This window comes from Peromyscus leucopus, chromosome 8b (assembly GCF_004664715.2).
Source record: "Peromyscus leucopus breed LL Stock chromosome 8b, UCI_PerLeu_2.1, whole genome shotgun sequence".
Taxonomy (NCBI): domain Eukaryota; kingdom Metazoa; phylum Chordata; class Mammalia; order Rodentia; family Cricetidae; genus Peromyscus; species Peromyscus leucopus.
The window spans coordinates 96438628-96509500 of NC_051086.1; the positions used below are offsets into that span (position 1 = coordinate 96438628).

Sequence of the window (70873 nt, forward strand, 5' to 3'; positions counted from 1 at the left end):
GGCAAGCAAGTCCTCAACCACCTGTACCCACTGTCTTCCTGTGCCTTCCTGTGCTGAGCTGATACAGAGAGGAGAGTGTGCCCTTCCCAGAGAAAGGGGAGCTGGGCCAGGCCAGGTCCTGCCCTTCCAACTTGCCACTTTCCTGTGGGGCATGCTCCCTTCTGTTGGCTTCCAGGATCTCCCTTTTCCCAGCACTCCCAAGCAGCCAAGTGTGGCTACTTAATGTGAGTTTCTGAGAATGTTGAAGACTGAATTATTTCTGTCCCTGCTCTGATTTGGGCTGTCTGCTGTGTGTCCTTGGGCTGGCTATCTTCTCTCTAACCATCAACCTCATCATCTGTAAAATGACATTGACCATCCCTGTCTAGCCTTCTTAGCAGAACTGTTTTGAGACACACAATAAAGGAAGTGGGGCCAGGACCGGTAGCTCAGCTGGTAAAGTGTTCCTCTAGGATCTAGGGAGCCCTGGGTTCAAACCTCAATACCACAGAAACTCTCGGGACCCATGCCAAGGACCCAGGGAGTGGAGGCAGGGAGATCAGGAGTTCAAGAGACTATCCCAGCTACATGAAACCCTGTCTCAAAACCAGAGATAGATAGATAGATAGATAGATAGATAGATAGATAGATAGATAGATAGATAAAGTGAGAAGTAATGACTCTGTAGAGCTCCTTGCCTATATATTAAAGAATTGTTTCTCGCCCAGTTGGTGGGATACAAGAAGCTGAGGGTCTCTGCTAGAGGAGGAGCCAGCTGACACAACCTTGTTCTGATCCCATGTCTATGGGTCTGACACGACCTTACTCTGATCTCATAGCTATGGTGAAGCCACAGCACCACCCCCTCCTTTGAAACTAGAAAGAGATCTGGGCTTGATGGTGACCAGCCTGAGAAGCCATGACCTCCTGGCATGAAGGATAATGTGCCAAGATGCCTACTGTTCTTTTCTAGGACCACCAAGGTGCTACAATCCCATCCTCCTCAGCTGGCTTTTCCTCTCTTACCCTCATCTCTCCCCTCTTTTTATTTTTATTTTTATTTTTATTTTTTCATCTCTTCCTTCTTTAAAAGATGCTCAGTTTTGGTGCATCACCCACCCACCCCAAAATCCTAATTTCTTCCCAAGAGGACATCAGGAAACACCGACTGACCTGGTGATAGAAGCTGAGGCCTATGCAAACCAGACACAAGAAATCAGATGGACCTTTGCACCTACCCAAGCCGAGCCCAGTCCAGATGAATCTGTACTACCTCTCCAAGCTGAGTCTCACTCCACAAGGCTTTGCTTTCCAGAAAGTGAGAATGTGTCCCCAAGAGTAAGTGCAAAACACAGCAGAAACATTACAGTATCGGCAAGCTCTCACATTTTTCATTTCTCAACTACACCTAGCTCATAAAAAGCCAGTGAATGTAATAAATTCTCCCCTGCGGGACATGGTTTTAATTAATTATTGGGTTATTCAAGGTGACTCATGTGTGAAACAAAATTTGTACTTGTAAATGAGAAGCTCATATAATCCATTCTAAAGGGCTGCCTGCTCTCTTCTTGGAGAGAAACACACACACACACACACACACACACACACACACACACACACACACGTGAGATATAAACGTGATCTCCCCCCACCCCCACCCTCTGCCTTCCAAGTCCTAGGATTTAAGACATTCCCACCATGTCCAGCAGGACTGTGATTTTAGCCTAAACAAAGCTTACTCAGCTGGCTCAAGACTCTTATGAGATCGATCTCGATTTCTCTGGTAAGTTCCTTTTTTAGTGAAATCCGAGGGGTGTGTGTGTGTGTGTGTGTGTGTGTGTGTGTGTGTGTGCACGTTCATGTGTCTGCCCTTGTGTCTTGTGTGTCTTACTCACTTGGTTTACAAAGTCTGAAAAGACAGAGGAAGCCATCTCAGGGCAGAAGAGAACTTCTTGCTGAATCAGCTCCTGTTCCTCTGGCAGCTGCGACTCTTCCTCCTGCTGGGATTTCTGAAATTTGGTTTTATCACCCAAGATCAGTGTTTGCCTCACATCTCCAGAGCTGTACTGTGCAACATGTGCAAGTGCTTTTCTGGGATCCACACTCCTTTCTGCTCAACTTGAAAAGCCCTTTACTCTGGGCCCCACGTATAGGAGACGGGCAGAATGAGATCCTTTGTAGGGCATTAGCACTGTGGTCCACACAGTCAGGGAGACTACAGTTTGGTTTCGTTTTTTATATTTTTATTATTGTTATCATTATTGCTATTGTGTGTGCATCTATACCACTAGCCAGAGTTGGTGATCTCCTTCCATCAAGTGGGTCCCAGAGGATCAAACTCAGAGCTCCAGGGTTGTTGGCAAGTACCACTACCTGATGCGCTGTGACAATAGCCCTGGCTTTTGCTTTATAAGCCTTTTAGGGGATGATGGGATGGGGGAGCTGAAGCTGTTCCTTGGTGCAGAATCTAAAAAATACAGAGGGAGGTGTCTGCCTCTGGGCAGTGCCAGCCTTTGCCAGTTCCTGTGGGTGAAGTCAAAGGAAAACCCATGGAGGTGGGAAAGAAGGGCGTCGTCGTCATCGTGGTCATCGGAGAAATACTTTGAGCCCCTTACTTGGTGTCCAGCTAAAGAAGAGGAGATAGTTTCAGCATTGCATTCTGCACTTTCCCCTTCCTGGTTTTCTTTTCTCTTTCACCTCTTTTAATTTCCCTGTTTGACCTGGAAGCTAGATTTTTTAAAACTTTATTTTTAGTTAAAAAAGAGACTGAATTCCAATCGTCCCTCAGTTCCCTTGGAACGCCAGAATTCTGTCCAGTCTCATACCTGGAGTGCCCTTGAGGCTTCTAAATAAATGGGTGGGTGAGGTCTATGCTTAGCTGAAGTTTTGTCCTAGGATCCTGCCCCATCCCTTACTCATGGCTAGGGATCCCCCCACCCTGGACCCTATCATTTATTTTTGGGAAGAAGAAAACCCAAAATGAAACAAAATAAAACCCTCTTCCAGCCTCTAGCCTACTTGAATTTTCCTCTTTAGTTGGAAATAAATTAGAAATTTCAAAATATACAAGAATTTAATAAATGCAAGGGGTGGAGAGTCTCCTTCCAAATTTGTCTGCTCCAAAAGACATTACAGACAGTGCCCACACCACAAACTCAAAAAGGACAGTGGACACACAGATAGGACCACATGCAGGACCGGACAGCAGGTGATCTGAGCCAGCCCCACAGAGCTACTTAAAACCGCCACTTGAACCTGAGGCACTGAATCCGAATCCAGAGAATGCCCTGTGCAAAAATGGATGTCTTCGGTGACAGGCAGGGTGGAACTGATAGCGTGTGGGGAGAAGAGTGATGGAAATTGGCCTTAAAGAGACTAAGGAATTTCAGAGTACCCCGAGTAAGGGGAGTTCACCACAAGGGAGCTGGCACAGGAGGGAGGTGGTGGGGTGGAGGGGGGGGGCTGGGATGCCTTAGAAGTCGTCTTGAGGCAGATATAAATCGCCGGGCTCAGCATCCAATAGTGCAGCCGCCCTAGGTGCCAAAATAACCAGCCAGCTCTGCCAAGTTCAGGAGAAATCAGCCATAGCCATTGTTTGGCCTTCCACGAAACAATAGTTGACTAGCTGGAATTTTCACTCTCTGAGCAGTTAATTCTGGGAGCTGGTCTGGGACCCTGGTCCTTATCTAGGATAGAGACCCTTTTCTCTTTGCCCAGGAGTCAGCTCACAAGTCCCTCTGAGGGAGAATACTGGATATTAACAAAAAGTAATTTCATTTGTTAGCTATCAACAATACAACTTAGAGCGACGCTGAGTTTTATCGACTGCTGATGTTATCTCTTTCACCAGGATAAGCCCAGAAGCAGGGCCAGAGAGCTATTCATATATTTTGTTTGTTTGGTTTGGTTACGTCTTTTTTGCCCTTGCAATGTTTGAGATGAACTCAGGACCTCATCCATGCACCTTGACCCACAATTTTAAAGTCCTAAAGTTCATGTTCATCTGTCAAGTCTTAGTCTTGGTCTTCTCTGGCACGATGTTACAAAGTCACAACCACAACAAAGAAAACTGGAGTATTTGGGCAAATAACTGAGATTCTTCCTCCCCCATTTCACCGTGTCAGTATGGTTGGGGGGTTGGGGGTGGGTGGGAGGAACCAGATTCCAAGGGGAAATCTGCTTGGCTGACTAGGATCCACCTTTCTTAGTTCGTTTAAAGGGGAATCCGAAGGAGGGGAGCCGAACCTCCGGGGAGGGAGACGGGGAGATGGGGAGATGGAGGGCTGCCCTTCCAGCAAAAGAGAGAGAAGAGAAGGGAAGTTGTTAGTCGGGGGGGGGGGCGGGGGGTAAATTCATCCAGTCTGTAATCCCCCAAAGTTTCGCTTCAGAGCGTGGGCTCCTTGAGGGAACAAATACCCTGGGCGGTTGGCCAGCTGGTTCCTAAATCCGGTAACAGTGTACCCTTCCAGGGCTCCTTCTGGCAGGCATCTCCCGCAAGCCCTCCCCTGGCCCAATGCCTTCCTGCACAGTGGTCCCTGCCTAGCCCCTGCCCAACTCCCCCCCCCCGCCCCATCCCTGCCCCCTGGGATTCATCGGTCAGAGTAGCCAAGGCCCGTGTGACCACAAAACCGTCTCCAGGATTCCCGCTTTTCCATTATGTCTCTTCATCTTTCTATGGCTCAGTTTCCCTGCTCCCCCACCCTCCAAAAAGGGGACTTTATAGACCGATGGGGCAACAATCCAGTCGGGAAAGAGGAGATTCCAGTAAACTTAAAGGAGAGGGTTAGACCTCAGACCCGTGTTTAAGCTGCCCGCAATGGAGTCAGAAAGAGGACATGGAGAGTCACGGTTCCCAGGCTGGACCCACAGCCTCGGTTTGTCTGGAGCTCCCAGCTCAGCAGAGGGCCAGAGAATCCGAGGCCTTCGGGCTGGCTTCTCACCAGATCTTCGGGTGCCCAGGACAAAAGGCCGCCTTGCTGTTTGAATAATGCTCGGGAGTCCGTCCAGTCTGGTGCCTCGCGGGCTGCAGCAGGGGTGCAGGGAAGCGAGTGAGCGAGGGGCTCCTGGCCTCCTACTCATCCCCAATTCTGCTTTCTCACGGGCGTGGGGAGGGAGCTCAGAGGCACCAGAGGGAGGCGCGGGCTCCTTGTGTTTCTTCCCATTGGGGACTTGGTGAGCGCCAGAACCCGCAGCGGCGGCTCTATTCCAGGGCACTCCTTGGCGCCAAGCCCAAGGCAGCCCCAGCTTCCCCTTGATCAAGACCTCCCACACCCAAGTGTCTTCACTAGTGGGCTCTGGAGCCCCCGGGCGAAAAATCTCAGAAGAGATGTACTGCGAAGACATCCTAGAACTAGGGAAGCCCCGCAGGAAAAAAACGAGTTTTAACTTCAAACAAAACTATCAGAACCTGGAGGAAATTTGGGGGGCTAAACAGAACAAATAATTTGTGGTTTGTCCACTCCACTCTTTTGTCTGCAATTTCAGTTGTACAGACCTGATCTGGGGATAAACAAGAACTGGTATTTATGTCTCCTGCCCCCCTCCCCGCCCCGCGAAAAGAAATCTTGTTACCTAGTCTCTCACTTTAGGCATTGGTCTTATTGAATTAATCTCTGCAAACTCACTTCCGAAAAATAACGTGGTTTTATTTTTAAGAAACGAATGATTAAGTCAATGGCCGGTTTTCTGCTTATTCTACTTATCTGAGGAAAGCCACATTGAGTGGTAAAGACTGTGTAGACGAGAGCTCTTAACAAACAGGTTGTTAGCTGAACATTTTATATTTCAAACTTATTCACTTTTACCACCTATTATTAGAAATAAAAACTACTAAAACAGCAGTTCGCCTATTTTAGTCTATCTGTTAAAATAGTGTATGCTAAAGAATTCCAAACTTGAACCAACCGGTAGATATATTAAGAAGGAAAGTGGAATGTCAAGCAATGATGGAGCCCCATTGTGACATCTAAGCCAGGCTTGTCACAAATTAGAGGCCAGCCTGAGCTACAGTGTGTGTGTGTGTGTGTGTGTGTGTGTGTGTGTGTGTGTGTAAAAGAAGCAGCTGTTCCCAGAGCCACTCAGCACAGAGGGCAGCTTACCAGATACAAAGCATTATGCTTTTGTTTAAAAAATCTAATGTGGTTGAAACTTAATTCTTTTTTTCCTTTAAAAAGCTCAGTTTTACTCTGTGGCTATGCCTTAATTTGCTTGGCTATCCGGAAGGTAATTAGATTGTTCCTGATTTTCTTTTCCCCTTCCAGCATGCTATACATTCTATATTCTTAGGAATGACTAGGACTTGTACACATTTTTCTTTGAGGTTGGATATACGGTATTTTCATAGGCTTAAAAGCAACTTGTAGCCTGCCTTGGTGGCATATGCCTATAATCTTAGCACTCAGGAGGCTGAGGAAGAATCACTACCAGTTTGAGGTCAGCCTGGTGTGTGGATACATGACAAGACCTTGTCTCAAAACAAAACAAAATAAAACAAAAACGAAACAATCTATTTTTTTATTTTAAAAATTACATTTATTCGCTTATGTGTGTCGGGCATGCCAGGCGGTGTGAAGGTCAGAGAACAGTGTTCTCTGAAATCCCTTCTCCCCTTCCACCACGGGGATTGGGATTGAACTCAGGTCTTCAAGACCGACAAAACCGTCTTTACCTGCTGAACTATTTCGATAGCCCTGCATGTTCTTTTTAGGAGAACAATCCCATTTTCCTATTTTTAATCCAATTTGTTAATCATTTTTGCTGTTATGATGGTTTGCCAGAATGTGAGGTTTTGGTTCGGTCTACAAAGACTGCATTCATGATAGATTCTGGAATATTTCTGACAATTGTTCCAGGGAGATGGAGGACAGTGGAGGCAAGGCAAAAGGCTAACCTGTGCTCATGTGGGTGCCCCCCTCATGCCGGAATTATGGCTTTTTGGAAAACAAGGAAAGAGGTCTGACTTTTCTTAGCAATTTTCGCCATCTCTGATCTTTAAAATTAGAAGAAGTTTCTTGGTGGACTCTGATGGCAAAAACCTGGGGTTGAGGGTTGTGCAGAAACCACTCCTCATTTCTCCCCAATTCACCTTAGGCCCTTTGGCAAATTACTAGTCACTAACTCCTCCGAAGGCGCTTTTCAGAAAAAAAAAAAAAAATCACTGGAGGGAGATGCAGCTAGGGTCCTCGGGAAGTCCTTCCACGAACCAGACAGAGGTCACGTGAGATTCCTCTATCAGAGAGCTGTGTGTGTCCTCCCGGACTCCAGTTCTCAATGAAGAGAAAAGGCACTCAGGAGCTCTCCACTCACATGTATGTTCTCTGAGGATGGGGTATCTGAGGATGGGGTACATAGGAATGTACAGCAAGAACTGGGCTGGGGTTCCACGAGGCTGAAGTTGGGGTGCAGCAGGAAGGTGAAGGCTGAAGGTATGGCCACTCTAGGAAAGTGTTCTTTCCCAGGCTCTATCGCCAAAGGCAGCCCTGTCCGATCACACTGGGGGCCTGCCCCTGAGGAGATGGGGCACCGCTTTGGCAAACTGGGGTGGGGCTTTAGGCTTCAGCTCAGCATTCCTTTTAATTTCAGGGAATCTTCGGAAGACAAAATGCTTTGTTTTTTCCTCTCCTGGGCAGAAAAAAAGACCACAGATGTTTAGAGGAAAGATGGAGAGACAGTTCTGGCCTTGCAGAATCCCTCAGTACCGTACCGAGCTGGGTTTACCAGGCAAGAAGAGGTGCCAGGAGCTCACCGGGTTGGCTAGACAGGCTGGCAAGCTCCAGGGGTCCCGCTTGCCCAGGGCTCCACTGGCACACCTTATGTGGGTGCTAGGGATCTGCAACCAGGTCCTCAGCTTGCATCCACCCAGGACCCACGATTATTACTTTTATAAAGGTCTCTCCAGGGAGTGTCTTCCCCCTCCCCCCCAGAGAGTGCCAATTTATAACCAAGATGACATTCAACTTTCTGGTTTGGTTTCAAATGGGAAAATGTTGTGATCTAGCCAAGTAACTGTTTGAATGAAAATAAATTAGTCCAAACAGCTTGCATTAATATAAACTTCATATTTGAGACAACTCAGAGTAAAGGGATTGCTGCATAAACCTAGCAAGCTCAGTTAGATCCTCAAGACTCACGTGGTTGAAGGAAAAGCACATCCTCTGACCACCACATGGGCACTGTGGCATGCAGGAACCCATATAAATAAATAAGTGGGTTTTTTTTTTTTTAAAAAAACCTTTTATTAAGGTATTTATTTATTGGTTTTTTGAAACAAAGTTTTTCTGTGTAACTTTGGCTACCCTGAAACTCTCTCTGTAGACCAGGCTGGCCTCAAACTCAGAGATCCACCTGCCTCTGTCTCCCAAGTGCTGGGATTAAAGGCATGTTCCAACATCGCTTAAAAACAAATTTTTCAACTGGTTGTGGTGGCTCACTCCTTTAATCTCAGTACTCTGGAGGCAGAGGCAGGAGGATCTCTGGGTTCCAGGCCAGCCTGGACTACATAATGAGTTTCAGGACAAACAGTGCATTACAGTGCATTACCTGTCTCAAACAAAACCAAGAACAAAAACAAAAACAGAACAAAACAAAAAACTAAACACCACCAACAACAAAATGTCAAACTTTTAAAATTGGGGGGGGGAGCACATACCTGTGCTAAGACCATCTGCCCTGTCTAGAAAAGGAGGTGGCCTTTCTAAGAGGGAAGAGTTCATCTTCCCACCCTAGGAATCCACCTGCTCCTTCTTGTGGATGCTGCTGTCCCACGGTCCACCCCTATCTCTCTGGGCAGAACCTGTCTTCAGGGGTCTCTACAGAAGCCTTCTCCCTTTTCCATGAAAGGGCCAGGGAGTGGGAGCTTGGGAAGGGGCTACCTGAGGGTAGAGTGGTGTGCAGGGGGTGACGGCAGTTTGGTCGCTTGCAGCAAAGAGCTGAAAGGAAAGACTAGCTTCCTTTCTTTTTAAAATGCTTGTTTTCCTTTATTTGAATTGAATGCATGTGGGGGGGGGTGGCGTGTGTGTGTGTGTGTGTGTGTGTGTGTGTGTGTGTGTATGTGGTGGTGGTGGTGGTGGTGGTGGTACCTGAGTGCAAATGCCCTTGAAGACTTGAAGATAGTGTCAGATAGATCCCTTAGAGTCCGGGCTACAGGGGCATGTGAGCCGCAGCATGTGGTTGCTGAGAATAGAACTCCCGCCCTCTGGAAGAGCAGCAAATGCTCTTACCCTCTGAGACATCTCTGGAGCCCCAAAACTAGCTTTCTGACGGCATCTTCCTCCGTCCTGACTAATGGTCTTTGAACCTGAGGCCTTGACCAATATGAATTTTGTCTACACAGCAGTAGACCATGAGAAATCGTGATCGTGTGTCTTAGTTGTGTACAAGGTCAAAAGAAAAAAAAAAAAGGAAAGGCAATACACGAAATCGAAAATGGAATTTGGGTGTTCATTCTGAGTGGACAGCCCAATCCACTACCGGACTGACTCAGGGATGGGCTGAGAAGGGTTTTAAGCTCATTTCTGAAAATCATTGTTGACATTCTCTGACATCAATTTCCCCTTTCTCTCTTTTAGTTTTTACTGTTTCCTGGAGCTCTCTCTCCTGAGGCTGCATCCACAACAGGCAAAGCCTGTTGTGACGGGGAGAGGAGGGCGAGAGGGGACGTGAATGACGGATGACATAGAAAGTTTATTCCCAGACAGGAGCCCGAGGTGCTGTGCTGGGAGGCCGGCAGATTGGGGAGGTAGACACATCCCGTTTGGTCCCCTCGGCCCAGGGGTCGGAGAAAGGACAGGCAGAGCAGCCTAGAAAGGCAAAGAAATTAACGATGTTTGGCCGTCTGGGGGCTTATCAGCGCCGCTGGGGTCAGGCGGCGGCCGAGGCGACGCGCGCGGAGGCAGACGCCTGCCGGGGTTGGGGCTGTACAGGTGAGGAGGGGTTGCCCTGCCACCCCCACTGACCCCGTCGGCGACAGTCCTGAGACTTGGGTCTTGGGATGTGTCTTTTTGGAGCTCGCAGGTGAAAGGAAAGGGAAGAGGTGGCTGGTGAATGATTAACACTTTCCGGGTCCTGAAGATGGGGGAGGGTGCCTGCAAAACAATACAGGAAGCCGGCTGAGTCTCCCCTTGCCTCCATCCGCAAGTTCACTTCTAAACAACCCTGAAGTGCCGGGTCTCGGCCTACGACAGCTAGTTCTCCGGATTCCTTCTGCCCCAGGCTCCTCCTCAGAGTGAAAGAGACCTGGCTCAGGTTGGGAGGGCAGAAGGGATGGGTGAGGGAACTCTCTTCTCTTGGGGGCAGGGAATGCTCTAGGCAGGTTCACGCGGAAAGAGAACTAGCTGTGGGGTGGAGTACATTCTGGGACACCTCTCCTATTAAGTCTGAGCCTCAATTCTGGGCACCGGGTGACAGGGCCTCAGTGGGGTATGAGGAAAGTTCAGTATCCGCCTGGAGGCGAGGTAGCAGGCGCCTTTGGGAGGAAAGGCCTGTGGTTGTAAGCTCGCTGGAGTGGGGAGAGGGGTTAGCACAGGACATTTCTTGGCCCAGCAGGGTGGGGTTTCCAGACCTCCATCCCCACTCTCCACCGCAGAGCTGGGTGCAGGCTGGGCTCGGGTGTCTTCCAGCCGAGAATCAGGCTTGTGACCTCAGCCATCCGGGCCTCTCTCTACAGGGTAAACATCCTCTAGACTTCGGAAACTGGTGGGACAAGAAAGTCCAGGGGGGTGCCAAGGAGAAGGAGGGAAGGAAAGATCTGGGTTCTAAGGAGGAGGGAGAACTAGAAGTTCTCTATATTCTCAGTGGCCTTTCATGCAGACGGAAGCAGAAAATAGAGCTGTCGGGTGGGTGGTTGTCTGTCCCCAGCTACAGAATGGTTCACAGGAACCTCACAAATTAAACAAAGAACAGTGAGGAGGTCCAACGGATGAGAGAAGCAGGAAGGGAAGATTCCCAGTGTCATTTCTTGAGAATCACCCCTAGAGCTTCTGTGGAGGACTAAGGACAGGAATAGTCAGCTTTCCCGGGAACAAGAGTGGGCACCCTGACCCCTTAGAAAGGGACTCAGGAAATTCAGAGGTAAAGGGTGGCTGTGGCTGTTCCCAGTGGTGGAGATGGTGGAGGTCGGAACAACTCCATTTCCTCTCCCTGGTCCAGCATCAGGAAGAAGCTGTGAGGCCAAACCAGGCCCAGCATGGAGCTCACTTGCTTCTTGCCCAGTTTCAGGCCCCAGCAAGCATCTCATCTCCCTCGCCATAGCTTCTTTTGTACGCACAATTTCAGTGTCCATGCCGGACCCAAGTCATTTAGTTCGTGAGGTGCTTAGCACCCAGCCCAGCCCAGAACTTACTGACTCAAAAAAAGCACGCCGCGTGTCTCAGCTTTCTCCCTGACTTTGTCAAGGTTCGACTGCATGGGATCCCCAGAAGCCAAGGCGGCTTGCTCGCCACCGAATTCCAAACAAGGGACAGGCAAGAATGAAAGGGGAGCGATTGGAGGGACTGAGAAGACTCCTTTCCACACGGCCCCTGAGCCAAAGAAAAGGAGCGAGCGGGCTGCATTCGCTTTGCGACGCTTTTCCGGCTGTAGCTCTGCACGTCGGACGGAAGGTTCAGCTGCTCTGAGCTGCAGCGGACTGAAGCCTGGAGCAGGGAAGGGGCAGAAACCCGCCAGCCAGCAGCCTGGCTTCAGGACCCTCAGTAACCCTGCAGATGAAAAATTCAAAAGAGCAACGTGGAAGAAAACTCGGGCCTTTCTGAGTTTGGGTCATCAGAAGACCTCCCTTGAAGCTCTCGGTTGGTTTGGTTGGGAAATATTCTACTCTGTAAAATCAGAGTAACTGTGTGAAGACGCCAATGGGAGCCATGGCAGAGGTGAGGTGACCGCGCTGGAACGTGCAGCCTGTTCCCCTGAGTGAAAAACAACTCAGTGCGTGCAGGGCAATTCAAACGACCCATTTGCGTTTGCGGGGCAGGTCCCAGTGGGGCCTGGAGTCACGGTCAAATCCATTCTTGCCGCCGCCGCCGCCGCCGCCGCCGCCGCCGCCGCCGCCGCACACTGGTTTATTCCGGTGCGGTATCCCCGGTTCATTAGGCGCTTGTAAGGCACAGGGCTTGAAGGCGAGCGTTGAGGAGATCAATTCGTGCTCTGGGAGGCTTTGCTAGAGCAAAGCAAGCAGAGACGAGAGAGGAAACGGTTTGGCAACAGTTTGGATCCGTCCCAGCCCTGAGTATTTCCACCCGAAACTAAGCTCTCTTTCCCGTCTGGGGAGGATCCTCCTCCTACCCCGCTGGGGCGAAGGCCTGGCTTTGCTGGGAGCCGTCTAGGGCTGCGCTCGCTACGCTGGGCCAGGGGAGCGGAGTCAGAGGCCCGCAAGGGACTCCGCAGACTACTGGTAGCGTTGAGAAACAGCTGCTGCCCAGATCTAGGCCCTGCGTGGTCGCTGGCAGCAGCAATCCAGGCTTAGGTGAGGACGAAGCGGTGCGGTAAAAATCACAACGGAGAAAAGTCGTCTGAAGGAGCCTTCCCTTGGCAATCCTTCCCTAACAGGACGTCCAGCCCCTCACAGGCCTCCCTCTCCTGAACAGGGACCGCAGCAAACTACCCCCAATGCTCCCCTACAGAGATGGGAAAAAGAGACCCTATCCAACCACAAATCCACCCACACAGTCCTCGGTCCAGGGCTTCTTGTGAGAAGGCCATTTTCTGGCCATTTCTCTAGAAGCAAATAATCAGAAAATCTAAGAAAATGAAGACCCAGAAGGAACAATACCTTTTCTTTATATATATAAAGATTTATTTTATGTGCATTGGTGTTTTGCCTGCATGTATACCTGTGTGAGGGCGTCAGATCCCCTAGAACTGGAGTTATAGACAGTTGTGAGCTGCCATGTGGGTACTGGAAATTGAACCTGGGTCCTTTGGAAGAGCAGCCAGTGCTCTTAACCACCGACCCACCTCTCCAGCCCTGATACCTCTCCTTTCTATGGGAAGCAGCCGCTCACTAGATATGAATCTAACTACTGTGCTTCTCTCCAAGAAACCGAAATTTCCAACCAGGCAACTTTTCGTAGGTACATTGGACCCTAGGGACGTCAAAGGGGCTGCAGGCTATGCGGGACCCATTCAGACTCTGCTCAAACAGAATCAAATGATGTATCAAGCTCCACTGGTCATGATTCAGATCTTTCATGTTTAAATGCAGGAAAATACTGCAGAAATATCCAAATAAATATAGGAAAGCATATTTTTCCTCCCCAGGATTCTGTTTGTGTTGATGGGTGTGGGAGACAAAATGGGGTATCAATTGGCTGCTTGCTGTAAAAAGCTACGTAACTGCTCCCTTTGTATGTTTACTTCTCAGCTACTAAATGGGAAGAGAGAAAAAAGGAATGCAAGCTGCCTCTTAGAATGTGGGGGCTCTGCCTGAAGGGACTATGAGAACTGACATGAAATCTGGAGTGGAGAGATGGGTGGAGTGAGGGAGAAATGAACTGCAATGCACCCCCTGAGTCAGAAGCCTGACTGAAGACCTGGCTCTGTGATCTTGCTGGCCTCAGTCTCAGTTTCCACCTCTATAGCTTGGGAAGAATAAAAAGCTCCCAGGATTGCTGGGAAGAGCACAAGTGTTGTGGATATCGCTCAGTATGCTGTGAATATGTGTTGCTTTGATTTGGTTGATAAATAAAATGCTCATTGGCCAGTAGCCAGACAGGAAGTATAGTATAGCCGAGATAAGCAGAGAGGAGAATTCTGGGAAGAGGAAGGCTGAGTCAGGAGTCACCAACAGACACAGAGGAAGCAAGATGTGAAGGCAGAACTGAGAAAAGGTACCAAGCCACGTGGCTAAACATGAACAAGAATTATGGGTTAATTTAAGTGTAAGAGCTAGTCAATAGTTAGCCTGAGCTAATGGTCAAGCAGTTTTAATACAAGCCTCTGTGTGTTTACTTGGATCCAAGCAGCTGCAGGACTGATGGGTGAGAGAGATTTGTCCTGACCACGGGCCATGGGAGCCAAACAGGACTAAAAACCTTCAGCTACACCCCAGGCAATCTGAACCACTTTTATATTCAGTAGCCTTTCTTCCATCTGGAGTTGAACCAAAAGTAGGGTATGGGAATCTAGCTTGGGCCCGAGGCCCTGGGGAACGGTGCAGGCAAGCATCCCCGTGGCTCCTGGATGTTCTGACATGTGAGCTTAGCTGGTTCATTCTCTTCCTCTGCCACATCCAAGGGGAAATGAGAGCCAGTTGCTGCAAGCCTGTCTCGGCCCCTGTTTGCTTTGGCCACGTTGTAATGGTCTTGCTGGCTTTGCCAACAGGATTCTGGTGTTTGCCATCCCGCTGGCCTGGCTGCTGAGGCAGCTGGTGCTCAGCTCCTGATAATCATGCTACCTAACACTGCTCCAGGAGAGTGAAATCTGTCTCCAGGCTGCTGCCCATTTCCTGGTGCATCTGCCCCTTTCTCAGATGGATGGGTCCTATTGGACCATCACCACCCCAAGACTGCTAGGTTTTCAAAAGAAGGGTGCTGGGCCCACGGCCCAGCCTTTGAAATAGCTGCCCCAAAGGCATCAGGAAGCAAGCCAGGAAAAGCCCAAAAAGATGTGGGAAGGCTTTGCTTTACATCATGTCTTCATATTTTTCTGGGGGCAGGAGTCAATATTGGAGGCATATTGAGGGGCAAGGAGGTGAGAGACTCCCACAGAAGGCCGCGCTGGACCAGTCAGAACGCGTGGTTTTGTAGCAGGGTGGCGAAGCATGATTAGCAGGTGCCTGACCAGATGGAAAGAACTTGTACTCACAGTAATAATAATCTCATCCCCTCCCGCTCCAAGGCCACTCCTAGAGGCTCTAGCCACCTCCAAAGCACACAGTGTGCTCACAAGAGATAGGAAATACCCTCCACATGACACACTGCCTCTGGCTTTCCCAGGCTGCTAGTTAATAATGTCAGAGTCATGGCTGGAGAAAGCAAAATAATTGAAAACGATGCTTAGTAAATTGCAGCTTCAAGGTCTTCATTGCCTTCCCAACAATTTACAAAACCCATTTTATTGCTTTTTTAGATTCCTCGAGTTGAAATACCACTGTGTGCTGTAATTAAGTTAAGTGACATGGCAGCTGTAAAGACAAGGGTTGTGAAATGATTACATTTGGCTCGTGTAATCATCCAGCTTGGGTGGGAGGGGGGCCTGGAACAGCCGCCAGGCTGCCTGACTTATACTCCCTACCAGGGTGGAGGGAAAATGGAATCAGCACTCAGCCTTTTATGGTTAACAAGAGCCACCCAGCCTGAAGTGACTAGGGCCCATCCAGGGCTGGAGGGAGCCAAACGATTCTGAAAACTGGTCATGCATCAGAACCCTCTGGGAAGGTTTATTATTGATGAGCTGGGAATGAGCCCAGGGCTCCACTCATACCATGGACCCACTACTCCCATAGAGCAATATTTAATGTGTGTGTATTATGTGTGTTAGTGTTATACATGTGTGTGTATGTGTGTTAGTGTTATACATGTGAGTTCATGGCCCATCAGCTCGTGTGTGTGTGTGTGTGTGTGTGTGTGTGTGTGTGTGTGTGTGTTAATGTTATACATGTGAGTTCATGGCTGATCAGCTTTTGTGTGTGGTGTGTGTGTGTGTGTGTGTGTGTGTGTGTGTGTGTGTGTTATACATGCGAGTTCATGACCTATCAGCTCCTAGGGTCTTCATGACTCTGCCTTCTGAAAGTTGGGCTTATAGAGCAGGCATGCCTGGTTTTTTGTGTGTGTGGATCTGGAGAATTCAAACCCAGGTCCTCATTCTTGTACAGCAAGCACCTTTACCCTCCATCTCCCCAGCTCCTAGGACAGCTTTTAAAGTTCAAATAAACTTCTCTCTCAACCAAGCTGACTCATTCAGTCCAAGCAGCAATACACATGAACTCTCCAGGTCCTTTTCCATGTGTGACACTGCGGCTTGAACCCAGGGCTCCGTGCATGTTAAGGAGCTGCTCTAACACGGACTCAAGACAACTCCAGCCTTACCTGGAGAATTTTTTACTTTTGTTAGTGTTTTGCCTATGTGTATGTGTATGACACACACCGTGCCTGAGGACAGAAGAGGTCGCTGGATGTCCTGGAACTCGATTCACAGATGATTGTGAACTGACATATGGGTGCTGGGAACCTAATCCAGCTCTTCTCCAAGATCAGCAAGTCCTCTCAACCACTGAGCCACCTCTCAAGCCTCTACACTTGTGTCTGTGTGGGTGGATATGTGAGTCTATATGTATATGTGAGTATATGTGTGTGGGCATGCATGCCACAGCCATATGTGGCCATCAGAGGACTCCCTACAGGGGTCAGTTGTCTCCTACCAGATGGACTCAGGGGACTGGACTCAGATCGTCAACGGTGTTGGCAAGTGCCTTTCCACTGAGCCAGCCCTGCAGTCCCCAGGATGGCTAATTTTAACAACTCGGTCTTTAGGGACATCACTTTCATGCTTGGATGGACCTTCTCTGTCGGGGTCGCCAGAAGGCAGAGACGCATTCAAATGCTTTCTGAAGCAGATGAGGCGCCATGTCCTCCCAAGTCACCCTGGCTTTTCTCAGGGGACTTTGCTCCAGTCTTCTGCATCATTTCCTTTCTTTTTCCTTCCATCCACCCCGCTGCTGTGTCAGCTCGCTGGCACTCGCCACTTCCTTTTTTGGCCGCTTCTCTGAGGTCCCTCTGCCTTTCCCCTCTCCCCACAGTCAGTCAACCTTTTAGGTCTTGTAAAGGCCTGAAGGCAGGGCCACCCCGTGAAGCTTCCATCACCTTCCTCCTCGGGCCTCTTCCCCTCCAATCCACCCTTCTCCCATTACTAGATACATCCTCTAACACTAACTAAAACCTCTCTCCCATTCGAACCCTTCGAAGGTCTCCACTACACTCTGGGTTAAACAGTTCCCAGGATAACATTTTAGATCCTTTTCATAATTCGTTGAGCAAACATTTATTGAATCCCTGTGGAGTCCTTGTTACTTTGGTTTAAAAGCAAGGAGTAAGGGGCTGGAGAGATGGCTCAGTGGTTAAGAGCACTGGCTGCTCTTCCAGAGGTCCTGAGTTAGATCTCTACTACCCACGTGGTGGTTCACAACCATCTGTAAATACAGTTCCAGGGGATTCAAGGTCCCCTTCAGCTGCCACAGGCACTAGGTACACAGACATACATGCAGGTAAAAACAAGGAGTAAGCCGGGCGGTGGTGGCGCACACTTTTAATCCCAGCACTCAGGAGGCAGAGGCAGACGGATCTCTGTGAGTTTGAGGCCAGCCTGGTCTACAGAGTGAGTTCCAGGACAGGCTCCAAAGCTACACAAAGAAACCATGTCTTGAAAAACAACAACAACAAAAGCAAGGAGTAAAACATGTAAAGCATCCTGTAATCCAGCCACACCAACAATTCACTATCGTGAGGGAAGCAGTAATGTGGAATGGTGTGAAGGGCCCCTGGGGCCCCCAGTGTGGTCTCTCAAACTGCCTTTCCATCTTCATCTCCCAACATTGCTTGCTAATTCAACCAAATCACACTAGACCTTATCTATTTATTATCTTCAGGGCTGTTGTTTTCTCCCAGGCTTCTTTCTATACTGCAGTCCACAACCCACACCCGTTGTTTAAAATCGTCTTTATCCTTTTCTGACACCTTGAATCGACGTGGACTTGGCCACCAGGTGGATGAGACAGTGTTCCCTTCTCATCCACAGATGCTGGTGCCTAACTCGGGCTCCATCTGTGAACCCACAGCGTTCTATTGCACACTCCACAGGAACAAGGCGTCCTCTGTCCCCATCTTCCCTCTCTCCCATCAGCATTTAGCAGACAGTTACTTTCCACAGCCTATCGATGGGCGGAGCCAGGAAGACAGCCTGAGGAGTTCCTTCTCGCTGGAGACCACAGAGTGTTTCAGCATGCTAGGCAGATCATGCTAAGTAACAGGGACGGCCAAAGAGCAAGATGTCAACACAAGGCTCACTGTCCAGAAATCACTCCGCATTTCAAGACGGGGACACAGAGCAGTACACCACGGGCAGAGTCCTTCTGTGTATGGGGCCCTGAGTGACTACACTGAGTCCAGATGTCTGTGTGAAGCTGGCTGTGCCTCTGGAAGCAAGGATGCTGGTACCAAAATGTCTGTTAGGGAAAACAAGCCTGGCTTTACCTTATTAACAGGCTTCAATACCTTGGATAATTCAGGTCTTTTCCTTGGAGAGTACTGTGGGGTTCAATGCTCTGAACATTGCTGAGGTGGGACATCCATTCCCACAAACATTGTGAAGTGGTACTCACCTTTAGACCTCACTTCTACCTTCCCATACTTCCTCTACAAAGACCCCCTCCCTCCCCCAGAATCCAACTCCAGAAGAGCAAAGGAGACAAGGGCCTTACATCCCATTCTGGAATTTCATCACAGCAGGGAATGAGCTGGCAGGCAGGATGAGACATCATACCTGGAGCCTGGCTACTCTGCTGGGCAGAAGGAGAGGTACCAACTTGCCCCAGACAAGGTCATTTCAGGCTCTTCAGTCCTAACAAAAGGGGCAGGGCTTCCTGTGGACCATCCATCCCAAGAAAGTCTCCAAAAGCTCCTGGCATGTTCAATAGATCGGCGAAGGGGAACTACCACCCCACCTCCCATCGGGACCAGGCTCTTTCCCAGTATTGAGCATGGCAATTTATTTTATTAATGTACACATGAGGGAAGACATATAATTTTTGCAGGGCAATGGAAGAACACCTGCAGGCTACGTACTTTCATATTACCTGTCTTTGCCAGCAAGACTGAAGGGATAGCAGCAAGAGGCAGTCTGGGAACGGAGGTGTCAAGACTCAGAATTCCACCACACTTAGTCCCAACTCTGCCTCCTCTTTCTTTAGAGAGAAGGGCGGAGGAACACAGGCCAGCAGGTGGAATGAGGCTCTGGACTCCTGGAAATCGGGAGTCCTCCCCTCACTCCTCCCTCAAGTTGCTTATCCTGGGTGAGTGTTCTGGATGACAATGGCCATCCTGTGAGGGAGTCAGAGAAGCATCACAGGTGAGACAACTGTCTGAGGGGGCAGCACTGGGTCCCTAGCAGTCCTGGTCCCATATTCCTGCAGCACTGTACTGACTGGGACGGCACGGAAGGCCTCTGTCCTCAAAGGTGCCAGTGAGACGTAGTTATCAGACCAGAATTTCTAGATGAGGAAATGAAGCTTCCAATCCACTCTGTAGACGTTGGAGACACTGTAGGAAGAGACAAACCATTTCCTGGAGTAAGAGGTGGGAAAGGAAAAACGGCAAAGATCCAGTCTGATTCTAGAAAAGATGAAGAAAAAAAAAAAGATTATCTCTTGCAAAGGCCTCTGGAATGGTGAAGTTAGCTAGTTCCCCTTTTTTCTCTTTGTGACGCTATGGACGAAGCAGGGCAAGTGTTCTGCCACTGAGCTACACCCCAGCCCTAAAGTCACGAGCATCGTTTCTACCTAGTGCTTAGGAGAGCCGCATCTGTGGTCACCAGAAATTCATTTTACCTGTATAATTACTACCCTGGTTACCTGCTACATTCCCACCCAGAACGCTTGCTATGGATCAATTAACCCGGGTGCGATGGCTGACTGTGGGTGGTGTACAGGAGGTGGTTAAAAAGCTGTATACCCAATAGGGGCAAGTGTGCACAGGCCCCGCCCCTGACCAGGCCCCGCCCCTGACCAGGCCCCACCCTGACCAGGCCCCGCCCCTGACCGGGCCCCACCCTGACCGAGAAGCTGGCCTTCCAATGCAGTGTCCTGTCCCTGGGTAGATCAACCACACTCCTGGCAAGCTCAATGCTCAGGCAGTTGGTCAACGTAAGACAAACTCAGTGGTGTTTTGTGGACTTTCTGTCCCATTTTGCTTTGTTTTTTTGTTTCATTTTGCTTTGTTTTTTGTTTCATTTTGCTTTGTTTTTTGTTTCATTTTGCTTTGTTTTTTGTTTCATTTTGCTTTTTTGTTTCATTTTGCTTTTTTGTTTCATTTTGCTTTGTTTTTGTTTCATTTTGCTTTGTTTTTTGTTTCATTTTGCTTTGTTTTTTGTTTCATTTTGCTTTGTTTTGGCACTTTTTTTTGTCTTACTGGTCTTTTCCCTGTTTTGATTTTCATTTTTGTGAGGATTTTAAAATTGCTGTTTTTTTTTTTTGTTTTTTTTTTTTTTTTGGTTTTTCGAGACAGGGTTTCTCTGTGTAGCTTTGCACCTTTCCTGGAACTCGCTTTGGAGACCAGGCTGGCCTCGAACTCACAGAGATTCGCCTGCCTCTGCCTCCCGAGTGCTGGGATTAAAGGCGTGCTTTGTTTCTTGTTTGTTTTGTTTTGGAGACAGGGTTTCTCTGCTTAACAGTCCTAGCTGTCCTGGAACTCACTCTGTAGACCAGGCTGGCCTGAAACTCAGGGATCTGCCTGCCTCTGCTTCAGTCCCGAGCACTGGGATTAAAGGCGTGTTGTTTCTTATTTCTTGACGTTTTTTGTTTTGTTTTTTTAAAGAGAGAAAGAACAAAGTTGGGTGGGGAGAGAGGTTCGGAAGATCTGGGAGGAGTTGAGGGAGGGGAAACATGCTCAAAATATATTGTATGAAAAAATATTTTAATAAAAAATATGGCAGGGCAGTGGTGGCGCACGCCTTCAATCCCAGTACTCGGGAGGCAGAGGCAGGCAGATCTCTGAGTTTGAGGCCAGCCTGGTCTACAGAGGTAGTCCTAGGACAGCCAGGGCTACACAAAGAAACTTTGTCTCGAAAAATCAAAAAGAAAAGAAAAGAAAGAAAGAAGGAAGGAAGGAAGGAAGAAAGAGAGAAAGAAAGAAAAGAAAATTACAAAAGAGAAGCTGTGTGCCAAGAGTTGGCTGTCAGGGCACAGGCTTGTAATCCCAGAACTTGAGTAGGGGAGGTAGAAGGATGGGGGGGGGGCTTGAGACTAGTGTGATTTTGCCCAAAACAAATTTTGAAATAATAACACTAATTTTTTTAAGAGGCAGAAAGAAGAGGCAGGGGCAGCATGCTTTTGGATAGTAGTTACTTAATTTCTCTGCCTTGGTTTCCCCTTTTGCAAAGGGAACATCTGAGAGGACTGAGAACAGCTTTTATAACACTAAAAGTAAATGTGTCTTTGTCTAACCCACAGCAAGAGCATACAACCAAGGTCACCATGGTCACCATCATTGAGACCACCCACCTGGTCAAGCTTTAATCATCCTTTCGACCTTACTCACTGGGTTCTACAAACCTGAGATCAGTACCATTACACAGATCCACATCTGGCCCCAGTGACCCATTTATTCCTTATATTATGTGCATCCAGAGGAAGAACCATGAGCCTGTGGTGACTTCTGCAGACAGATGGAAGAACCTTCCAGGACTCCCTTTCTCTCATGGTCAGGACAGGCTTCAAGTTCATAGCAGCGTGGTAAAGGAGAAAAAAATGCTGTATCTGTCCTGAGTCTACCACTTGAGTGAGGCAGGGCAAGCCACTTGACATCCTCAAACCTTGATTTTCTTTACCTACAAATTGTGGCTCAATAACATCTGCCTTACCAACCTCATAATACCGCCATGAGGATTCCAGGAGCTATAGCGTATGTATTTGCCACGTGATGTGGAAAGTGAATTGTTATTATAGTTACTGAACAAAGCCTTGATCATGGCCTGTGTGCGACTCCCCCCTCCCTCAGCCATCAGTTATCATGAAAAAGCCCTTTCTTCCAGCAGGCCTCTCCATTTTTTAATCACCCTGTATGGTCCGATGACTGTAACTCATCTTTTGTGAACTTGCTTTCTTATTTGTCAGTTATTGTGGTCTGCGTTATTCAGGAACAATTTTTAGAATCCATTATTTGTCCTGAAAGCAGAGGACCAGATCTGTCATCTGGCCAGCCCTCCTAATATTCTCTGAGCCCTCTCAGCTTTTGCTCTCCCGGCCTCCTGCAGAAATGCCTTCACTGGAGAGTCATTGGTTACACCTCAGTTATGACTCAAGAATAATGATGGAAAAGACATCTGAAAATGGTTGGTATAGCTCTTGGGACTTGGGCATCAGAAATATTTGACTCAAAGCAGAAATGGTAGCTTACACTATAATCTGAAGAAGTGAAAGGCTGAGGCAGGAAGCTCCCAAGAACTAAGCTAGACTGAGGGGAGGAGGAGGAGAGAGGGAGGAGAGGAGGAGAGAAGAAAAAGGAAGGAAGGAAGGAAGGGAGGGAGGGAGGAAGGAAGGAAGGAAAGAAGGAGGGAGGGAGGGAGAGAGGAAGGAAGAGGGAGTATCGAGGGCCAGCAGCTAAGACCATGTACTACTCTTAGAGAGGACTTGAGTTTGGTTCCCAACACCCACATTGTACATCCGCCCACAGCCACTTGTAACTCTAGCTCCAGGGCATCAGATACTGTCTTCTGGCTCTGAGGGTACTGCCCTCAAGGGCACAAACCCCACACAGATACCCCACATATACACACATTTAAAAATAAAAATAAGGGGCTGAAGAGATGGCTCAGCGGTTATGAGCACCTGCCTCTCTTGCTCTTGATCCGTTCCCAGCGCCCACACGGCAGCTCACATCTGTAACTCCAGTTCCAGGGGACCCAATGCCCTCTTCTGGCCTCCATGAGTACCAGACACGCACATGGTGCACATACATAAATGCAGGCAAAACACTTGTACACATTTAAAAAAATACACAAATCCTTACATAGCCCTAGCTGGCCTGGAACCCACAGAGATCCACCTGCCTCTGCCTTCCGAGGGCTGGGATTAAAGGAGTGCGCCACCACATCTGACTTAAATACATAAATCTTTAAAGAGAATCAAGAGAAAATCTTTAGATAGACAGAAGAGATGCCTAAGGAAGAAGGGCTCTGGTCAATGGTGGCGACAGTTGGTGTTCTCAGGGAATCAGGGACCTGTTAGGGGGATGAAGAATGCTATGCTCAACCTTTTCTGTGAAGGTGCGAAGTTTGATTCTCTAGTCCATGCAGGAAGGACTTTACCGTCGCTCTCTTCACAGTTTTGTTTGCATTGCTTTTTCTTTTGTTTTCCTTGTTTCTTTTGTTGAGAAAAAGCTGTATCCTAGACTGGCTTAACCTGAGATGATCTGTCTGCCTCAGTCTCAGCAGTGTTGACTACCAACCACACTTGGCTATCATTGTTGTCCCAGTGTAACCCCCTCCCTCGTGTGTGTGTGTGTGTGTGTGTGTGTGTGTGTGTGTGTGTGTGTGTGTGTTGTGTGGCTTCTGATTTTTATTATTGTTTCTATCATCATTATCTGAGGTACTGGGGGTAGAACTTAAGTCCTCATGCATTATTCTAGGCAAGCGTTCTACATCAGAGCTACATCTCCAACCCCTATTCATCCATACTGACAACCTGATTAACTAAAAGTTCTCTTCGGCTAAAAAGATAGCTCCGTGGTTACGAGTGCTCATTGTTTTTCCAGAGGACTGAACTTTGATTTCCAGCATCCACATGGGCATGGGGTGGCTTACTACCGCCTATAGCTCCAACCCCAGGGGATGCAATGCCTCTGACCTTTGTGGGCACATGCACTCACATGCACACATCCACATACGAACACATACACATAATTAAAATTAATAAAAGAGACCTGAAGAGATGGTTCACCAGTTAAGAGCACTGGCTACCTACTCTTTCAGAGGACCTGAGTTCAGTTCCCAGCACCCATATAGTAGCTCATAACTATCTGTAATTCCCAGTTCCAAAGGATCTGATGCCCTCTTCTGGCCTCCAAGGGTGCTGCATGCACATGGTGCACAGACATACATGCAGACAAAACTCCCCTACACATAAAGATTGAGAAAAAATTTAAAGATTTATTTATTTATTATGTATACAGTGTTCTGCCTGTGTGTATGTCTGCTTGCCAGAAGAGGGCACCAGATCTCATTACAGATGGTTGTGAGCCACCATGTGGTCGCTGGGACTTGAACTCAGGACCTCTGGAAGATCAGTCAGTGCTCTAAAATGCTGAGCCACCTCTCCAGCCCTAAAAAAACTAAATAATAAAAATGAACTCTTTTTAAAAAAATGTTGGGGCTGGGTGGTGGTGGCACATGTAGCCTGGTCTACAGAGTGAGTTCAAGGATAGCCAAGACTACTCAGAGAAACCCTGTCTCAAAAAAACCAACCAAACAAACAAATAAACAAACACAAGGTTTTATTTATTTTGTGTGTGTGTTCGTGTGTGTGTGTGTGTGTGTGTGTGTGTGTGTGTGTGTGTTCATGCCATGGCACATGTGTAGAGGTCGAAGGACAGCTTTGAGAAGCAGTTCTCTCTTCTCAGTTTACGGGATCTGGTGATAATTGGGACCCTCATGCCTGTGGGCAAGAACCTCTGCCCCAGGAGCCCCCTTACTGGGCCTGAATAAAAGCTTTCAGAAGAATCTGTGACTCCCACTTTCTTCTTTTTTTGAGACAGAGTCTCACATAGTCCAGGCTGGTCTCAAAGTCCTTGGACTTCCTGAACTCCCTATCTGTCCTGCCTCCCTGACGCATGAGTCACAGCTGTAAACTACCAGGCCTGTTTTTCTATGAAACGGGGTTTCACTCTGTAGCCCTGGCTGGTCTGAAACTTGTTGTGTAAACCAAGCTGGCTTTGAACTTGTGGTGATCCTCCTGCCTCTTGCTTCCCAAGTGCCAGGATTACAAGTCTACACAACCAACACCTGGCTGCCCAGCTGCGTTTTAAAATTCCTTTTAGAGGGTCTTGCTGCGTCCATCCTCGCTTGCTCATGGAGCTCATCTTTATGCCTCAGCACCGTGAAGTACTTGGAATATAGGCACACACCACTATCTGTGCTGAAACGCGCATTGAAATTTTTGTTACGTTAATGTGGAGGGCACGTTTGTGGAGGTCAGAGGACAACTGGCAGGAACCAGTGCCCTCCTTCCACCACCTGGGTCCCAGGGATCGAACTCAGGCCATCGGGCTAGGCAGCAGACCCCTTCGTCTGCTGGGCCATCTCACGGGCTCTAGAACAGGCATTTCACAAACAGCCATGCCTGTGGGCTACGATTCCTCAAGGCCCTTCACAGTGTGAGATGCTGGTAGCCAGGGGGCCAGGTCAGCACATCTGGTAACAGTCTGGTTTCTGTGGCAGGAATGAGGGTGATGGTGGACCTCTGAGCAGCACCAGTCTCTTCTCATGGATTTTGGTACATGATCTTCCTTCAGAGGCCCCTAGGCTTTGAAAGAGCACTCCTTACGGTCCCCCTGGCCCTTCCACACAGCGGTACCCACCAGGTCCCTCCATCCTGTCATTCCATCTCTTCCCTTCTCATCACAGGGCGAGCCTGTGATGACAGTCATGTCAATTGCACCTCGTGGTGGTGGAGGTGATCCAGCACCATAGAAACAGGCCAAGCAAGGGTCACAATGTGAGGACAGTCTCAGCTGCTGACTTACCTACAGGTCTTTATCAATGCGTCCACTCTCCTATACACTCAATACTCCAGAAAGATCAAGAGGGGAGCCAACAGTGCACCAACCTATTCAGGGAAGAAGAGCAGGCACCTACCTGAGCTCTCACATCCTTCTGACCAGAGATCAGGCAATGGCAGTGTGCTTCGGGTCCCTTGTAGTACCCGGGTCCCTTGTAGTATCTGGGTCCCTTGTAGGAATAGAATGGTTTCTGCTAGGCCGAGGGTCCAGACGGGCCTGAGTGGCAACTACCAGAAGGTCATTCAGAGGTTCAGTATGGCCGTGAGAACCCTGCAGGAGGAGGACGGAGGAGACATCCATCTCTTTCTTCCTGCCGAAGCCGTGGCTGTGGAGGCAGCAGTCCTTGGACAAGGACGGGTTTTCTGGAAAGGCAAAGTCATTGGCATCATCAGTCAGCACAAACTCCTCACAAAGGCCACCTCCCACGAGGCTCCCACGACCCCAACCTGGCTCGTGGTTTTGGAATAAAATATTGGGGAGTTGCTGGCAGGACAGGAACTTCCGTTTACAGTCAGCCGTTGCTCTTTCTTTCGCGCAATTTCTGTGGCCCAAGATTGGCCCAGATGATGGGTCTCGTGTGAACAAGAGCTGGGAATGTTGAATATCAGCCAGCATTCTATTAACTCTTTTGCTCAATGGGGATCGAGACTCTTTAAGCACATGGGCCATGTCTCCATCATGAGACAGAGAGAAGAGTCTAACCCTTCTCTTGGTCTGGGAATCCCAAAATCTGGGGCTTCTTTCAACTGGTTCTTCTCTAATGCTTTATAGTTTGAATTTTCTTGTCATAGTTAGTTTTGTGATTTTTTTTGGTAATTATTTTTATTTATTTATTTTTTGTGTATATGGTGTTTTGCCTATGTGTCTGTCTGTGCATCACATGTGTGCCTGATGCCCATGGGGACCAGAAGAGGGCATCAGGTTCCCTGGAACTGGAGTTATAGACAGCTGTGAGCAGCCATGTGGGTGCTGGGAATCGAACCCGGGTCAAGAGCAGCAGTGTCTTAACTACTCCGTCATCTCTCCAACCTTTAGTTTTGTAATTAAAATTTTTATCATTATTGTGTATGTGTGCATATGTGTGGGTCGGTGTACCACAACACACATGTGGAGGTCAGAGAACAATTTTGTGGAGTCAGTTCTTTCCACTCACCTTCACGTAGGTTCCAGTGATCAACTTCAGGCCAGCAGGGTCAAGGGCAAACGCCCTTTTATCTGCTTAGCCATCTTACCAGCCTTGTTCATTTTTATTTATCTTTTAAAAAATTTTAATGCTGGGCAGTGGTGGCAGAGGCCTTTAATCTCAGCACTAGGGAGGCAGAGGTAGGAGGATCTCTGTGAGTTTGGGGCCAGCCTGGTCTACAGAGCGAGTTCCAGGACAGCCAAGGCTACACAGAGAAACTCTGTCCCAAAGAAGAAAATATTTGTTGGGACTAGAGAGATAAGCCAACATTTAAGACATTGGTTGCTCTTCCAGAGGACCCGGGTTCAAATCCCAGCACCCGTACAGTGGCTTGCAACTGTCTCTCATACCAATCCCAGGGAATCCAACTCCCTTTTCTGGTCTCCAAGGGCATCTGGCACAAACATGGTATGCAGGTATATATGTAGACAAAACACCCATACATGTAAAATCAATAAAGAAAATTATTTAAAATAAACTTAATTGTTTTTATGATGTGTATGTGCCTACACATCGATATGTCAACCACATGGGTACTGATGCACACAGAGGCCAGAAGAGGGTTTTGGCTATCCTGGTGCTGGAGTTACACAGTTGTGAGTTGTCTAATATGGGTGCTGGCCCTTATTCATCTGCTTGAGAAAGTGCCTTGTTGTGTAACTCAGGCTAGCTGCAAACTCATGATCCTCTTGTCTCAACCTCCTGATTGCTGAGTTTCAGGCATGTGCCACCAGACCCGGCCCCAATGCTAAGAGTTTAGATGTTGAATGTCCCCCAGAGGCCCGAAGTTAAGGCTGTGTCACCTGAAGTTCCTGAGAGAAAATGGAACCTACAGTGGCTGGCCATGAAGTGAGTTTCGTTCACCATAGCCTCCCCACCACGGCTGTGCAGACGCTCTCACATCCAGAAAGCAATAGGTCTGCCTCGTCACCAACTCAACTCTGAAAGCCATGAGCCTAAAAAAAACCCTATTCTCTCGAAGTTAATGACGTGAGTCATTTTGTCACAGTGATAGAAAGCTGACCGTCATGCTTAAGCTTGCGGCACACTCCAGCACTCACGTGACTTGGGAGCCGGAAACAAGTAGCGTTTCTTCTTCATCTGAACCTTCTGCATGATCTCTGACATCAGATGCTGCCTCCTCACTTCATTCTTTAGCAAGGTCCACTTCTGGTCCAAACTCTTGGGTTTGGAAGACGTGGCAAGTTTGGATCTTTTCTCCTGGGTCAGCTTGTGGAAGATCTGCTGCTGCTTGTACTTATAGAGCATCTGGACACTCTCAGGGCTGCTGCAGTCAGGGCTGCTGGTTAGGCTCAGGCTTGCCAGGGATTCGAGAGAGGTGGAGAGCCGGGATGTGGGGTCTGGGGACGTTTCTACAGATGTTAAGGGCTGAAAGAGAAAACAGCCTGGAATGAGATTGCTGGAGGCAGAGGGCTCCCTTCTAGCTCCTCTAGAAAGAGACAGCAGAAAGGGTCAGAGTGGTGAGTTAAGAGCTACCCTCAGGGGCTGGAGAGGCGGCCCAGTGGTTAAGAGCACTGGCTGCTCCAGGTCCAGAAGATCTAATGACCTCTTCTGGTCTCTGTGCATAGCTGACTCACACGGTGCACATGCAAACAGGCACATACACATATGCATACAATTTTTAAAAATTAATCTTAAAAAAAAGTTGACTCTGGGCAGGGTGTGGTGGCAGATGCCTTTAATCCCAGCACTCAGGAGGCAGAGGCAGGTGGATCTCTGTGAGTTCGAGGCCAGCTTAGTCTTCAGAACGAGATCCAAGACAGGCACCAAAACTACACAGAGGAAACTCTGTCTCAAAAAACCAAAAATCAAAAACAAAAAAACAAAACAGAAAGTTGGCTCTAGGATGTCTCAAACATTATTCCATTAGCATACAATATCTCCATAATTTATTTATTTTTATTATATGTACATTGGTGTTTTGCCTACATGTATGCCTATGTGAGGGAGTCAGATCCCCTGGAACGAGAGTTACAGACAGCTGTGAGCTGCCTGTGGGTGCTGGGAATTGAACACGGGTCCTCTGGAAGAGCAGTCAGTGCTCTTAACCACTGAGCCATCTTTCCAGCCCCCTGCAGAGTCATCTTAACAGCTCTCAAAGGTGCTTGGTTACCGCAGCCAGAGCTGAGTAAAGAACCATTATCAGAGGCATGGTTTGCAGAGCGATTCCACCTGCAGGTCAGCTTTCCATTCTCCTCATTGTTGCCTTTCTGAGAGATTCTGAGTTTAACGAAGTCTTGCTTGTCTAACGTTGTTTTTGCCACTGTACCCCACAATCTCTGCCAAACCCAACGTCATGGAGCCCCATTCTTTCTCTCTGTCTGCCTCTCTGTTTAAGTGATTTGAGTATAAATTTTTGTTGTTGCTTTTGAGACAGGGTCTCACTATATAGCCCTGTCTCGCCTAGAACTCACTCTATAGACCAGGCTGGCCTTGAATCCACAGAGATCCACCTGCCTCTGGCTCCCAAGTGCTGGGATTAAAGACATCTACCACCACACCCGGTTTAAAGTTTTTTAAAAATCAAAACTAGACACTCGACAGCTGAATATCCTCTTAGGTATTTCACTGTTGCTGTTTCTTCAGCTTGGTTCTGTAGTGGAAAAAGACTTGTAAACGCAGTTGTCATTTGGTGTCTAATGAGGACTGGTCCAGGGACACTCACTCCATCCCAAGGACACCAAAACCCAAGGACCATCAAGTCTGTTATATAAAATGAATGTAGTGCTCATGCGTCACCTACACATTTCAGCCAAATAGTCCTTCGTCGTCATTGTGGGGTTTTTTGTTGTTTGAGACAAAGTCTTGTGGATCTCAGGCTGAGCGGTATGTAGCCAAGGATGCCTTTGAATCACAGATCTCCCTGTCTCCACCTTTCTAATACTGGGATGACAGGTATGTGCCACCACACCTGCCTCTCATACAATTTATTTAATCACCTCTAGACGGATTTAATGTCTAATACAATGGAAATGCTACATGAATAGCTGTCACTCTGCACTGTTTAGGGAATGACGTCAAGGGGAAAAGTCTGCATGCTGATGTGGGCCTGGCGGCGCACACCTATACTCAGTAAGAGCATCCAGGACACAGAGGCAGGAGGCGCCCCGAGGGAGAGGCCAGCCAAAGCCAAGCAAAACCCTGCCTCAAAAACAAATGCCGAGGGAGGGAGGGAAAGGGGGGGGGGGAGAGGGGGAGAGAGAGAGAGAGAGAGAGAGAGAGAGAGAGAGAGAGAGAGAGAGAGAGAGAGAGATTGTAGCCCTGGATGTCCCAGAACTAGCTCTGTAGACCAGGCTGGCCTCAAACTCTGCCTGCCTCTGGAGTGCTGTGATTAAAGGTGTGTGCTACCACCGCCTGGCTTGTTTTTATTTTATTTTATTTTTTTTTTATTTTTTTAAAGATTTACTTATTATGTATACAGTATGTATGCCTGCAGGCCAGAAGAGGGCACCAGATCTCATTACAGATGGTTGGGAGCCACCATGTGGTTGCTGGGAATTGAACTCAGGACCTCTGGAAGAGCAGCCAGTGCTCTTAACCGCTGAGCCATCTCTCCAAACCCTTGTTTTGTTTTTAAAAAGCTTGTGTTTGTAATCTTCACAGGAGACACAGACAGAAGGATTCTGGAGCATGTGGGCCAGCTAGCCTAGTCTACTTGGTGAGTTCCAAGCCAATAAGAGTTCCTGTCCCAAATAAACAAGGTGGATGGCACCTGCTGAGTGACACTCAAGGTTGTTATCTGGAGTGCACACTCACAGTCACACACACACACACATACACACACACACACGTGCATACGCATTTAAAAAATAAAGTCTATATGTTTGGTAACGATGTAACTTTTTTGAAACTTTTTTTTGATCTGCTGATCATTGAAACTGTGGATGTAGAACCGATGAACATGGATGGAGGACTATATAAAGATTACATACTTACATACTTGTTCTGTATTGTGGATATTTATATATATACATACACACACACACACACACACACACACACACACATATTCTTTTGGTTTTTGAGACAGGGTCTCTATGGGTAGCCCTGGCAGCTCTGGAACTTGCTCTGTAGGCCAGGCTGGCCTCAAATTCAGGAATCTGTTCTCTTCTTTTTTTTTTTTTTTTTTTTTTTTTTTTTTTTTTTTTTTTTTTTGGTTTTTCGAGACAGGGTTTCTCTGTAGCTTTGGAGCCTATCCTGGACTAGCTCTGTAGACCAGGCTGGCATCGAGCTCACAGAGATCCACCTGCCTCTGCCTCCCAAGTGCTGGGATTACAGGCGTGCACCACCACCGCCTGGCAAAATATTTATTTATTTATTATGTATGCAGTGTTCTGCCTGTATGTATGCCTGCATACCAGAAGAGGGCACCAGAGCTTTTTTTTTGTGCCCCCCCCCCCCCCCCGGAGCTGAGGACCGAACCCAGGGCCTCTACCACTGAGTTAAATCCCCAACCCTCACTTCTGTCTTTTGAGCACTGGAATTATAGGCATGTGCCACCACCACCTAGCTGTATATTGATGGGGGAATGTCTTTCTGTACACTGTGAATATGCGTTGCTCTGATTGGTTGATAAATAAAGATGTTTGGCCTATGGCAAGGCAGCTTAGAAGCAGGCAGGAAATTAAAAGAGAGAGACAGGAAGTGAGACACGTCTTTTCCTGGCAGCATCGATTTACTTCAAAGAGAAATATGGGCACTGAAGACATTCCATATGGAGTTTATCTTCTTGGCAAAAACAGCCATTTGGGCAAGAAACTGTTCTTGCTTGGACTGTTTGATAAAATGTTGTGTCGACTGGACATGCAGGACCCATGGAAAGGTTACCACTGAACTTTACAAGGTGAGATGGTCCTTCAGGTTCCTGCTTTGCAGAAGAAACTGCCAGATATTCTACAGGACACAGAGAGAAGCGGCTGAGAGACTCTAGGCCTGTAGGCTGAAAAATGGATGCCCCAACATTGCAGAAGAACTTTGGGTGACTGTCCAGACAGCCAACTGTCTCTGTCATTCTAGATTTTTGGAAGTTGCTTACAATGCTCTTCCTGTTTACTTAGGTAGTATTATATCCTTCTGAGGTCTTTGATGTAGTTGAAGATTAGATAGTTATAATTATGGTTTTCCTTGGTTATGATAAGAGATAAGGTAGATATGAAACTTTAGACTCACAAATATAGGATAGATGATAGAATATTTTCTTTAATTTTACAAAATATAAATAGACTAGATATTGTAACTGTAATTCTTGTTTGATAACTTTTGTTATATGTAATTTTAATAGGCTAAAGTTAAAACTTTCCTTTTGTTTAGACAGAAAAGGGGAAGTGATGGGGGAATGTCTTTCTGTACACTTCAAATATGTGTTCCTCTGATTGGTTGATAAAAAAAAAGCTGCTAGGCCTATGGCAAGGCAGCTTAGAGGCCAGCAGGAAATTCAAAGAGAGAGACAGGAAGAAGGCGGGGGTGGGGGTGGGGATGCCAGCGAGCTGCACAAGGAGCAACATGCAATGGGATGCAGGAAAAGCCACGGAACATGTGGTGATACATAGACTAATAGTTATGGGCTAATTTAAGATATAAAAACTAGCTAGTAAAAGGTTTGAGCCATGGCTATGCAGTTATAATTAATATAAGTCTCTGTGTGTTTACTTGGGTCTGAGCAGCTGTGGGACTGGTGAATGAGAGAGATTTATCCTGACCAAATGCCAGGCAGGACACAGGAAAACATTCAGCAGATATATATATATATATATATATATATATATATATATATATATATATGGATAGACTGGGGCCTGGAGAGATGACTCAGCAGTTAAGAGCACTGGCTGCTTTTGCCGAAGACCCAGGTTCAATTCCCAGCACCCACATGGTGGCTCACAACTTCCTGTAACTCCAGCTCCAGGGGATCTAATGCCCTCTTCTGACCTGCTGGCACTATATTCAAGCGGTGCAAATGCATACACTCAGGCACACACACATACACAAAAAATAAAATAAGCATTTAAGACGAAACAGATTGGCCCTCAGTTCTGGAGCTTGAGCAACCCTCCTGCTTCAACCACCTTCTGGAGAGCTGGGACTCCAGACTCACTTCCCCTCGCCCAGCTCATAAAACTAAGTGTATCGGTAGGTGTGGCGGCACAAGCCTTTAATCCTAGCACTTAGGAGGCAGAGACAGGTGGTTCTCTTGAATTTTCGACCAGCCTGGTCTACACAAGGAATTCCAGGCCAGCCAGGGCTACATAGCGAGACCCTGCCTAAAAAAATCAAAAAACAAAACAACAACCAAAAAAATGGAAATATATGTGGAAGAAACATGGGGAGCGGTCATGTGACAGCATCGGCCATCAGTGTTGTCACTGACCAAGGCTTGCCAGCAGCCATCAGGAAGTGATGAACTTCCTTTCTCCGGAAACTTCAGACGGAACCTGGCCCTGCCCACACTTGAGTTTCTAGAACCGTGAGAATGAACAGCAACCTGCGTATGGAAAAAAGGTGGAGGACAGTCTCCTCAGAGACGTCCCATGCTTACCTTCCCAGCAGGAACGCCATCCTGCCAAGCTGGCTTCACAACCAGAGAAACAGACTCCGGTAGCATCAGTGGGTACTCAAAGAGCTACAAGTTAGGATGGAGCACGGCCCAGAAAGCAAGCCTCTTAGCACTCCCTCCCAGAGCACAGCCCTCTCCTTACCGCGGCGGCGGCGTTGCTGATTACGTTCATCATCGCAAAGGCTGACTTCACTTCCTTGACTTTGGGATTGGACTTGCGGAACTCTGTCCCCAGGCAGTTGGGATTTGAACTCCTCAGGTCAGGGACAGAACTGTAGTGCCTCGCGGACACGGGCTTGCAGGGGGCGAGGCTGGCCTCCTTCTTGGAGCCCTTCTGAGGGAGGCTGCCGGCAGTGTCGTTTTTCCTTATGCCTCTGATGTTCAAGAACAAGCCAGGCGTGCAGGATACTAAAGTCACTGGGTGATAGCACTGGGAGGAGGAAACCAGACAGACACACAGCCGTGGGGAACGCAGTCCTGTCCACCACTGGGTTTATTGCACCCCCAGAGAAGGTGCAAGAGAGGCGACAAGAAAGGAAGCAGGAGGCACCAGAGACTTTCTGGTCTGGAACTCTCAGCCCGGGGTTCTGGAACCCTTACAAAGCTCATGGCTGGACCGGGGGAAGGAGCCACCTCAAACTGAGATTTCCAACAGCACAGTGTATACTTGATGGCAAGGTATTCCACAGCTTTCGGCAGATCCGTAAAGCGTCTGTGACCCCAACAAAGTTGAAAACCGTCCCTCACCCAGCTCTATCCCTGTCCTTCCAGGAGAGTCTTCAAAACTAAGGAGATAATCAGGCATGGTGGCAAACTCCAGCAATCTCAGCACTCCGGCGGCAGAAGCAGGGGGATTACAACAGGTTATAGCATGGTCTACAGAGTGAGTTCCAGGCCAGACAGCAGGGCTCCACAGTGATAGTGAGACATTTTGAAGAAATAAAAGATCAGAGGGAGGCTAGCAATACAGTACTCAGTTAGCAGCCAGGTACACACGAGGAGGCCTTGGTTTTCTCTCCAGCACTGTGCTAACCAGGCCTTGTGTATGCCTCATGCCCTGGAATCCCAGCACTTGGGAGCTGGAGGCAGGAGAAGAATCAGTTCTACATTATCTTGGGCTACAAAACAAGTTTGGGGTCAGCCTGAGCTACATGAGACCCCTATCTTAAACAAACAAACAAACCCCACAGAAAACAAAACCCAAGAATGATAAGGAGAGGTACTGAAAAGTCATCCCGTGTCTTTTCACTGAGGTAGAAGAGATCCGGAGGTGGAGGAGGTAGAAGCCAAAGACTTAGATCCCAGGACAGTGAGGCAGATCACCGGGGGCTGGGCCACCCTGTGCAGAGTGAGCATGTGGGAAGTCCCAAGCCTTTTTAGTCATCCCCATCAAGTATTCTAAGGATGCTGTCTCCCAGCAGCCCTCCTGAGGAGCCCACTGGAGGGACATTCCCACCCATGTCGGAGCTGAGGGCAGTAAGTATACATAGTTGTGGAGCACACTCCCTACGTGGCTTCAGGCTCAGCCTCTAGCACAGCCAGGCTGCTCCTACTCCCAGAGGCAAGAAGGACAGACGAGTGAGCATCCTCTGCTATCAGGATGGAGGGATCCTCTCACAGACACCAGGTCTGCATGCCTTCTAGACCCCTTCCTTGTAGTTTACCCCTTGGGCAGCCCATCAGTGAGTCTGGGCTCGGAGCAGAGGCCTCCGTGGCACCCTCCCTCGGATCGGCCCAAGCTGGGGCAGGGTGCTGGTTATACACACCCCACCCGCATCTGAGTTTACTTGTTTTGGATGGGTGGCTGTCTTGCACTTCGGTTGCTGTGTCTGTTGCCAGGGTTTCACAGTCTTGTCTCTTGCCTGCTCACCCGGAGACTCGCCCTGCATCTCTGCCCTCTTCTCTTTCTTTAGGAACGTTTTTTTTTCCTGTTTTTGCCTCAGCTCCTGGATCAGTTGCCTGTCGATTGAAGAACAGGTGAGTGTCATGGGCTAGGGAGCGAGCATTCTACTTGGTGGGTAGATAACATGGAATGGAGAAGGGCTGGAGAGGTGGCTCAGTGGTTAAGAGAACCTGTTGCTCTTCCAGAGGACCCGGGTTCAATTCCCAGCACCCACATGGCAGCTCACTCCTGTCTGTAACTCCAGTTCCAGGGGACCTGATGCCTTTTTCTAGATTCTGCCGGCGCTGAATGCACATACTGCACAGACATACATCAGGCAAAAACACCCACAGACACAAAGTAAAATAATAATAATTTAAAGAAAGATGGAATGGAGAAACAGTGTTCCTGCACAAGTGGCTGAAGGGAAGGAATAGCGTGGGTAAGAAAGAGCCATCCTTCCAGCCATCCCCAGACTGGGGAACAGCATCCTTCCAAGGAGGGGGCCAATCACTTCCCCCTTCATGAAAAGAGGGCTTAGGTAGGAAGGCTAAGTCCAGGGGCTCCCATGCTGGGCCACTTCCTATGCTGGGCTCTCTGGCCAGCGGATCCTGGGACTGGACCAAAGGTGATGTACCAGAGTGTATCACTTGGTCTCAGGAGTCAGGAGACAGGGTAATCCTTTGGTGTCGTCTTGCTATATGACCTCGTCTCTGCTCTGACATCCCTTCTCATAAATGAGGTTCTTGGTGGGGACTGAACCTAACAGGATGCCTCCCTTCAAGCTCTTGGATTTCATATAGCCTGGATACGTAACACACTTATGAGGAGGTAGGGTGGGACATGTGTCTCAAGGGTGAGCATCTAAAACAGTAGCTTATCTACTTAATGATCTACTAAATATTGACTATGGAATCTTCCAGTTCCTGGTCTTTGTGAGACCCGGACCGAATATTCTTCGGTCCTCTGCAAGGTGGGAAACAGACAAAGAAGTTCTTCCTGCCACCTTGGGCTACTCAGAGGATCGGATCAATCCACAACACCTAGCCCATCTCAGCCTGAGAAGAAGCCTTCCTACCGGGCATACAGCTCTCGGGCTCTGGAAGCAATCGTATTCTGGAAGAGGGAGCTATTGTCCTGGAAAAACTTCTCATACTTCTCCAAATTCAGACCAGGGTAGATGAGCCGGAACCCACCACAGTGTTTCTTCTCATATTCCTCTGTTTTCTGTAACCGCGCTGCCTGGAAACCCTTGACCTCTTCCATCCTGTTGGGATGGAAGAATACAGGACCGCAGTTATGTCTTCTTGGAAGGGACATATCCAAGCTGGCTGTCATCTAGGGCCCTGCACATAATAGTGGTTGATCAGTAACTGTTAAATAAAAGCAAGAATGTTTCTGAAAGGGGGTTCTGGCACTCCTGGGACAGTCAGCGTCCCAATGCTCGAGGGAGCTGCTCACAAGGTTTGACAGATCAGCCAGAGTCTCTCCCTTTATTAGTAAAAACCCATTTCCCCCTTGGCACATCAGAGCTGGCAGACCGTCGCCACCTTCCCACTCACTGGTCCCATTGCCCTTCTCTGGAGAGCAGCAGCTTGTACTTTGCAAAATTCCAGGCCTTCTTGGACGGATTTAAGGAGCCTTTATGAGGCCTGCGCTCTCAGGCTTCCTCACTCCATCCCCTAGGAGGAGGAGATCAGGTAGGGTTAGCAGGATGACCTTCCTGCGCAGCAGGGACATCAAGAACCACCAGGCCTTCCATGGGACAGCTAACACCTTCCTCCTGAGAGCATCAGGGACAGCTGGAGTTTAGAGCTGTCTGTCACCAGTGAGTCAAACTTATCCATGTCAGTTTCCTGACAGGAACCGTGGTGTCCTCGGCTCCCAGGACAGAACCACACGGCACAGAACTCAACCTCCTTTCCGCCGGGCACACAGAGCAGGTATTAAAGCGCGGGAGAAACAATGAGGTGGGTGAGCGTGGGTGAAGTGTATTGTTCTAGGCTCAGGGGAGGGTTGGTGGAGACCCAGAAGCAGCACAGCCCCACCTTGAATGGGCTCAGGAGGAAGACCTAGTTCTTTCTAGTGCTAATGCAGCCCCAGGGGAGGCCAGAGCGCCAACTCCTGTCAGCACAGAACAGGGCGAGTTGACAGAACTGCTTTCCAGTGAAAACAGAAGAATTTGTTTCTTCTATTGGTAATATCTAAATCCTCACATGATATTAATCAATTTATTTCATATAAGTGTATGTGTCCATTTTAACCTCCAATTTCCAGGAACAAAGAAACAGTCTTAGTAGAACTGTTCAAATTGTTAAATTCTCCATCATAAAACAGCTTTCTATAGAGAATTATCATTTGTTAGCAGTGATCCACTCTGTTGGGCACGGTGATATGCATCTGTAATCCCAGCCCTTTTGAAGCTGAGGCAGGAGAATTGCAAGTTCTTTGGGAGCCTCTACCTAATAAAACAAAACAAGAAGCAGAAACAAACAAAAGAACGTATCCAAACAACAAACAAGCAAGGACAGGGGCCGCTGGAGAGATGGTGTACAAACCGAGGGCCTTAGTCAGACCCCCAAACCTGCACAGGACCCCGGGCGTGGCCAAGCCGACACCAGCATGCAGACAACCGGCATGCAGACAACCGGCATGCATACAACCAGCATGCAACCCTGCCGCTGAAGTGGGTGGAGACAGGAGGGTCACTGGAGCTTGCTAAACACCAGTATGGCTCCAGAAACGGTAAGGGGCCCTGTCTCAAAGGAATGAGATAGACAGGATACCTGATGTCCTTCTCTGACCACTGCACATACACACACACACACACACACACACACACACACACACACACACGCAAGGTCAATGAATGCCATAGACACACAGACACACCACACACAGACACAGACACAGACACAGACACACACACACACACACACACACACACACACACACACACACACACGCAAGGTCAATGAATGCCATAGACACACAGACACACCACACACAGACACAGACACAGACACACACAGACACACAGACACACACAGACACACACACACACACACACACACACACACACACACACACACACGCTGACCACTACAACAGAAAACCTGTCTCAAAAAAAAGGACTGCAATAACAAGAAGGCCAGGGAATGTATGTAGCTCAGTGATTGAGTGTTTGCCTACCATATGTAATATGTAAGGCCCTGGGTTTGAGCTCAGTATTTCTTCCTACCAATTCCAAGTCAGATTCAGGTGTTCTCTCTCTCTCTCTCTCTCTCTCTCTCTCTCTCTCTCTCTCTCTCTCTCTCTCTTCTCTCTTCTCTCTCTCTCTCTCTCTCTCTCTCTCTCTCTCTCTCTCTCTCTCTCCCCCAGACCTCAGGCTTGCTAGTTAAGTGCTTTCACAATAAGATACAATTAGGAATCATTTTTAAATATCTATTTAGTGTGTGTGCATGCATATGTGTATGTACACCACAGAGGGCGCATGGAGGCCAAAGGCCGGCTTGTGAGTGTCGCTCTCCCCTTCCATCATGTGGCCTCCAGGCTGACTGCAAGTGCCCTTCCGCACTGAACCACCTCACTGCCCCAACAGTCAAGAACCTTAACTTCGACCAAACTACGGTGCCAGGCACTGCGGTGAGGCTTCACGTGCCAATGTCCTCCAGTCCCCTCATATCTATGTCTACATATTTCCACTTCACAGAATGATCCCCAAGGCTTAAGGAGCGACAGAAAGGCCACGTAACTGGTAGACGTCAGTCACACTGTCTGGGACCAGGACAGCCAGTCCTGCTGAGGGCAGGGCAGTAGGAGAGCGGCTGCCCGGGGCCAGGGGCACGGCTGTACCTCATCTCCCGAGAAGGACACTGCTGTAAGAACCGCCCCCGCTGCCTCTCCTCCTCCAAGACTTTCTTTTTGTCACAGCTCCCCAGGTTGATGAGGACCAAGGCATCGTAAAGCAGACTGTCTTTCACCTCTTTATCCAACTTGGAGTCAGTGGAGAAGCTTGGAGAATGGTTGACCTGTGAAGACAGGACAGCGGTCGGGGCTGGGGGGGACCAGGGTGAAAGCAGAGGCGAGGCCAAGATGGCGCCTCCAGGTACTGCCGAGGCCCCCCTCACAGTCCTGGCGGCAGGGGCCTACACTGGAGCCACTGTGAAGAGGGCAGGGAGAGCAGGAAGGAGAGGTCCCTCTAGTTGCCAGGCAGTGGTGGCACACGCCTTTAATGCCAGCACTTGGGAGGCAGAGGCAGGCGGATCTCTGTGAGTTCGAGGCCAGCCTGGGTTACAGAGTGAGTTCCAGGAAAGGCACCAAAACTATATGGAGAAACCCTGTCTGGAAAAACCGAACCAAACCAAACCAAACCAAACAAAACAAAAAAAGAATTCCCTTTAGTGTAACCAGGTGGGATTTTGTTTGTTTGGTTTTGAAACAGGGTCTCTCTATATTGCCTTAGCTGGCCTGGAACTCACTTTATAGACCAGGCTGACCTGGAACTCACAGAGATGCTCCTGCCTCAGCTTCCTGAGTGCTGGGATTAAAGGCCTCACCACCACTGTCCCCGGGTCTCATTTCAGTCCTTTCCCCTCTCGACAGATCCACTGTCACGTGTGCTGTGCTCTCCACAGAGCAGAAGGGGAGGAAGAGTCTAGAGTGACGGGATTGAGTGCCTCATACCTGTGAGCCCCCGGGGAGGCTGAGGCCAGAGAGCTGTCACAAGTTTGAAGCCAACCTAGGCAATCCAATAAGTTCCAGAATAGTTGTACTATAAGATGGCGCCCTATTTCAAACAAACAAGCGAATAAAAACAAAAGGTGGGAAAGAAGGAAGGTTGGGAGGAATGGGGGAGGGAAGAGAGAGAAGTGGGCCGGTGGTGGTGGTGGTGGTGGTGGTGGTGGTGGTGGTGGTGGTGGTGGCACACGCCTTTAATCCCAGCACTCGGGGAGGCAGAGGCAGGCGGATCTCTGTGAGTTCGAGGTCAGCCTGGTCTCCAAAGAGAGTTCCAGGACAGCCAGGACTACACAGAGAAACCCTGTCTGAAAAAGGAAAAAGGAAAAGGGGGGGTGTAAGAGGGGGGAGAGGAAAGAGAGAAAAGAACACCAGGAGAAGTGGAATGCGCTTTAATCCCGGCACTAGGAAGGCAGAGGCAGGTGGAGCTTTGTGAGTTCCAGGCCAGAAGGGGCTAACACAGTGAGGAAAGGAAGCATGGGGGGGGGGGACAGAAAATGAGGGAGAGGAAAAAAGACACACAGAGGAAAATACAGAGGCCGACTCAAGGTTTGGAAGCAGAGTGATTCTTTCTGGAAGCCGGTCGGGGTTGAGGGAGAGACAGCTGAAGAAGGCAAGAAGCCTCGTTCGCGCCCACAGAAAAGTCAGCACCTGCTCATTTACATTTGTGTGACATTTGTGGGTTTCCAGCAGCTTCTGGAGGCTTGCTGCCCCCGCCGCTCGTTCTCTCATTCTGTCTTTGGGTGGGAGCGCCAAACAGTGCCCCCTTCATGAACCTGAGAATAAGCGTTGAGTGTAAGGGAGGTCAGGGTCCCTGGTGTTCCAGCTAAAACTCCAGATCCTCGTTCCTCGTGCATGTTGAAGGGCCTGCCTAAGAAACCTCCGGAGGACCAATCTAACCGGGAGGTGAAGTGGCTCAGAAATCTCTTCCTCTTCCTCCCCGCAGCATGGGGTTGGGCTTCCCCACTCTGTGACAATAGAATTCCCTATACCGGTGTCTGGACCTGGGTAGCTCAGGGCCCCGAGAGCCAGGACAAGCTGCTCCCACTTGAATCACCAGCAACCAAGTTTCGAGAAGGAACAGCCTCTTTGTGGGAAGCACAGGAAGCGGAGTGGTCACTACAGTCACTCTGTGCCTGAGACTGGGGGCAGCTGTAAATCTGGCTGGACCTCAAGGAGGCGCAAGGAATTCTCCAATTCCCAGCCATCTACCCCCCTCTGGTGGCCACTTCTCAAGCGAAGCGTCACGGCCCCGGAGCAGCCAGCACCATGGAAAGGAGAGGCCGGGGAAGTTGATGGAAACAATACTGGTGAGCTAGGGAGGCAGAGTCCCCAAGGCTGATGTAACTGGGACACGCCTAACTTCCTTACCTCGAGCAGCCAGGGCTTGAGTTTGCGGTCCAACAAGATGTCAAAACCGAGAATTTCAAAGCAGGCGCTGATGAGCGTGTGGCTGGGGAAGCAGGTGTGGTAGTTATGTTTGATGACCGGGTGAGCCGAGATGAGCGTCTTGATGATGACGTCCTCAATGGCCCTCCAAATCTGCTCCACGTCATAGCCATGCAGCGTCATGTACGAGTTGAAGGTGGAGAGTTTCCTGAAGAGGAAACCCAGGACATGAGGCAGGGGAATTATTCCTGGTCAGCCAACACCACGGCATGGTGAAAACCAGAAACTTCTGAGGAACTTTCCGGAAGCAGTGGTGAAGAACACCCAGAAGCCAGGCTGACGTTGAGGCTGGATCAAAATGGGAGGGGTCCTATAGGAGTCACAGTGCCAGACCCCTTAGGCCTCCAGAACCTCGGGGAACTTTCTAAAAAAAAAAAAAAAAAATCTGTGGACTGAACAAAAGGCTGGGTATTGGATAGAAACCTCTAAGAAGCAACATGCAGATGGCCAGAGTTTGGTCTCGGCATCCACACGGTGGAAGGAGAGAGCTGATTTCTACAGACTGTCCTTTGACCTCACATGTACACCACCATGACATCCTCCCCCATGGCATCCCCCAACCATGGCATCCCCCTCACCATGCATCCCCCCAAATAAATAAATTAATTAAAATTTTGGTTTTTTGAGACAGGGTTTCTCTGTGTCACCCTGGCTGTCCTGAAACTCACTTCATAAACCAGGCTGGCCTCAAACCCAGAGATTTGTCTGCCTCTAACTCCTAAATGCTGGGATTAAAGGTGTAAGCCACCATGCCCAGCTAAAAGATTTTTTTTTTCTTCCCCAGACAAGGTTTTTCTGTGTAACAGCCCTGGCTGTCCTGGAACTCACTTTGTAGACCAGGCTGGCCTAGAACTAAGAGATTCCCCTGCCTCTCCCGAGGGTTGGGATTAAAGGTGTGCGCCACCACCACCTGGCAAAAAAATTATTTTGAAAAACTCATTTCAGTAGACTCCAGTGAAGGGTCAGGAAGGAAGGCGCAGGCCTGACGCCCAGGAGCTTATTTAAGAGACTGCTGGGCAATGACGGTCTGTGCGACCGCCATTTCTGTCTTAGGAAGGCTGAGGACCACCTCAGGAGTCACACGTGTGAGACACCCAGGATGTGCTGACGTCAGGACAGACGAGCAAAGGCCCTCAACACAGACGCTACTTCTCTGCCCACTTTGTCAGGTAGAAACACTGTGCATAAATGGAATTTCCAGACTGTTGGAAAAGCCAAGCCTTTCTAGGGGGGGGTAAAAATAAAACATTTAATTTGCCTAATTGGCCAATAAAATTTCCTGGAAGAGACTACACAGTTCCCTGACTTCTTATAACACGTGTTACCAAACACGGCGTAACCTTTTCTTGATGACTCAGGGCCTGTCACCAGGAATATACTCTGCCTGGCAATTTCCTAATGCCCAGTGGCGATTCCATTCACTTTAACACCAGGTGTTTGTCAGGCACGCTGAAAGATGGAGATATCTGGTGTCTGTCGAGGGCCCCTCCATACTCACAATTTTCCTGTCTTTTTCCTCCCACCGACTGGAGTCCTGCTCCTACCGACCTTGAACCCCAGGGGTAAGGCGGGGGCAAGGCCGGGGCCGCACTTTGCATCAGTTGCCAACTTCGAGAAGGCAAGATAGCATGAGAAAATTGTCTCTGCAGATGGGGGAGGGCTCTCAAAAAGAGAAGGAGAGAGAGGAGGAGGAAGAAGAGGAAGAGGAGGGAGGGATGGGAAAAAAAGAAAGGAAGAGGGCGGGGAGGAGTAAGGGACAGGAAGAGACGCACACTGAAGGCCAGGACACGTTACCGGCTGAATATGTCCCTCCAAGGTCAAGTGTTAGAAACTTGGGCCCCCAACGCCGTTGTGTTGGGAGACCTGACCTTCGGGAAGCCTCGGCCCTCTTAAGTGGATTAATCTGTGCGTGGCTCAAAGGGTTGTGGGTGTGGCTGTTATAAAATCAGGCTCTCTCTGGCACACTGGCTGAGCTGGGAAGAGATGGGCCTCTAGGGGAGAGAGACTGAGCCAGGAGAGGCGAGGGCGGAGGCCTGGGGGCAGATGACCCCTCCAATGGAGAAGGGGCCCAGAGAAGAGGAGGTCAGAGGGGAAAGAGAAGCTGGGTGCCATCATCGGAGACTCCATGCTAGAGCTCATGACCTGTTTAGCATGTGTGAGGCCCTGGCTTAGTTCAGTACTGCCAGAGGGGAATAAAAAATGTTACCAGAAGTGTCCACATTTTATTTTGATCTGGCTGCCCCATAACTGCCTGTCTATCAGAGCCTAAGGCGCTTTCTCTCTCTCTCTCTCTCTCTCTCTCTCTCTCTCTCTCTCTCTCTCTCTCTCTCTCTCTTCCTCTGTCTGTCTGTCTGCTTCTATCTCTGGCTCTAGGGTCTCACTATATATCCCATATAAGCTAGCCTGAAATTTATAATCCTCCTGCCTCAGTCAAGAGCGCCCTGAGTGCTAGGACCCAGCACCAGCATGTCCATCACACCACATGGCCTGGAGATGACATCACTTCTCACAAATGCAGGCAAATAAAGCCCCTTAGACTAAAGAAAACTGACAGGACCACAATACTGGGCTGCAACGTGGCTCCTCTGAGTCTCGCAGGGACCCCATGAAGAGGGCCGGGCAGGGTCGGTTATCTCACTGGCTTAGGAGCCAGGAATGGAGGCTCAGAGACAAAGCGACTTGTCTGGGCTTACTCAGCAGACAAATGTCAAAGTGGGGGTGACATGGCAGGCCTCCCCGACACCTGTGCAGGAGCCTCCACGGCATCCACAGTCTGGGTGGGAGGAATTGACAGGAGTTTCAGATAACATGGGACTCCGAGGAAAGGGCGTGGCCGAAGCTGCTCACGGTAAAGCAACCGTAATCTCAGTCCTTGAGGCAGGAGGATTGGGAATTTGAGGCTACCCTGGGCTTCAACCAGTTCTAACCAGCCTTAGCAACATATCAAGACTTGTCTCAAAAACACTTTCAGGCCAGGTGGTGGCGGCGGCGGCGGTGGCACATGCCTTTAATGCCAGCACTTGGGAGGCAGAGGCAGGCGGATCTCTGTGAGTTCAAGGCCAGCCTGGTCTGCAGAGTGAGATCCAGGACAGCCAGGGCTACACAGAGAAACCCTGTCTTAAAAAAAACAAAACAAAACAAAACCACTTTGGGGAATTAAAGGCAAGAAGATTAGGAGATAAAAAGATACATCTTCAGCTACAAGCAAGTTTGTGGCCAGCTCTGGTACCACACACACACACACACACACACACACACACACACACACACACAGATGGAACATCTTCCCAGCCATACTTACACCCTCTTTCCCAGAAGGCTCTACCAGGAGTAGTCCATGTACTAAGATCCCCACGCCTCCCCGACCCACGAGCCCTGTGAGATTGGCACAGGGAACAGAGCTGCTCAACCCGAGCTGTGTGGTGTGACCTTGGGCAACTTAACCTTTCTGAGACTCAGTTTCCTCATCTGTGAAATGGAGATAGGACCTAACACTCCTCCCGACCTTGAGTGCTCTGCTGACGCCTTGGCCAGTGTGGTAGGAAAACACCAAATACACAGGCCCTGCTATCTTGCCCGGCACCCAGATGCTCCCTTTGGCCTCCCCATCTCTGCCTCCCCCCCCCCCCTCATACAATTCATCCACCTTCCTCTCAAATGCAAGCTGACGAGGCAATAACATGAATAGGGAAGCTGCTTGTGGGGGCGGGGAACCAAACCCTCAGGAATCCCTTATTTCCCCCAAATCTGAAGGCTGGCTAGGCACGGGTCAGGTGACTCCAGGGCATCATGACTCATCAGCTGAGAATCTGTAATGGACCAACACCCGAGAGGAATCACAGCTGGCAAGTCCCTCTCACTTGGCAGCCTAGAAGTCAATAAAGGCTGTTGATCTGGAAACGTCAAGAGGGCAACTGTAACAAGGTATGTTTTGGTGTGTGTATGTGTTCTGCTGGGGAAACGGTCGGCGTTTCTCTCCCTCCTCCCAGCCTCCCAGAGTTTACAGCATGGCCTCCTTGTAATGATTAACAGTCCAGAGAGAGAGCTGACATGAAGTGTCTGTTCTGGGCTGGGAGGCAGAGATCGTGTGACCCAGCGTGGAAATCCTGGCAGGGACGCAGTGGGTTTGGGAAGAACGCGGAAAGATGTGGGAAGCGCGCGTCCCTCTTACCTCTTGCTGCCGGAATGAGCATCTTGAATGAAGTTGGAACTGTGCTTATTGATGGAATAATTAGTTAGGTGCATGCAGATCTCATCCTGGGGAGAGACCAGACTGTGGGTCAGGCTGAAGCACAGGCCTGCTGGGTCCTCTCCATGCACTGTCCCCCCACCCCAGGCCACTCCCACAGTCCCTGGATCTTAAAGGGATGGGGAAAAAAGGGAATTTATAGACATATGTAAAGGAGGTAAACGGGGATAATCCATAGCCCGGAGTATAAGAGACTCCAACTCTTTCTGAGACTGGGGGGAAGATTGGAAGCCTACCCACGGCCTTCTCTCCTTGAGGATCCTTGCACTGGAGTTCTGGGGTTGGTGTCAGGAAAGCCTGGCCATAAGTCCCAGATGGACCACTTTCTGGCTGAGTGACCCCAGACAAGTCCCCTATACTCTGCAGATTTTAATCTCATCTGGAAAACGGGGATATATAATAACCCCTATCTCGGAGGGCTCCCGGGAGGACTGGGAACACAGTAAGTGCTCATCTGACGCCTGCCACCTCCACGGTACCTGAGGATGTCTATCCTGCTAAGGGGGAGGGGAAGGCCGCGTGTCCCCCAGCTCACCAGGTTTTCTGTGCAGGGGTGGGAGTAAGAGGTGGTGGCGAAGCGAGCCAGTCCTTCATTGTACACAAAGACCCGGAGAGGGTCACAGGAGGTCACCAGCACGTAAACCCGCAGGTCAAACTTGAACCCGTCAATGATAAAGGGCTGGGTGGGAAAGAGAGAGGTCACACGAGCGTCTGGGGGTGACAATCACAGGGGAAGGTGTCTCGCTCCCACCTCATTCTTGGGGGAGCCAGCTCCAGCATTGCCTCGTGGCCTAAAGTGTAGGCTTGCCCAGGGTAGGGAGCAAGATAAAGAGATTTGAGCTCTGGGACCTGACAGGTGACCTCGGGGAGGTCACCGAACCACACTGGGCCTTGAGTTCCTGAGCTATGGAATGCGGCAAGCAGCCCTCTCTAAGAGCCGTCTTAGCAACTGAACCAAGTAACTAGGAAATCCTTCCAGGACAGGACACACGGTTGCCAGGGCAACATCCCAGGCGCCTTCTCCAAGAGCTCCTTCTTGCAAGGGGTTCCCGGACATTTTGTCTTAGGGAGACCAGGGCTCCCTGCCCCCACCCACACTTCCAGAGGGACCCCTCGCTGCAGTGGGCTCTATCACTGTGGTCTGTGACGCCCTCTGCCCCCAGTCAGAGAGAAGCTGGTGACTATGAACTCTCTTAGGTGACTCCGCTCTCTCAGATGAGGTGGGGACCTCCACAAACCAAGCTTTCATCCACTTGGGCGGGGGTGGGGGTGGAGGGTGGAGGGGTGGGAGGGATGTCAGCCTGGTGAGGCCAGATCAGTGGTGGAGACTACAAGGGCGAGTGAGGGACACTGTGACTCAGAAAGCTTGTGTCTGATCAAATCCAAGGCACAGGACAGGCTCAGCTTCCTCTCCACCTCTGCCTTCCACTGACTTCATTTAACATTCTGTCCCACAGAGCCTGAGGCTGCTGTGGGCAATAAATATATAATCACGGCGAGGAAGTACCTTTGAAATATAAAGCTGACAGATCATATCCTCCCCCGGCTTGATTTCTTTCACGGTCCGGGTGATGAATATGCCTTTCCCTTGGCAGCCTGAGTCCGGCTTACAAATGTACGTCTTATTTTTTCTTGACCTGCTGTAAGTCTGCAAATCTCCCCAGCTGTCACAGCAGGGAGGGGACAAGACATGCCTTTAGGTTGGGAGCAATGAGAGGGAAAACTATATTTGTTTTCATTTATTTTATGTTTTGTCTGCTTGTATGTCTGGGCACCATGTCTGTGCCTGGTGCCTGAGAAGGCCAGAATAGTTGTGTTAGATCCCCTGGGGCTGGAGTTAGAGGAAGCTGTGGGGCACCATCCATATGGATGCTGGGAATTGAACCTGGGTCCTCTGGAAGACCAGTAAGTGCTCTTCACTGCTGAGCCATCTCTCCAGCCCTAGGAGGTTCTTTATGAAAACAGAAAAGAGAAGCTACCGATGAGATAAAGTCCTAGTGCTGACAGACAGACAGAGACTCAGTGATCCAGCAGTAGAGAGGACAGACAGACACTCAGTGGTCCAGCAGTAGAGAGGACAGACAGACACTCAGTGGTCCAGCAGTAGAGAGGACAGACAGACACTCAGTGGTCCAGCAGTAGAGAGGACAGACAGACACTCAGTGGTCCAGCAGTAGAGAGACATTGAGTGTCTGGGAATTGAACCTGGATTCAAGCCCCGCACGCACCAATTCCCAACTGTATAACCCTTTATTGGCTTCTCTTCCTCCTCTCCATCGTCTACACCATGTGAACAATGAGGCTGACTCACATGTTCCTTAGTTATATGATACAACTTGGGCTGAGTGATGGGAGGTGCCCCAGGCAGCTCGACCTGGGTTCACACATAGATTTGGAGTTCTGTCCCCGGCTGACAATAGTGTGACCTGGACCACCATCTCTTACTCAGGTCTGAACTTCAGTGTCTCACTGCGATGCCTCCACTGAAGCCAGGAGCACAGGAAGGCAGATCACACCCTTGAATGCACTCTGAAGAAAGCGTGCTTGAAGCTGGAGATGTAGGTCAGCTGACAGGGTGCTTGCCTAGCTTGTACGAAGCTCCAGGTTCAAGCTCCCCAGCCATAGAAACTGGGTATAATAGCACCCACCTGGAATCTCCACACTCAGGAGGTGAAGACAAAAGTTCAGCAGCTCAAGAACATCCTCATTTACATAGCAAATTCAAGGCCAGCCTGGGCTACATGATGCCATGTCTAAAAAAGAAAGTGTACTCAGAAGAAAGCAAGAGCTAGAAAGGGGCACTTACTCAGCAGGAAGACACCACGTCCTAGGGAAAAAATGGAAGTCCTTAGGAAACAGCTTTAGCATCCGGCTCATATTCCGGGCCAGCAAGTCTTTGCGGCAGATCTCACTCATCCCAGGAAAATGATTGATTTTCTGCAAAGGAAACCAGAATTCATGAGCAATTCTGGCTGAGTGGAAGCAGGGCTATGGGAGTACCATAAGCTCCCTTGAAGAGCCAGCGATCCACATGGGGCCGGCGTTGGGAGACGCCACCCATCCAGGGAGGGACACACCTGGTAACTCTTCATTTCCATCACTCGCTCCAGCGACACTGAGAAGTCCGTCCAGTAGAGAGTCCAGTCATCATTGTCTCCCGCCTCTCGAAGGCCATACTGCTGGGCTGCCCTGCGCACTGTGAAGGAGTTGAAGAAAGTCCGTAAAGCACAGAAGCAGGAACGCGCTCCTGTGGGGAGGTCTCTTTCCTACGCATCCCAGACCAAGTATTGCTACAGGAGAGCTGGCTCCTTGGGACCGGAAGCCACCTCGCCTTGTGGACAGGGCAAAGAAAGAGTAGAGAATGGAATTGTTGTTGAAGGATACATCCTGGCTATATGGGGTGAATGTTAGGACTGACCTGTCTTCCCTTTCCCAGCGAGCAGGCTTGCCTCCAAACACTAAGCCCTGCATGTGAACCAATCCTTAACTATAACCTAGAGCCAGGCTTAATCAGTGAGGTAAATTGGTGGGGGGAAATAACATTTGACACAATGAGTCTAGCCTGAGCTACTTAGTGAAACCCTACCACAAATACATGCACAAATAAATAAGTCTAAGGGTGGTGATCACCACTGTGGCCCCGGCCGTGACCTTTAGAGTGAGATTATCAGTTTCCTCTAACGGTTTACGGAGCCAGGAGAACCAAGGATCTGGAGAGCCTGTTTCTCACGCTCGGGCACACACAGGAGGGATCTATTCCCACCCTTCCATCTCCATCACAGGTCCCTTGACCACAGATGCTCACTCACCACTGTCGTAGCGGCAGTTGGATAGATTAATCACCAATCATCTGGAAAAGAAAAAGGCAGACAGCAAGACAGAGACAGATACCCTGGCCAGAACACAGGGCTGGGACCAGACACGCATGCCCCAGCTGCCACACTAAGCCTGCAGGGCCTGCCCATCCCATCACTAAGAATGAGGTTGCAAAGGGGTGTAGGACCATGGACTTGTAGGTCTGTCATTATTTATATAGTCTGTTATTATTTGTACATACTTATACATTCTGTTATATATTTACTACAATCAGGGTAAATTTTGTTCGGCTTCATGTCAACATCATTGCCATAGCCACCCCCTTTTTAATTTTGTCAGCAATGGGATTTGAACCCAGGGCCTCCCACCTGAAAGGTAAGCACTCTTAACTCTATGCTGCATTCCCAGAGGCCCCTGTGCTTTTTTATTTTTTACATCACCAGCCAAACAGGGACAGGAATTTTAAAAGTCACACATTCATTTCTGGCTAAAATATCGTCCCCTTCTTCTCTCCCCACTAAGGGAAGCTATTTAGAAAGTAGACAAGCTCTCAGCCAGGCACAGCCGAGTGGTAACCCGGCACCAGGATGCACGAGCTGCAGCAGGCAGGCCTGCTAAGTCACCGGGGTCCTGTTACACCCGAGGATGTGAAATTCCCAGGACTCACGCGCGCTTACACTTCGGAAGGGAAACGGTTCCTACTCCTTCAGCACGGAGCTCCCTCCCCACCCAGTCTTTAAAAAGCATTTAAACACAAATAGAACAAAAATCAGAACAAGGTGTGACTCCGGGTTACACACACTGTTATGGGATTCCATAAAACAGAACACTCAAAGTGGCTTCTTTTATGTGAACTGAAAGTAGTGTGATCTTGACAAGCCAAGCCCATGGTGTCTCCTTTTCCTCTCATCAGCCAAGGCCCTCTTCCCTCCGGTCCCTCCTGTTCTTCTTATCAACACTGATCTGCACCCCGCCCCCCAACTCCTCGTTTTCCAATACTAACCTTTTTTTCTTCCTCTTCTTCTTGCCATGCTGCGGGGCGTTCTGAAGCTTCTTTTGTGTGTTCTCTTTCACAAAAGCCAGGGTGACAAATTCTTCTAGCTCTTCTAGGTCTTCTGCAGAACTCTCCTCCCTCTCTTCGGCCCCTTCCTCACTTTCCGAAGTCAGGCACTGCAGCATCTCCCTGGCCCCGGAGGAGGCTCCGGAGAACCGCCAGCCCTCCCTGGAGAGAGGGCAGAGCGAAGAGCAGTTGCGTGGTTCCACCTGCAGGGGGCCCTCCTCCCGTGCTCATGTGGGAGTTTATAAACGTGCACCCCCTTCCAACCACACTCTCGGTGCCCTTAGAGAGAGAGCTGATTCCACCTTTGCCAAGGACTCTGACCTTGGGGACGCACTTAGCCAACCCTGGCCTTGGTTTTGGCCATCTGGGGTTTTCAGAGAGAGGCTGAGCTGCTCAGCTGGGTACCACCTGGTAAACAATCTTATTATTACAGTGAGTGTCTGGAGACGGCCTCGGAACTAAGCCTCAAGCCTTCCTAGCTGAGGTACTGAGTCCCGAGGGTGCACCGGAGGCGGGCTGAGGTCTGTTAACCGTTGCGGTGCTACATTCGGTCTCCCACACAGCAAGAAGCAGGCATGAATTAAGGCACATCGGAGGTTGTAAATCAATAGATGTGGGTACTGGGGACGGAACCCAGGTCCCCTGGAAAACTAGTACCCGCTCTGAACTGCAGAGACATCTCTCCAGCCCCCGAGTGTGTGTGTGTGTGTGTGTGTGTGTGTGTGTGTGTGTGTGTGTGTGTCCAGTGTTGAGCATCCACAGCTCCTTAGGAACACACTTAGACCCCTTCTGTGTAACCCAGGTCTTCAGGCCATTCAGACCACACCCCTCGCAGGCAAGGCTCCTATGGTCATAAAGCCCATTTCCCAGTGCGCCCAATCCCTCCCCGTCTTCCCGCTCCCACAACCTCGTCACTCCAGCCCCTCTCCCTTGATGGCCACGGGCCTTCTGCTGCTTACTACCTGTTCTGTCCACACACACTCTTTGGATTAAAAGAAAAAAATTATTATCATTCAGATTATTATTGAAATCATATCAAAGTAGGTCTTTAAAATAGAAGGGTAGCCAGGAGATGGTGGCACACGCCTTTGATTCCAGCACTCGGGAGGCTGAGGCAGGCAGATGTCTGCGAGTTCGAGGCCAGCCTGGTCTACAGAGCTAGTTCCAGGACAGCCAGGACTATACAGAGAAACCCTGTCTCAAAACACACCAATAACAACAAAAGTCGCCTGTGGCTTGCCTACTCTAACAAAGCAACTTTGCCTTGGCTATGAATTCTCTTTAATTCTTAAATTCTAATTGTAATCATTCTGACATCATCTTACCCATTTCATAGCTTCTTTCTGCCCATTTAATATCATACCATAAAGGGACATTTATTTTGGCAAAATTTGCATGTCGCTAGGTATATTTATTTTTGCTCTTTTTTTTTTTTTCAGTCTGTATATGTGTTAGAGAAAAATGTGTAGGAATCGGTTCTCTCCTGCTACGTGGGTTCTGGAATCAGGCTTCTCGTGAAGCATGCTCACCTGCGCAGCCATCTCTATGACCAGCATGTTCCTGGTTTTTATTTTGTTTTGGTTTTTGGTTTTTGGAGACAGGGTTTCTCTATGTAACAGTCCTGGCTATCCTGGAACTCACTCTGTAGACCAGGCTGGCCTCAGATTCACAGAGATCCGCCTGGCTCTGCCTCCCCAGTGCTGGGATTAAAGGCATGTGCCACCACTGCCCCGCATGTTCCCGGTTTTTAAGGGCTATGAAACATTCCATGGAAGGGATGTGTTTAAAGGAGACCAAGCCTTGCCTTATTACTGGACATAACAGTTGCTTCCCATTTTGATATTATCTAAACATCCTAAAACACATTTTCAAGCTGGGGATGATGGCTAGGGTCTGGCTACTAGGGAAGCTGAGGCAGAAGGATTACTGAGCCTAGAGAGACACCCCCCCCCCAAATCACCTAAAGAAAAAAAAAACAAGAAACACATTTTCATGTAGAGAGGGACTTTTACTTCTTTGGGGATTGTTCTCTCTTGTCTGTCTGTTTATTTGAGACAGTGTCTCACTGTGTAGCCTAGACTAGCCTCCAACTCAATTCTCCTTTCTCATCCCCACAAATGTCAGAGTTACAGGTACCTCCTACATCCAGCTTTTGAGGGTGATTCTTGCACCTGTAATTCCCAGCACTTGGCAGGTGGGTGCAAGAGGGTCAGGAGTTCAAGATCATCCTCGGTGAATTCAGTTAGAGGCCAGCCTGGACTACATGAGACTCTGTCTTCAAAAGACAATATTAAGGGATTAAATGGCTCAGAAGATTGTGCAGCTTCTGATGTGTGTGTGTGTGTGTGTGTGTGTGTGTGTGTGTGTGTGTTCACCATGTTACATCCCACGGGAATTTTAACAATTTCAGCTAACTACCTCCAGCAATAGGCGATTATAGCAACGTCTCCAGAGCCACCGGCTCTCTTAGGAATCACCTCCCTTTTCCATCCAAACTTGCTAATTCTAGACAACACCTACACTCCACGGCCGTGACTTTGACACCACAGCGCCCTTACACTCCCACGCCCTTTTCCTGAACCTAACCTGGTAGTGACGGGTGGAGTTCTAAGTACGAGAGCTACCTATGAATAATTCAACAATAACCCTTCACGTGACATAGTTCTGTGGCTTCGCCAAGGATTTTCAAATACACGTTCTGAGTAAATGCTCACCACCACCCCGGGAAGGAGGGCAGAACTGTTGCGCTGGCCAGGGATCGTGCTTACTTCTTCCCGTTTGGAAACATGGCTGCCCTCAGGACAAAGAACAGAGAAAACCTCTGCCGGCTGTGTGAATCAATGTTCCCAGCGAACTTGGCAACGTTCGAGAGAACTGGGGAACATCGAGTCTTGGCCTTGGGCTGCTCCCTTCCTCACAGGTAAATGACCGGTTCCCCTCCCTGGGCCTTCAACAATGCTCCTCTTTACCAAGCCCTTGTACAGGAGTGGCTCGTTTACCTAAAGGTTAATGTTAACTCGGGGAGAAACTGACCCCGATTTTGAACTCTGGAACTGCGGGTTGTTGGTGCCTTTTTTAGGGCCTTGCCCAAGTGGGAAGAGTAAATCACGTCTGCCCCAAAGAGAAGAACATGATGGCATTAACAAAAGGAAACAAACAAACAAACAAACAAACAAAAAAAGCAGTTGTGGGGTTGAAACCGTGACTTCTAGGCCAGTGTGACTTAAATGATAAGACTAAGGCCCTGTTGCAAACACGAAGTCCGGTTCTGTTTGCTCTTGTGTGACAGAGCCCCAGCACACACAACAAGAGACCAAACCTCTGCACTTTTAGGGCAATGGGTCCTCATGTCTTCTTGTCCCCATCCTGCCTGTCCTGCACTCCAGCCTCCATACAATACAAGAGCCACCTAGGTGGAACCTGAAACAGGTGCGGGATGGCAAACAGCAGTCCTTGCTACATGTGTGTGAATTAGCTTGGCTTTGGCCTTGGTCCCTTTCTCTCTTCAGATTGACTGATTTTCATTTTATGAGTACGGGTGTTTTGCGTGTATCTGTGTTTGTGCAGCACATATGTGCAGTGCCTGCGAAGGCCAGAGGAGGGCAGCAGATCCTCTGGAGCTGAAGTTACAGATGGATGTTGGCTGCCACATGGAGGCTGGGACCCAAACCGGGATCCTGGACACCCAGCCCGTGGTGGTGGTTGTTTCCCGCCTCCAGTTCCCGAGAGTTAGGATTATAGGTGTGAGTCATATAATCATTTCCCCTCACATTTCCCCTCACCCTCTACACCCTTTTTCATGTCCAAGGCCGAATCCTGCTGCCTTCTCTCCAAACACTCCTGAAAGAACATCTTAAAACATTGCCTGTTGCTTACTTGCACCCCAAATCTGGCCTGCAGAAACATCCCCCATCCCACAGGAGAGTGTGGTCATTGCTACAGGTGCTCATTAGGAGTACTTGCCAAGAAGTTGAAAATGCACATTTCTTATTAAAAACACAGATTTCTATTTCTTTTTGTCGAAGTAGGTCTACATTCCTTCTTGCCAACAATAAAGAACAGCTGAGTGACTCTCCTTAATATTTCTTTCACATTCTTGTAGTGTCTCTGACACAGAAACCAAGTGACAAGCAGCTTTGTGTTTATAATACCGTTGATTTTTTTGTCTGTGCATGTGGTGTGTGTGTGTGTGTGTGTGTGTGTGTGTGTACACATTTGTGCAGGTGCATTTGCCCATGCATGTGTGTGTAGAGGCCAGAGGTCAATGTCTTCATCTATTGCTCACCACTTCATTTTTTGAGACAGGATTTCTCACTGAACCTGCAACTGGTCATTTTGGCTCGACTGGCTGGCCAGTGAGCCCCTGAGCTCTGCCTGTCTCTGTCCCTGTCTCTGCCCCTGTCTCTGCCCCTGAGCTCTGCCTGTCTCTGTCCCTGTCTCTGTCCCTGTCTTCTGCCCCTGTCTCTGCCCCTGAGCTCTGCCTGTCTCTGTCCCTGTCTCTGCCCCTGTCTCTGCCCCTGAGCTCTGCCTGTCTCTGCCCCTGAGCTCTGCCTGTCTCTGTCCCTGTCTCTGCCCCTGTCTCTGCCCCTGAGCTCTGCCTGTCTCTGTCCCTGTCTCTGTCCCTGTCTCTGCCCCTGTCTCTGCCCCTGAGCTCTGCCTGTCTCTGCCCCTGAGCTCTGCCTGTCTCTGCCCCTGAGCTCTGCCTGTCTCTATCCCTGAGCTCTGCCTGTCTCTATCCCTGTCTCTGCCCCTGTCTCTGCCCCTGAGCTCTGCCTGTCTCTGTCCCAGCAGTCCTGGAAATAGACACACTGTGACGCACTGGGGACTCGGATCCGGATCCTCGTGCTCCCCCAGCAAACTTTTACCCTCCTGGCTATCTCCTCAGCCCTTATTTTTTGTTTTTTGTTTTTTTGAGACAAAGTTTTGCTGTGTGGCCCTGCCTGGCCTGGAACTTGCTGTGATCCTCCTGCTTCCGCCTCCCACGTGCTGGGATTACAGGCTTGCACTGCCATACTTGGCTCGACCCCGACCCCGCTTTCTTGTTTTAAATGAAATTTTATTTATTTTATGTGCATGTATAGGTGTGTATGCGTACACGTGTGTACATTCCATGGCATGTTTCGGAGGTCAAAGAACAGCCTGTGAAAACAGTTCTTCCTTCCGCCACGTGGATCTCAGGGATTAAACTCGGGTCATCGAGGCCTGGTGGCAGGTCCCTCCGCCTTCGAGCCCCTACCCAGCCACTCTGCTTTCTTGGCCATGGGTGAGTGTGTCAGTTTGCTCATAAGGCCTAGAACTCTATGTAGCACTAGTTGGCCTTGAACTCAAACCCCCTGCCTCAGCGATCATGAACTGAGCCACCATGTCTGAACTGATTTTCTCACTGGTACTATATGCCTGTCCACACAAACCTCTGAACTTCCTAGTTTTGTTCCTGCATATTATTAGCCTGTAAGCAGAGGGTCTGTTTGTTTCCTTTTGTAGAACTGTGGATTGAGCCCAGACCTCACACAGGATGATGGGTGAGCGCTCAGCTCCTGAACCCTACACTAGTGCCCCTGCCATTTTTTTTTCAAGCAATTCTGAGTTAGAATAAAAACTGCTTCACCCGGGGATTAATGAAAAATCATCCATCCATTCATTTTTGTTGAATGAGGATTGAACTTGGGCCCTTAAAAAAGCTAGGCACATGGTCTACCATCAACCCATACCCCATTACCTCCCACCCAAAGCATTTTAATTTTATGATATCAGAAAAAAAAACATAGAATTAATCCAGTTAAACCCAGACTGGCCTCAAGCTTGCTAAGCAGCCAAAATGACCTTAAATTCTAATTTTCCTGCCTCTATCTCCCAATTTCTGGGCTTGCAGGTGTATACCACCACATCCAGTTTATGGGATGCCGAGGATCAAACCCAGGAATGTATTTAAAACATTTTCTAAGCTCTCAAGGAATCCCTCGATATTACAGCAGGGAGAAACCTTGAAGAAAACCTAATTCAACCACCCACTTATTTCAGGACAGCTTTTGCTCAGGCAAGCATGCACATACTAACAACACTCATCTGGATTAGAGGAAAACTGATCATCGCTAGAGACCAAGTCATGGCAGCCAGGACCAAAATTCCAGCCCCTGCCTCCATTGTCTTTCTTTTAGCAAGGACACAGGCAGACAAAACAGACCAAGACCCTTGGAGAGCTCAGGAGAGAAGGGTAAGTCAGGCATGGTGGTGTGTGCCTACAATCCACGAACATGGGAGGCTAGCCTGGGTTACAAGCAAGACTCCCCCCCTCTCTCTCTAAATATATATATTTATAAATATAAATATATAAAAATAAATATATATAAAATCTAAATCTAAATATATATAAAATGTATGTATGTATATGTGTATGTATCTGTACATATGTGTATGTACATATATATGTATATATGTATATATATACATGTATTGTGTGTGTGTGTGTGTTTTCAATCGAAGTGATGCACAGCTTTAGTCTCAGTACTTGGGAAGCAGAGGTACTCAGATTTCTGTGAGTTTAAGGCCAGCCTGGTGTACATTGTAAGTTGCAGTCCAGCCAGAGATACATAGTTAAGACCCTGTCTCAAAAACAAAACAAAACCAAACCAAAAGTAAACAACCCCCTTCAAACAGAAGACCAGAAGTTGTTATTAATGTATTAACACACAATGGCACCTTCACTTTCTCCTAATGGCATAAAAAATGTCCATTTCACCTTTCCAAATAGGATACTTGAGACACTGATGATTCCTCCCATGTTAGCACCGGTTTGATATTGAGATCTTCCAAGTCAAGAATAACCAACCAATCCTAGTTAGACCGCATGGAAGTGCCCTGTGTTGGCCACCAGGGGGAGGCAGTGAGTACTGCCATGGTCCTGCAAAGACTCGGCAGGTTGTTTGGGAAAACAGTTGGTAACTAGGTCCTTATTTTTTTTCTTTTTTCTTCTTTGAGGGAAAGCGTGTATTTGTTTGTTTGTTTGTTTTTGTTTTTGCTTTGTACTTAGGGTCTCACGCAACCCAGGCTGGCTAGCCTTGATCTTCCACCTCCTAAGTGAAGGGTTCACCCGCACCCCACCATGCAGGCCCTGCAAGGACTATACATTTTCTACCCTTCAGACCTGGCACTGTTCCAAAGGGTGGAAATTTTTTTAGTGCTTTCTTTTGCAAGACTGAACGAATATCAGAGTCCAATAAACAGCAGGAAAGAACAGTTGGAGGGCTGACTAACAAGACTGATGGGGGAGGCATCTCGACAGTCAGCCAGGCTCGTTCATCTCTGGGTTTCAAAGCCCACACTCTTTCAAGTCAGTAGGAACATATATAGAGGCAAAGGCTTTCCTGTATTGTCTGCCCATGACCTCCTTCTCCTTCCTCAGCAACAGGCTTTCCTTCATCATCCCCCTTGTCATCTTTGGGTCATTCTCCCACTAGACGCATCCCTAGGAAGGTCTCCAGTGGACAGCTGTTGGGAAAATAGTCAATGGACAAAAGAAAAAAAAAAAGAGCACTCCGGATCTAGCTTTGGTTTAGCCTTCTGATTTAACAGGGCACAAACAGCCAAGTTATCACTCCCTTACTCATTCTCTGTCTTCTCTGGGAACTTCACCCCCACATAGCTTCAGCAGCACACAGACTAAAATCGGAACGATACAGAGAAGATTAGCATGGCCCCTGCACAAGGATGATACACAAATTCGTGAAGCGTTCCATATTTTTTTAAATTAAAAATCGTAAAAAAAAAAAAAAAAAAAAAAAAAAAAAAGCGGGGGCTGGAGAGATGCCTCAGAGGTTAAGAACACTGACTGCTCTGCCAGAGGTCCTGAGTTCAATTCCCAGCTTCCACATGGTGGCTCACAACCATCTATAATGAGATATGGTGCCCTCTTCTGGCCTGCAGGCATACATGCAAGCAGAACACTGTATACATAACAAATAAATAAATCTTAAAAAAAAGAAAAAGAAAAAAATACATAATAAATAAATCTTAAAAAAAAAAAAAAAAAAAAAAAAAGAACTTCACCCCCAGAGGCACAGTGGCTCCTGTGTGTGAGCCCAGGACTCAGGGGGTTGAGGCTGCGAGGGCTGAGGAGAAGAGCTGGGGCTTTGTAACCAAGCTCCAGGTCAGCTTGAGAAACAGCAAGACTCTCAGAAGGAGCAGCCAGAGGAGAGCTAGTGATTACATTAGATCTGCCCACGCAATTCAGCCAGTGCGAGAATAACAGGCCAGCCAGACTGACTGGCAGGAGTCTTGCCCACTCAGATGCCATTTTTCATTCTGCTAGAAACTGGGGAAGGGGGGTGATATTAGAAGGTGCAGTTTCCTTTCTTTCGTTCACTTAGTTGTTTGTTTTAAAGACGCAGTTTTCGGGCCAGGGTCACAGCCAGCCATTTCCTCCATGACACTCAGGAAAATATCAGCCAAGATAAACCTGGATCCACATACCATCTCTATTTCCTTTCTTGTTTTTCCTTTCCACGGGGTCTCACTATGCAGCCTAGGCTGACCCCAAGTTAGAAATTCTCTTTCCTCAGCATCCCCCAAGAGGCTGGGGTGGCAGCTGAGTGACAGCCATGCCTTGTACTCTCTTGCTTTCTACAGTGGTGACCCTAGGTAGTGGCCTCTTTCTACCTCAACTTCCCTCCTAAATAAAGATACTATTCATCTCGTTTTAAAGACCCAGCCAGTATTTCTACCGCTCTTCAAGTAGTGTTTGGTTCAAAATAAGTACCATATTATCAAGTAAGGATATGGGATGGGGATGGGGGGTAGGGGTTCGTCGTTGAAGCACTTGCCCAAGTCCCTGGGTTCGATCTCCAGCACCCCAAAATGGTGATGACGACGACGTGAATGATAAAACGGTACAAATACTAAATAAAAATTTGGGAGCGCCTGGCACATAACAGTAGTAGTTAATGAACATTTAGTTCCCTCCCATTTTGTTCCCAAATGTAAAGGATATATTTCCCTAGAGCTCAAATTCTAGACAACCTTTTCAAGGCTAGAAGAGTATCCAGGACGGGCCAAACCAACAAACAAATAAAAGTGAGAGGCAAAAGAAAGAGGGGGAAAGGGAAAGGCATCGATGTAGGCATCGGGTTATTCCAGGCAAAAAAAAAAATAAACCAACAAAACTGTCTTTCTAGAAGGATTCTTCGGACGAAGTTAAAAATGATGACAGACCCGGCGTGGGTAGGGGGAAGAGGTGAGGAGTTCCTCCAGTGTCCCAGAGATGGTTGGTATCTAAGGGACTGCCCCGGTAGTTAGGTACGGAAAACCGGGAAGGGCGGGAGTGAGTATTAATACCGGGGACAGAGAAGTGATGAACCACGTCGGGAGCTTAGGGGGCGTGAGGGTGAGAGGCTGGCCTCTGGGAACGCCGTCGAGGAAGGCAGAGGGAGGGGTGGCCCTGGGTAGAGCCAGTATTTTAGGGAAACGGCAGTAGGAGGCGGTGATTTAGGGCCAGCACCCGGTTTCCGAGCTTCCTTACCCGCGATGGCTACTGCCGGGGCTCTCCGCGGTTGGGAAGCTCTCATCTTTCGCAACCACCCTAGCCGACCCACACCTCCACGGAGCAAGGAACCAGGCTCCCATTGGCTGCCACATGCCCGGTACGGCGACCCCGACCTGCGCCCCTCCTAACCTCGGGTCCGCCCGGCCCTCATATTTGCATATAGGGCCTCCCAGGCTTTCGATTGGCCCCTGCAGCAGGCGGCCATGCCCCCTCGGTCGGGAATCTGATTAACCGTCACTGCGCCCGCCCGCGGAGGGAAGCGCCGAGGTTGTCCCTGGAGACGCGGAGGACGCTCGGGCTCCGCTGCCTAGCGCGAGGAGCGCGTCTCCGCCTGGCCCCGCCCCGCCCCGCCCACCCCGCCCCCACCCCCACCCCCACCCCCGGGTTCGGGCGATGGGAGTGGGGGGGGGGTGCACAGGGGCGGGTGGAACCCGGCCACCCAAAGCTGCTGCTCTTCAGGTCGACTGGGAGAGACAGGCTTACTTTGGTGTTTAGATTCTCTAGAGACAAGTACTTATCCCGGACCAGAAGCTGGATGCTCGGCGAGAGAGCAGTGGATTAAAAGCACGGAATCAGTAGTTTTCTTTTCAGACGTGTTTGTAACTGTGGGGGCCGTGCGCTCTCCGAGGGTCAGCGTCTTTCACAGTATAATGGGTATTGCAAACCTATAAGGAGCCGCTCGGGCTTATTGGATCATGACGTCTCTTCCAGAATTTGGAGGGGTCATGGTCAGCACTGAACCGACTGCAGAGTCGGTGAGACTTAAGGGAGCAGGGGTCTCGTTTGATTGTATTTAGGGCGGGGAACCTCTGTAGTGACTGGATTCAGTCTTTTCATTTCCTCCTTCCTTAATCTATACTGCCCACCTGCCAAACTGCCGGTAAAGACAGACAGGCAGAAAGAAAAAAAAAAGTTCTTCCTGCAAGTGCTGCAAGTGCTAGTTCAGCATTTGTTGAAAGATCAAAGGGTTGATTTGAAGCTACTGTGTTTTTAAACAGTGGGGTTTTGTTTCAGACAAGGCTTTTTGGCCCGGAATGTTGATCCTTTTGTCTCTACATCTGGGATCACAGGTGTGCGTTACTACACCGGGTTTAGCCGCGCTGTTTAACTCTGCTGGGGATTGATCCCAGGGCTTTGAACATGCTAGGCACGCACTCTGCCAACTGAACTACAGCTTCGTCTTCCTCTTCATTCTTAATTTTTTAGGTACTTGATGTCACTGAAATGTGGCCGTTCCTGCGGCAAAGGTTTAGTCTCAAGAAGTAGGATAGTGAATGGATCCTCACTACCGAGAACCTTTGCAAGCAGCTTGAGAGGAAATGTAGGCAGGAGAAACACGGAAACCTTTGGCGGCAAGCACTAAAGTAGGAGGTGGGAGCTACGTGTCTGATGCAGAGGTTGTCCAAACTAATCCAGGAAACTTTCGGGGGGGGGGGGTTCTTTGTTGCGGAATATTCCCTTACCCTGTGTGAAGATGTGTCACCGTGATTGGTGATTGGTTTGAAAAAGAGCCGAATGGCCAATAGCTAGGCAGGAAGAAATTAGGCGGGACTTCTGGGGACGGAGAGGCTCCTGGAAGAGAGACAGAATCGCCAGCCAGTACTAAGTCTTGTGTAGTTCTTTATGAGCTGGCGGTACAGAGAAGGACTTGCTACAGTTCTTAGCAGCTTTCCTGGGAACTGTGCCAATGGTGTGTCCTGGAGTTATGCAATAACGGGCAGATGCAGGAGAAGGAGTGAAGGGTGAGGAACCAAGATAAGGGTGCTGATATGACTCTGTTATCTGTCATCCCAGGCTTAGTGAAAGAGGACCTTCTACCTGAGGCAACCTGGGCTACAAATCAGACTCCTGTCTCAGCGCCCAAAACAAAAGAAAAAAACTCACCCATGAAACCCAAGGCCAAGAGACACTGAGGTCTCACCTCCCCGTCCCGTGTTGACCTCATCCGCTTTGCACTGACCCTTGAACTTTGCCCAGGAGTGTCGTGTGTAGGTCCCTAAGAGGCCCAGCTTCCTTCTCCCAACACCCATCCATAACCACACACAGGACAATTTCCAAATGTGACTGTAGCTCTATCCCCAAGAGCTGTTTTCTGCCATTGCCCAGAGGAGAGAGATTCCAAGCACTCAAGCTTATTAAGTCAGAAACAAAACCCCCACTGACATAGTATAAAATTATTTCAGAGTGAAAACATTTGAGCCACACTACATGCACAAAGAAACTGAATCAGAGTTTCTCTTATCCGAGGAAAGCAGCCACCATAAGCCTGAGGGGAGGTTGTTTCTATCAGAGAGATTTTCTTCTAGGGTACCCTAGAGAGTGCTGTGTTGGGGGTGTGGCTTAATGGTAGCTAGTCCAGTAAGCACAGGGTCCTGGGTTTGGTCTCTAAGCACGGGGAAGGGGCCTTGGGAGTCGTCAACAGCTACTAATAAACTTTCATGGCCAGCTGTGTGGAGCGCTGGTCTGCTGAGGTGGTGACCTAAGCTGGAAGTGTGCTTCTCACCTGCTGTCCACACGTGCAGGAGGCAAAGAGAAGAGCTTAGCCCCAGGACAATGGCAGCCTGTGACCTGATGTTTACATTCACCCTGGAGTGAATAGAGGAACCAAGGTGGAATCAACAGCCATCTGCTACTCTTCTAGAAACCTCTCTATCACCCACACCCCGCCTTCTCTCTCCCCTGCCTCCTCTCTGGTGCCCTAAGGGCCTAAGTGACCACCATCAACTGGTCACCCAGCAGATGTTTCCCTAAAACCAACTGTCACAGCTCTGTTCTCCTCCCCCAGCCATCTCTCTCTTTCCCCAGTATTTCAATCTGCTCTACTGGGCTGACGCTTCAGTTTCGCTGACATCCCACCCCCACCCCAGCCCTCCGGAGCCATATTGTGATGGAAATGAAGGACAGGATACTGGACTGAATGGCAAAGATTTATGGTTTACAGAGGGGCTCCATAAAACCCCTGACAACCGGTTATTTATGAGAAAACTGGCTGCAATGGGAGCTGACAGGCCGATGTCTGGCGAGGCTGGCCTTTCAGGAGGGCTGACAGGAACAAGCAAGGTGAGCAGGCGAGCTGCCCTGCTGTGGACCAAAGCAGGTTTCAGGAGTCAGGCATACATACCCGCAGGCCAGAGAGCAATGGCCGAGAAACCCTTTGTGCTGGGTAAGCCAGAGACTGGAAAACCAGCTGGGCATAGTGTCACAGACCTGTAAAGCTAACAACCCGGAGTCGGAAGCAGAAGTGGGAATCCAATAGCTTGGATTTTATAGAAAAGTCTAGGCCAGCCTAGGCAACAAAGGAGATCCTGACTCAAAAACAAAAACATAAAGAACAAAACAAAACAGAGCAGATGTGGTTTTTCTAGGCCTGTATTCCCAGCCCTCAGAATGGAGAGGCAGAAGTGTTGGAAGTTGGAGGCCACCCTGGGCTGCATAGTGAGTTCTAGGCCAGCCTGAATCACAGAGAGAGGCCCTGTCTCAAAAAATAGGTTGATCCATTGCACTCCAAACGGATAAGCCTGTGGTTCCCCCAAATGTGGGAAATTCGACTGCAGGCAGTGGGGGAGTGCATGGCATGAGTAAAGTAAAAATACATTAGTGAATAAATAAATAAATAACAGGGAAAGGGAAATGAAATGAAAGAAGAGGAGGGAGTGGGGGGGGAGAGGAAGGAGACAAGGAAAGGAGGCTGGAGATGTAGCTCAATTGGTAGAGTGCTTGTCAAGCAAGCATGAAATCCTGGGTTCGATTCCCCAGCACCTCTTAACAGGGTGTTGTGGTGCACACCTATAATCGCAGCGCTCAGTAAGTAGAGGCAGAGGACTCAGAAAGTCAAAGTCATCCTCAGCTATATCGTTAGTTCAAGACCGACCTGCCTGGAGACTAAGACCTTGCCTTGAAAGAAAGAGAGAGATAAACAAAGAACTCACTCACTCATTTGGTAAGGGGCTCTGCAGGCCTAGGTGTGAGAGGTTGAAGCAGAGTGTTGAGGGTCTTCCCAGCTGTCAAAATATTTGGACTGGGACCCCACCTGAGAACTCAAAATAATTGATGAGTGTCCATGGGTGTGTGTGAGAGAGAGAACAAGGTCCCAGACCCAGCCTGTTATTTTCACTGTTGCTTTTCTTCCTAAGGCCCCCACCTGACTCAATAAACACAGTGAAGACCCTCAGAAGTTTCATTTGCTCAGCAACTGACATACAGGCTCTTTCCCAGGCTTAGGATCTTTCCAAGTAGTTAATTAGGAAAAAAAGATCTTTATTCTGATCCCCAAATCAGAGTCCATCCTGACAGCTCATTCTTCCCGGGATGATCAAAATAAAGCCAAAGATGGATTTGAGGTAGGCCGTGGGGTAGAGGCAAAGGGTGCTGAGGAGGTGAAACTTTGCATACCGCGGATGTATTTTTCTTTAAGTCTGTCATACATGTGGGGATGTTGTAGAAATGTACACAACTGGGCTGGGACAATATCTCAGTCCATAAAGTCCCCACAGCACAAACATAAGTTCAGATCCCCCAACACCCATGTCAGAAAGCCAGGCATGGTAGTATGTATGTTCCTAGCATTCTAATACCAGAAAGGTAGAGTCAGGAAGATCGCCAATGCTTGCTTGGATAGCTAGTCTTGTCTGATTGCTGAGTTTCAGATTCAGTAAGAGATGCTACCTCAATGACTAGGGTGGGCTGTGGCGGTGGAGAGCTTTGTTGACATGGGTTTTCTCCTCATACGGAGACGAGCCCAACTTGGTCCTGATCATACACATTAGTTACTTTTCTGTTGTGGTGGTAAAACATCATGATTGGGGAAACTTAAAGGAGAAAGAGTTTATTTGATCTGACAGTTAGAGAGTCCATGCTGGCAGAGTGAAGGCAGTTGGCAGGGCTACTGCAGGAACAGCTAAGAGCTCACATCTTGTTCCAAAAGCAAGAAGCAGAGAGAACAAACCAGAAACGGTGTGAGTCTTTAAACTTTCCAAACCTGCTGTAGGCGGGCTTTTCTTTCCTGCCAGCCAGTTCCCAAATAACCAGCATATAAATTATAAATGCTTGGCTGATAGCTCAGGCTTATTACTAACTAGCTCTTACAACTTAACCCATTTCTATTCATCTATGTATTGCCATGTGACTCATGGCTTTACCTGTCCTCCAGCATATCTTGCTCTCTCTGCATCTCCTGGTGACCTCTCTGACTCTGCCCTTCTTCTTCCCAGTGTCCTTAGTCTGGTTTTTCCACCTAACCTTACTTATCCTGTCCAGCTATTGGCCAGTCAGCTTCTTTATTAAACTAATCACAGCGTAATTTACACAGTGTACAGAAGAATTATCCACAGCAGCCTGCTTCCAGTGACGTATTTCCTCCAATAAGACCACACTTCCTGAACCTTTCAAATATGCTCTCAGTTGGGAATCAAGCGTTCAAATGCCTGAGACTGTGGGGGCATCTCATTCAAGCCATGGTATCATGGGAACACTAATGGCTATAAGACAGTCCAATGCTAGCTACCTTTGCTACCTACCAGCATGTGCTGGAATTGTCTTAGACACTGTGTCTATAACCTGGAAACTAGACTGTGTCCCTTTGGAGGTAAATACAGGTTAAAAAATAATAATGAAGTAGAGATGGGCTGAAAAGTTTAAAGCGCTTGCTGTACAAGCTTGAAGATCAGAGTTCTGATCCCCAGAAGCCCACTTAAATATGTAAGTGTGGATGCTTGTCTGTAATTCCTACCCCAGAGGGTAGAGACAGGGATTACCCAGAACAAACTGACTAGCAAGGCTAACCATATTGGTGAGTTCTGGGTTTGACTGAGAGACCTTGCCTCAGTGAAAAAGGTGGTGAAAGAGCAATCATGAATGATTCTTTTTTTTTTTTTTTTTTTGGTTTTCAAGACAGAGTTTCTTTGTGTAGTCCTGGCTGTCCTAGAACTCGCTCTGTATACCAGGCTGGCCTCAAACTCAAAACAGAGATCCACTTGCCTCTGCCTCCTGAGTTCTGGGAGTAAAGACATGCACCACCACTGCCCAGCATGATTTTTAAAAGGTGGTGGTGGTGGTGGTGGTGGCGGCGGCGGTGGCGGCGGCGCATGCCTTTAATCCCAGCATTCAGGAGGCAGAGCCAGGAGTATCTCTGAGTTCAAGGCTAGCCTGGGCTACAGAGTGAGTTCCAGGACAGGCACCAAAACTACACAGAGAAACCTTGTCTCAAAAAAACAAAACAAAACAAAACCAACAACAACAAAAAAAATGTAGTATTTGTCTTTCTTTTTTTAAATTTTATTTTCATTTTTATGTACATTGGTGTTTTGCCATGAGTTTTGGGTCCCCCAGCTCTGGAGTTATAGACAGTTGTGAACTGCCATGAGGGTGCTGGGAATTGAATCCTGGATCTCTGGAAGAGCAGTCAGTGCTCTTAACCACTGAGTCATCTCTCCAGACTAATGAATGATTCTTGATATCAGATTCGAACCTCCACATGTATTTGCACACACATCCACACAAGTGTGTACACACACACACACAATTCATATACAGAACCCACACACACTTTAAAAGAAGAGAGAGAGAGAGAGAGAGAGAGAGAGAGAAGGAGGGAGGAGGGAGGGAGGGAAGGAGAGAGAGAGAGAGAGAGAGAGAGAGAGAGAGAGAGAGAGAGAGAGAGAGAGACGAGAAAATAAGGTGGAGTGGAGCAGAGCTGGAGAGATATCTCAGAGGTAAAGACACTGGCTGCTCTTCCAGAGGTCCTGAGTCCTGAGTTCAATTCCCAGCAACTACGTGGTGGTTCACAACCATCTATAATGAGATTTGGTGCCCTCTTCTGGCCTGCAGGGATACATACAGGTAGGACACTGTAATAATATGTAATGAATGGATGAATGAATGAATGAATACATAAATAAATAATAAGAGATTTAAAAAGTAAGGTGGAGCCGGGCGGTGGTGGCGCACGCCTTTAATCCCAGCACTCGGGAGGCAGAGGCAGGCAGATCTCTGTGAGTTCGAGGCCAGCCTGGGCTACCAAGTGAGTCCCAGGAAAGGCGCAAAGCTACACAGAGAAACCCTGTCTCGAAGAAAAAAAAAAAAAAAAAAAAAGAAGTAAGGTGGAGTGTGATGAGGAAGACACCCACCTCTGTGTTGCATATGCACATGTACACATTTGGGTGTTCACGCAGATGGCATGCATACCACATGCACATACATGTGTGCAACCATAAAATGAGAATTCCTGCTAAATCATAAGAGTTCTTAAAGATACTTCCCCCACCCTCCAATTTATTTTCAGATAAGGAAACAAGGTCTAGAGAATAGGATAACCATCTCTGGCCTTAGACGTCTCCCTCAGCTCCCCAGACCATTCCTCCACTCGTTCTCACGCGTGATGTCAGTGAAGCAGAAATAGAAACTGCAGTCCCCCCGGATTTCACTATGGCTGGGGGCGCTGACAGACAGAGGCCCTGCGGATGGGTCTGCACGACGCAGCTCCCAAGCCCTTATCTTCCTGTCTTCATCTTCATTTACCTGTGGTGATATTTTGTTTGTGATCTAACAAATAAAGCTCGACTGAAGGTCAGGTTGTGGAGCTAAGCCACCGGTTAGCCATAGAGGTCAGACAGTGATGGCGCACACCTTTAATCCCAGCACTCGGGAGGCATAAGCAGACGGATCTCTGTGAGTTCAAGGCCACCCTGGGCTCCACAAGATTGATCCAGTCTGAAAGAGAAAGAGCCAGGCAGTGGTGGCACACACCTTGGGATCTCACGCCTTTAATCCCAGCACTAGGGAGGTGGAGACAGGAAGTGATGTGGCTGGGCGGAGAGAGGAATATAAGGCAGGAGGAGACAGGAGCTTGGGGGTCCTTTCATATTGAGGATTCGGTAGAGGTAAGAAGTCTTCCTAGTGGCTGGCTGCTCTGCTTCCCTGATCTTTCAGCATGTACCCTGATATCTGGCTCTGAGTTTTATTAACATTTTTTTCCTAGAAAAGGCTGTTCATGGCTGTTTTTCAGGCCTCCTTGTCTTGGTGTGAAAGGTTCCCTGAAACAAAGAAATGTGTTCCACAGAATCACCTGCACCACAAGGGAGATAGTTGGCATATTCCTTTATTTTTTCTTTTGTTTTTTTGAGACAAGGCCTTTCTGTGTAGTCCACAATGGCTTCACACTTGAGACAGACCTTCTAAGCCGCCTAAGTACTGCAATTATAAGCATGAGCTACAAGCCCAGCATCCCCTTTCTTCCCCCCACTGGGGACAAAACCCAAGGCCTCAGGAGTGCTAGGAAACCACTGAGCCACATCCCCAGGCCAGATCTATTCCATGAGCCTTCCTATGTTCCACAGGCACACACAGCCATCTACCAATACTCCATGGAATAAAATGCCACTCTGCAAAGCTGTCTTTTTATATTTTTGTCAAAGTGCTTGAGCATCCATTTCTCATTAACACTTATGGGGGGGGGCGGGTGGAATAAGGCAGGGTGTAGGATTTCATATAGCCCAGGCTGGCCTCAAACTTGCTATGTAGCTGAGGGTTACCCTGTACTTTTTATCCTCTTACCTCAAGCTCCCAAATCCTTGGATAGCTGGTGTGACCCGTAACATCTCTAGCTTATTTGACAAAATTTTTGACTATCCCAAGTTTCAAAACCACCAGTTTGTAAAGTAGAATGTTTGGCACATGTGTAGGTTAAAAAACAGTGGTATCAGCTGGGCATGGGGGCACACGCCTTTAGTCCCAGCACTCGGGAGGCAGAGGCAGGTGGATCTCTGTGAGTTCGAGGCCAGCCTGGTCTACAAAGCAAGCAGGACAGCCGGGACAGTTACATAGAGAAACCCTGCCTTATAAAACAAACAAACAAAACAGTGAGAATCAGCAGTCTCTTTCCTCCCACTGATCATCCAGTCCCCTTCTTTTTCAAACCCGGGTGTGGAAACAATCTGTACCCTGTGAAGTCTATGAGACAGGAAACTGAATGTAGGGAGAAAAATCCCTCCTCACCCTCTTTTCCCAAGGAATTGAAAGTCCAAAAGCCCGAGTCTTTTCAGACGGGAAGGGCCAGGCTGAGCAGGGCTGTAAGGGTGGAGGAGAAGGTTGTCCATTGGTACAAGACTAGTGTGAGCAAGGATGCTCCTACACTTGCCTCTTATTCCTCCCCCTTCCAGTCGTCCACATCTGGTTCGCCCAGATGCAGTCATCTGTACTAGCCAAGACAGCGGCCACTCACCTCTGCCTATTTCAATTTAAATTACATAAAAATTTATTTTCTCAGGCTGGAGAGATGGCTCAGGGGTTAAGAGCGCTGACTCTTCTTCCAGAGGACCTGAGTTCAATTCCCAGCACCCACATGGCAGCTCACACCTGTCTATAACTACAGTTTTAGGGGATCCCCACACCCATGGCAAAAACACAAATGCACATAAAAATAAAATAAAATATATAAAAAAAATTTTTCTCTGGGCTAGCATGACGGTTTATCACATAACAATGCTCGCTGCTAGAGCCTGATGACCTGGTTTTGAACCCCAGAACCCATACAAAGGGAAAGCGAAGAACCAATTCCACAAAGCTCTCCAAGGCTTCTTTGGGAAAACACTGAATAACAGGTAACCCTAGTGAAGTTGGAGGGCCACCATGACTGGGGGCCCCAGGTTGGGGTAGAGGTGGGGGGCATCCTTGAAGGCATCCTGTCACCAAAGATCAAGTCCCCAGAAGAGATCTACCTGTACTCCTTGCCATCAAGAAGTCTGAGATAGCCGGGCGGTGGTGGCACATGCCTTTAATCCCAGCGGGCCAGCCTGGGCTACAGAGTGAGTTCCAGGAAAGGCTCCAAAGCCACACAGAAACACCCTGTCTAAAAAACAAAAACAAAAACCTGAGATAATTGATTTTTTTTCTGGGTTGCATACCTTAAGGTTGAAGTTTTGAAAAATCATGATAGTAGATAAGCAGACCTGGCTGGTGGACCAGGTTCAAGGTTTTTGTTTTTGTTTTTGTTTTTTTATCACTACTACTGGGGACTAAAATAGTCACATTGGTTTAAGCATTAAGTGCTCTAAGGAGGTAGCCATTGGCCAGCCTAGGGCCCATCATCTTGCCAAGCTTTCCACTGTTTTAGTGTGAAGAGGCTGTTAGGAGAACAAGATCGGAAAATCCCATGCTGTCCCTTGTGAGGTGACAGACCACTGCCCAGGCTGCATTGACACCAGGGCCACCTTTGATGCCATCTCCAAGACCTACAGCTATCTGACCCCTGACCTGTGTAAAGAGAATCTGTTCACTAAGTCTCCCATGATGTGAAAACGCACAGGAGAGCCCCCGGGCAGAGGACCCAGGCTCCAGCTGTGACTATCACGTAGGGTTTTTATACATGAAAAATAAAAGCGAGGGGCTGGAGGAACGGCTGAGCAGTTAAGGGCAGATATTGCCCTTGCAGAGGACCCAAGTTCAGTTCCTAACACCTACATCAGGTGGCTTACCACTGCCTGTTAGCGCTAGGGCATCTGATGCCTCCTCTGACCTACATACATATATATATACAATGTGCATGTGTGTGTGTGTGTGTGTGTGTGTGTGTGTGTGTGTGTGTGTAAAATAAATATATATTTTAAATGTAGGGAGCAGAGGAATCCCTGAGTGAATGTATATTGTCACAGGCATTGCTATAACAAAGATCTGGATGCCTCAGCCCCATGGGAGTGGCAAGACCTCCTCTTGGCCCTTCAGAGGGATGGCAAAGGCTTCCTGGGGGTCCAAGAGAGAAAGATTGATGAAGGTGAACACAAACTAGCAACTATAGCTTCTACCTCTCAGATGTTTACAGACTTAGTCTGCTCACCCACTGATTCCTCCTACATAGACTCGCTAACTCCTGCCTCTGTGCTGAACATAATAAACACTCTGAGGTTCTGGGTTGTTACTGGCAGGACGCCATCAGTGTTCAC

General features: G+C 48.8%; 1 protein-coding gene and 1 non-coding gene across 4 annotated transcripts; one reads left to right on the plus strand and one right to left on the minus strand.

The window, feature by feature from the left end:
- Positions 1-18649: 18649 nt before the first annotated feature.
- Ttll6 (tubulin tyrosine ligase like 6) lies at positions 18650-60237 on the minus strand. 3 transcript variants are annotated; one of them, XM_037200956.1, is made up of 16 exons: positions 60069-60237; positions 50345-50563; positions 49335-49372; positions 48603-48721; positions 48332-48462; positions 47033-47189; positions 46061-46204; positions 45448-45533; positions 41199-41424; positions 38946-39121; positions 36169-36357; positions 34996-35167; positions 33351-33638; positions 27696-28023; positions 25528-25813; positions 18650-19292 (listed from the first exon to the last, which is right to left on the minus strand). In XM_037200956.1, the coding sequence occupies exons 2-15, from the start codon at positions 50518-50520 to the stop codon at positions 25557-25559; spliced, it is 2487 nt and encodes an 828-aa protein (XP_037056851.1). In that variant the 5' UTR covers positions 50521-50563; positions 60069-60237; the 3' UTR covers positions 18650-19292; positions 25528-25556. The 3 variants fall into 3 exon arrangements, with proteins under 3 accessions (XP_037056851.1, XP_037056850.1, XP_037056852.1); XM_037200955.1 differs by lacking the exon at positions 60069-60237 and adding an exon at positions 59916-60062; XM_037200957.1 differs by lacking the exon at positions 60069-60237 and having other exon boundaries at positions 49335-49375; positions 50345-50423.
- Positions 58041-58143, plus strand: LOC114693003. The gene has a single exon (XR_003734492.1). It is a non-coding gene; the product is annotated as a U6 spliceosomal RNA (small nuclear RNA).
- Positions 60238-70873: the final 10636 nt, after the last annotated feature.

What these genes read in the sequence shown, in the direction of transcription:
- Ttll6 (XM_037200955.1), bottom strand. Translation starts at nt 60,031, where the DNA reads ATGTGGCAGCCAATGGGAGCCTGGTTCCTTGCTCCGTGGAGGTGTGGG. An exon ending in ACGTGGTGTCTTCCTGCTGA is followed by an intron (nt 47,190 to 48,331) that starts GTAAGTGCCCCT and finishes CTGCTGTGACAG; the next exon opens with CTGGGGAGATTTGCAGACTT. An exon ending in GTTTCCGGCTCCCAAGTCAC is followed by an intron (nt 25,814 to 27,695) that starts GTGAGTGCTGGA and finishes TTGCCTTTCCAG; the next exon opens with AAAACCCGTCCTTGTCCAAG.